Raw genomic sequence first — 72,089 nt, 5'->3', positions numbered from 1 at the left:
TCGATTATACCCCATGCTTCCATTTTTTGTATCTCACTCTCTACTTCTTTTCTTTTTGCAAAAGGAATACTATAAGGCTTGAGGAAAAAAGGTTCATGATTTTTAAGGTGTAAAGTGCATTGATAATTCCTGACTCTTCCAGGTTTTTCATTGAAAACATCTTGAAATTCCCACAATAAATTTTCCAACTGTCTCTTCTGATCACTGTCCAAATTAATTGCTTCCTCTACTTTGCTTTTAACTAGGTTTTCGTAATTTTGACCAGAAAAATTTAGCTCATATTTGTCATCAAAACAGTACAAATTCTCTTCACAGTCTATGATTTTCCTGACATGATTGCAGCCTTCTCCACAGTGTATAATAAACATTTGTGTACACACAATAATATTTCTTTTGGGTTCACACACAATTAGCTTCATCTTACTCCAGCTAAATGCAGCACTTACCTTTATCACCCAGGCCATGCCAAACAATATGTTCTCTTCTAAACTTCGAATAACAAGACAACCCTGCTCAAATTTTACATTTTCTATTACAAATGATAAAAATACTTGACTTTTGATGACTTTACTGTGTTTGCCTGTAGTTCCTCTTATCTTTACTCCCATCACAGGGGCCTCAACAAAATCAACACTGTCTTTAATTTTATTTCTAAATTTTTCTGAAATAGTGAAATAGGACTCCCTGTATCAATGAGACATTTACCCTCCCAATTTTTTACTTTAGCTTTAATGTATGGACACCCTAATTCACATTATTCTACTTTTTCTTTGAACGGTTCATGTAACAGGTCATTTTCAATTTCTCTAAAATTACCCTCATTATTTTCCTGATTAGTATTTAACAACTTCACACACACATTGACACTTTCATTATCATCATTTATGGATACAACAGGTTGTGCGTACATCAGATATTCATTACATTTCACACTTTGCCACCAGTGAGGATATAACCTTCTACAAATTTTAGCTAAATAGTTCCACAACTCTTCCCTATCTGTTTTGTAATTGCAACTGCTCCATAATATTTTTAAAAATTTTTCACCTTTTCCTTCAGAACTTGTATGTGGGTTTAAATACTTCATACTATTAGCTGGCACAACATTACAGTCCTCTGCTACATTAAATTGGTTACACTGACTTAACTTTACCTGTTCTTCAGATGCATGAGTGTCCTCTTCTTCATTACTAACCACACTTACCTCACCACTAACCACACTTACCTCATCGTAATGCTCACAATTATCAACTTCATCCTCACATAGCTTCACTTTGTCACTTGAAATAATCTCAACGAATACCTGATACTCACCCACAGCATTAATCTCACCATTACTTACCTCTGTACAACTCTCAACAACATCATTAGCTTCCATATTTTCATCAAAATGAAAACTTTCCTCATCATGTATCCTATCCACAGTCACATTAAGTTCCATTTCTCTCTCTTCACATAACTTTTCATATTCATTAAATAACTTATTCAAATCAGAGCTGTAATGTTTGTCAGATACTTCAGAATTACATAGATTATCATTCTCTACCCAATTATAAAATTCTGGCACAATTGCAATATCCTCATCTGGCTTGTTCTCAGAAGCAGTTACCTTGTTGCTTTCAACATGATTATTTTCCCTTATTGTATCCCAAAATTTCTGATCAAAATTTAAAGTATTAATTTGGTGTTGAACATGAGTGTTTGTTACTTGTGGTGTGTATTTGGTTTGTCTTTCACTGGTTTTATTATAATAATAAATTACATTTTTCCTTCTTCCTCTGTCTGTAAATTCCCAGTTGTTATTGTAGGTCCTATTGTGATTAAATTTTCTCGCGCCAAAACTGCGGGCCCACATTGAGGCGGTCCGGAGTTTTCCTGCCTGTTTTCTCTGTTTGATCTCCAATTTTGTTCCCCCGTTTCTGTCATCCCATTTGTTTCTATTTCCAAAATTTCTATCCCTGTCTCTGTCATTACCATTATGATCCCTATTGTTTCCCCTGTGTTGTTCATATCTATTGTCTCTGTAGTCTCTCCTCTCTCCATACCTGTTTGAATACCCCCCCCACTGGTGTTCACCATTGTTAAAATTTTGCATTTTCCCTCTTTCTAATGCCCTATCCAATTTATCCACATATTTTAAAAATTCTTCCAAAGGATCATCAGGCCCATGAACTAAATCCCATTGCAATTTTTCAGGTAGCCTTCTTTTCAGCACATCTATTTGTGTCATTTCATCAAAAGGTTTATCTAAATGTATTAATTTTCTCAATTGATCTTTACAAAATGCTTTCATGGTGCCCACTCTCCCTCTGAAAATAGGTCCATTTAAAAATTCAGATTTAATTCTCCCCTGTTCAGATTCTGACCAAAATTTGTTTAAGAAGCTTTTCTCAAAATTTGCAAATGTTTCCCACTGATCAAAATTTTGATTAGCCCGGGATAGGGCCTCCCCTTCAAGAAATTTCTTGACAAATTTAATTTTCGAATTATCAGACATTCCTGGCACAAAACTGTCCTTGCAATGGTGCAAAAAATCAACTGGGTGCAAATTAACACAAGGAAAACTTTTCACTAACAGGTTCGACCAAGCTGGTCCATGACTGTACAAATTTTCATTAACAACATATTCTTCAATTTGATTTATTTTAGTTTTTAATGTGTCTAATTTATTGGTAATATTTGATTCTAAACTTTCAACCTTTTTCTCAACATTGCATTAACACTGTTTACTTTCAAGTCATTAAATTTTTCATCTAGTGATTCATTTTCATTTTGAAGTTCCTGAATTTCCCTGGCTCTGTTACTATTTTCAGCAAAGAACTCATTTTCAAAAACAATTACTTTTTTCTCCACATTGTCTACCCTCAATTCTATCACCTTTAAGTTACCTTCTCCAGTGTATTTTTTACCTCAGTAAACTCAGATTTATTGCATTTAATTGCTTATTCAAATTCTCCCCTAACCTTTCGTCAATTCTGGCCCTCATTTAAGTTTCTGATCCTGCCCCACTATATTCAGAAAATGAACCACTAGAAATGACAATACCGAATTACAAAATTCGTTAGAATTTTTACTTAACTTATAGCTGAAGTCTTCTCCATCGGAATCCAGTCGTAGTGTTTATTTTAAATCCTTTGTTGACCCATTGTTTTTTGCATCCATTTTTCATCCTGTGGTTGTCACCTTTTGATTGTCAGGTTTTTGTCGAAATTTTTCATAACAGATTCACAATGTACTCTTCTTGAAACACATCTACAGTTAATTTTTGAATATTTAGTGTTGCTTATCCCGGATGAGTCCCCACGTTCTAACAACCCTACCACAACAACGGTCAAAATTTTAATAACGATTGTGGTGTTGCTCACGCTGCTAAATACTACATTTTTGGGTAACAACAGTCATATTATGTGGCAGGCATCATTAGAGCACAGTTAATAAAGTCATTTCATTTAATAATGAAAAAACTAGGCACTCATCTTTTCGCGTTTCCCACGCTGGTCTCGTCGTAAAATCATGGCTCAATCATTGAAAATCTAGATGGTTATGACTCCAAGGTCGGATGCAAAGAGGCCTAGGTTTTATCGTGCTATATTCAAACGTTTTGTAGATGCACTTCACAAACCATCCTTGAAGATTACACTTTTGCTGGACAATCATGATGTAAAAAAATAATCAGCACTCCAAAATTAAGTTACATTTCCTTTTAATTGCTTTTATTGCAATATCACGTAAACACAAAACATCACTTCACAATACAAAACATACTTGAAAACATCTCTCTCACAGTCACTGTTAAAGTTCAAATTTTATAAGCGGACTACGTTACGCGTCTTTCCAACATGACGTCCAAGACTTGACTTTCTCAAGGTCCGACTCTCTAACAAGTTAACAACTAACTAACTATCGCTTACACACCCAAAAATCAGAGTTACAAGTATGTCAAAGATAAAAGTGACAAAAGAAAGAATGTTGTTGTTGTTGTTGTGGTCTTCAGTCCTGAGACTGGTTTGATGCAGCTCTCCATGCTACTCTATCCTGTGCAAGCTTCTTCATCTCCCAGTACTTACTGCAACCTACATCCTTCTGAATCTCCTTAATGTATTCGTCTCTTGGTCTCCCTCTACGATTTTTACCCTCCACGCTGCCTTCCAATGCTAAATTGGTGATCCCTTGATGCCTCAAAACATGTCCTACCAACCGGTCCCTTCTTTTTCTCAAGTTGTGCCACAAACTCCTCCCCCATTCTATTCAATAGCTCCTCATTATTTATGTGATCTACCCATCTAATCTTCAGCATTCTTCTGTAGCACCACATTTAGAAAGCTTCTATTCTCTTCTTGTCCAAACTATTTATCGTCCATGTTTCACTTCCATACATGGCTACACTCCATACAAATACTTTCAGAAACGACTTCCTGACACTTAAATCTATACTCGATGTTAACAAATTTCTCTTCTTCAGAAACGATTTCCTTGCCATTGCCAGTCTACATTTTATATCCTCTCTAGTTCGACCACCATCACATGTTGATAAAACAAATATCGGAATACACTAATGTGTGAATGCTCTATCAAATAGGCACATAAAATTGCTATTTAAAAATAATTTTGTTTGTAATGGGAAACAAATTGACACTTGCTGTTGACTGTGGGTGTCGCATGAAGGATGGGATGAGCAGGAATTGAAGGGGATGACTCCAGCTACACAATGCAGAAACTAAATAGCAAATATCTGTTGAAACACCAGGGAAAATGTGTCTGACAACTCTTAGGACATGCACTCACTATATTCACAGCAGTGTGCAGATGCATGCAGTGGGCAGAGCCAATTACAAAGAGGGACATATTGCTGAGAAGATTACTACAATGTTTGTTGGGGCCTGGTTTGCAAATTTTTACACATCACTATAGACCAGCCTTTTCAGAAAACTATCAGAATTGCACAGTTTACATCACCATGACACCACAAGCTACCATCTGGCAAGCAAACAGTAGCATGTTTGAGAGAAGGCACCACACTTTAAACGCAGCCCTAAAGTGCCACAATAATGTCTGAGCTCAACTGTTGCCTCACTTCCTGCTAGGACTTCAAAACTGACCTCAATTCCTCATCAGCACAGATGTTCTACAGTGGATTCTGTGCATCCTAGCAGACTTCCTTGCCCTATCACCATTGCCAGGTGAGGCCCAGCTTCTCCATATGATACAACTGTGTGATCATGTAGCAGTGATGCATCACCCTCCTGTGTTGTGCCAGGGACCTCTCTTGGTCTTTGTGCATAAGCACTAGCAGACAGCTCTCAGGTCATGCTTCCTGCTCTGGGCACTTCACGATTCTATGCCGATATCATACAAAACAGCAACTGCACCAAAGTCTCTATCCAACATGCCCACCCATCCACACACGAGCTGGTCACATGGTCAAATTCAAATTCCCCTTTATCCCTGATACTTCACACTTTAGGGGCAGGGGCTGGCTGTCTGGGAGTCACCTTTATATCTGTGCCTCCAAAATTGCTTATGGCTGTTATGGGGTGAGCCTGATGCAAGTGAGCCCATTGCCAAAGGCAGGCACTTGCTGCCATAGGCTGGTGCAGTGTAACACAACGGTAACTACATAGGTGCCGCCACCAGCCTTTTGGTCACTGACCATGTTACCGAAACCAAGGATGCTTTTGCATGCAGTGTGCATGACATTTGCAGCAGCCACATCACAACAGCCCAATTTTAGCACATACAAATACTAGGCATCTTGGTTGTTGGATTGAATCTGTAAGTCATCGAGCCAGCATCTGCTAAAGTGTTGGCTTCAAACGTGTCGCCATGCTTATAACGAATCTGCATTATAGCGACCTTCAATCAACAGCAGATTACAGTACCTATCCTAACTGATGATATTTGTGATTCTACCCTTTTTTGAGCTATGTTTTATCAAAATTGCTAGTCTGATGTTCACAAAAGGAACCTACGGGTTCGATATATTCTGTGGGAATTTTTATTTATGCTTCATGTTTTTCCATGTTTTCAGTAATACCTGCACACACCATTTGAGTTTTAATTTTTAAAAAGATAATTATCCTATAAATTACATTTGTTTCATTTGACTGTAATTGGCACTGATTACACACTATGCAATATTTGGTTACAAAATTTTATTGTTACATTTTATTTTCCATTAAATTAAGAAATATCATACTTTTTAATAAAAACCAGTAAAGATCTAGGTTTTCATATTTTGTTGGTGTTTTGCATGAAGAGTTAGTATTTGTTTAGCTTTCTTCATCTGCATCTACATCTGCAAACCACCATCAGCTGCATGGAAGTGGATACGTCCCACCTCACCAGTTTTTAGAGTTTCTTCCTGTTCTATTCACATATGGAACATGACAAGAATGATTATTCGAATGCCTCTGTGCATTAGGTAATTATTCTAATCTTACCTTCATGATCCCTATGTGAGCAATACGTAGGGGATAATAGTATGTTCCTAGAGACGTCATTTAAAGACAGTTCTTGAAACTTTGTTAATGGACTTCCTCAGGATATGTCTCTCTTCAAGAGTCTTCCAGTTCATTTCCTTCAGTATCTCTGTGACACTCTCCCATGGATTAAGCAAACCTGTGACCATTTGTGCTGCTCTTCTCAGTTCAATATTCCTTGTTAGTCCTATTGGTACTGGTTCCAATAAACCAGAATCTACCCCACACTTCACCCACAACTGAACCTGTATGATACTTCCATCTCATATCCCTAAAAAGTGTTGCATCCAGGTATTTGTATGAGTTAGCCAATTCCAATGGTGACTCATTGATATTATAGTCATAGAATACTACATTTTTTCATTTCAGGAAATGCACAATTTCACATTTCTGAACATTCAAAGCAAGTTGCCTATCTCTGCACCACTTTAAAGTCTTATCAAGATCTGACTGAATATTTATGCAGCTTCTTTCAGATAGTACTTCATTACAGATAACTGTACCATCTGCAAAAAGCCTGTTTTTGCTGTTAATATTGTCTGCAATGTCATTAATATAAAAAACAGACTGCAGGGGTCCCAACACAGTTCCTGACGCACAACCGAAGTTACTTCTACATCTGATGATGACTCTCCATCCAAGATAACACGTTGCGACCTCCATACCAAAAAGTCCTCAATTCAGTCACAAATTTCACTTGATATCCCACATGATTGTACTTTTGACAATAAGTGTAGGTGTGGTACTGAGCCAAAAGGTTTTCAGAAATCAAGAAATACAGCATCTTCCAGATTGCCTTGATGATGATGATGATGATGATGACTGGTTTGTGTGGTGCTCAACTGTGCAGTCATCAGTGCCCATACAAAGTCCCAATCTTTCAACAGACCAGTCTAGCCACTTTCATGGATGATGATGAAATGATGAGGACAACACAAACACACAGCCTCTGAGCAGAGAAAATCCCCAACTCGTCTGGGAATCAAACCCGGTACCCCGAGATCCAGAGACAGCAACGCTAGCCGCTAGACCATGAGGTGCGAACTGATTGCCTTGATCCAAAGTTTTCAGTATGTCACGTGAGAAAAGTGCGAGTTTGGTTTGACGTTATAAGATGTTTTCAAAATCCATGCTGGTTGGCATTGAGGAGGTCATTTGGTTCCAGAGACCTCATTATGTTTCTGCTCAAGATATGTTCTAAGAATTCTACAACAAATCAATGTCAAACATATTGGATGGTAGTTTTGTGGATCACTTCTACTACCCTTCTTGTAGATGGTAATGACCTGTGCCCTTTTCCAAGAACTGGGCACAATTTTTTGTTTTGGGGATCAATGACAGATTATAGTTAGAAGAGGGGTTAATGCAGCCACAAATTCAGTATAGAATCTGACAAGGATTCCATTGGACCCCAGAGCTTTGTAAAATTTTAACAATTTCAGCTGTTTCTCAAGACACTGACACAAATACTTATTTCATTCGTCTTTTCAGTGGTGCGAGAATTAAAGGGGGGCCATTCTCCTGGGTTTTTCTTTGTAAAGGAACATTTGAAAATGGAGTTAAGCATTTCAGCTTTTTCTTTCCTACCCTGAATTTAATTTCCTGTCTCATTCACTAGGGACTGGACACTAACTTTGGTGCCACTAACAGCTCTTATATATAACCAGAATTTTTTTGGTTTCTATGAAAAGTCACTTGACAATATTCTGCTATGGTAGTCACTGAAGGCATCACACACTGCTCTCTTGACAGCCAAACGTGTTTCATTCAGCATCTCTCTGCTTATAACCCATTACGCAGTAATCTCTCTTTCTTTTATAGTTTCTTTTCTTTACAGTGACTGTATACCATGGCGTTTCCCTCCCATTAAGAACTGTTCTACTGGGTATGTATCTCTCCAATTCATGGTCAACTATTCTTTTAAACTTGAGCCAGATGTCCTCAACATGCTCCTGGTCTGTGCTGAAAGTTTCAAGTTCCTCACTGAGATATGACACTACTGATTTTTTAGCTAGTTTACTGAACATATATATCTTTCTGCTTGTTTTAGTTGTACTTTGGTAATCACTGTTGTCACAACCGCACCATGGTCACTGGCAGCAGTTTCGATGCTGATGTCCTCAAAAACATCAGGTCTATTTGTTGCCATTAGATCCAATATATTTCCATCAGGAGTGGGGTTCCCAACAGCCTGTTCTACGTAGTTTTCAGAGAAGGCATTTAGACTTAGCAAAGTTTCACAGGATGTCTTATCACATTCACCACTAATAACACCGTAACTTTCAAAATTAATTGTTAAATGATTTAACTCTCCACCAGTGATTATAGTATGATCGGTGAACTTCCGTACAAGGGAACTGAGGTGTTCTCTACAGTTTTTTTGTTACATATGGAGTTGAGTCTGGTGAGTGATAGAATGATTCAATAATCATTTTACGCCCACCCCTGATACTGACTCTTGCCCAGACAATCTCACATACAGCTTCAATTTCTACCTTGGTGGATTTGAGATTCTTGTCTACTGCGATAAATACACCATCTCCATTTCCCATTTGCCTGTCCTTTCAATATACACTTAAATTTTCCTGAAAAATCTTGCTGCTTTCAATTTCAGGTTTCAGCCAGCTTTCTGTACCTGGGGCAGTCTATGTTTTTGAAATGGACAAAAGCAGTCTTTGTTTTAGAAGTGGCATAGTATATTAGATTTGGGTACCATGAACTGAAGTGTATGTCATGTGCATCTTTTTACCTAAACTTGTGTCTTTTAATTTAAAATTAATCTCAGTTATATTACAATCCCATCAATTTGCAAATTGTGTTTGTTACAAAAATGTGGAAGACACTATTTAGAAAAGTGCATAATGCTGAAACATGATGATGATTGACTGCCATGTGTAAAGTGGAATAAACCACAAGGACTGCCTTCGATAAAATATAAAACTCTAGACCAGAATATCATTCCCGTGGCCAACATCAAGACAATGATTGGAGCTGCAAATATTTTGACAAAACAATATGAGTATTAAAAATCTTATTGCTTCATGCAGCAAACATTTTAGCACTAATCTGCTACACTGCTGTTTAGCAATTATCTTCTGAAACACATTTACATATCAGTTTGTCTTGATGAAGAAATGCGAACACATCATCAAAAATTTATGTAACAAAGACTTTATTAATAGGGTGTAGGGAATAACAGTGTTACAATTGTGTACTCATGCTGGTATCTTTTCGCTGTTGTGAAGATACTAATTTCACCTTATGTTCCAATAAGGGAAAGAAATTTGTTCTGAAAGGTGACTGAAAAAGAGATTCACAGCAAGAGGACATAAATATTTTGGACTTATCCTAGCTGTGAACATCGAGGGCAATGCTCTTTATGAGAATAATTGGAAACTGCGAATCAAAAAAAAGGCCAACAGAAGGCTTTCAAACTACATGACAAAGCAAATAACAAGGCAAGTAAAAAAATTTAAAACTTCATTCTTCTGGATCAAGTGGTTTGTGAACATGATGACAAAAGTGATAATGAATGAAGACACAGTTAACCAACCAGGCAGTGAGGAAGGATGGTTATCAGATCTGGGTCATGATTCAGACCATTCAGAAGTTCAAAGAAAACAAAACCCAAAGGATGATTTGCTGAGTGGAATTTTACCCAAAATACATGACATCTGAAATAAAATCCAATAATTAGCTTCTAAAATCTTATCTGGAATCAACATTGAAATTCAACTTTATAAAATCAGAACTAGAATCTACAACAAAATCTGAAATAAAATCCAATAGTGACCTTTTAAAATCCGAAACAAAAAAAGAATATTGAACAGCTCAACAAGAGGATCTCAGAATTAAAAGATAGGCTGGATGCTGGATTGAAGGGCATGGAACCCAGAATAGATGCAACTAAAAATAGAATCACAGTTTTAGAAAATGAGTTTATCAAAGAAAATTCCAAGCAGAGAAAGACATGGAATAGTTAAAAATTTTGCAAAAATCAGTAGAGGAGAAAGTTAGTAACCTAGGTAGTGAAACATGGCAAAAGATAACCAAAAATAAACGAGGCTGAACAAACTCTTACAAAAGATATGAATGTGTTAGATGATATTAAAAATAATAAATAAATCAGGAATACATTGTATCTAAACTCTGTGTGTAAGCAGTGGTATCATATGGTCCAATTTACCAGTGAAAAAGCTTTCCTTGTGACAACTTATCACCCTGTTGATTTCTTGAGCACTGCAAAGATAACTTAGATGTGACGTCAAATGATGTGAGTGTGGCTTTTGTGAGAATGCTGATGTCTGATTTTATGTATCAGCTCTTTGGTGTTGTGTATCCTTCTGTTTGTGTAAGGCGAGAATGTAGCTGAGATTTGGTACACCATAGGTTTTGGAAAAGTTTACATGAATGTAGATACTAGGCAAATAAAGGAATAATTCATTCTAAATAGTGTTGTCACATGAAAGATCAATTTAAGAGTCCTCCAAGGATCTATGCTAAGAGACATGTGGTTTGACATTAACAGAGTGCCCGAGTCAAATGTGTGGCTTTTCCCTTCCTTTCTGTTTCTGCGCGGCTTTCCTCTTGCTTCTATCTAAGAACCTTTTCTGTGGTGAGGTTGTTGTGTGCCTTACATTTCATCTGTTTTGCCTTCTCATCACATGAAACTGACCCAAAACAGCACAGTAAGGTGCTGGGATTCCATAGATGCTAGCCCACAGCATACTTGTTTGTGGGAATGGCCACTGGAAGATATTGACGTTTGCAGAACTGATGTGTAAGGTAGTGATTGTGGCGTACAGCAGTGATTGTGGTATACATAATGTGGTAGGGTGCCTGGTTACCGGCTATAGATGGAGTTAACTGTAATAGTGTTTTTAGACCGTTTTTGTGTGGGTTAGACCACTACTGCTTCGGCACACTTGGCCGTAATACCTGTAACGTGTGGGATAGGCCATTATTGCTTTACACACTGTAGTCAAACATTGGACTAGATACACATGAGGTATTAATGTTCATCATCCCTATCATCATATACAGGGATGGTGTCGCCACACAGCTGAGTAGATGCCTTCAAGTTACGGTAATAACCATGGAACACCAGGGGTATGAAGGTCATTAAATCAGTCTTTTTCATCATGTTAATAGCATGTCCATTGGGATATAGTACGTCCAGAGTCTCAATTACTTTCACCCCTCGTTTAGCAAAACTGACGTCGGCAAACAGGACACGTGGCTCATTGGAGTAATTATGAAACATGATACGGGGAGAGGATGCTTTATACTGAAGCCACTGAATATGGAACCATTGAACCCTGGTATTTTGTGCTGACACTTTACAGTTATGTATGTTTCTCTCTAAATGTATGATGGACATGAAATCATTCCTTGTCATTGTTATAGTGGTGAAGAGTTATTGATCTCATGCAGTGATAATGACATTCACCCAGTCAGAGGGTGTGTATATGTTTGGCTGAAATTTCCTGTTCTTCATGATGATATCAAAATCCTGGTCACACAGTAGGTATGAATGCCCACTGACTAGGAATTTATGTCGGATTACTTCCAGTGTGAAGTCTGCATGCAGAACCATGAATTGAGACAGTAAGGTCATTTTTATATTCCGATTTTGCCTACCACACTGATCCAAGTACAAAATCAGTCACTTTGTTTGGATGTTATGTGTAATGTAATGCATGAGAGACAATCCAGTTTCTTGCAGTCCTCGGGATGCTTCGCCCTCACTCCAGCCTTCTTGGTATGTAGGTCATGTATTCCAAAGCAGTATGTCCACAATTACTGCTTGTAGTAATAGATACCCATCATAGCTACCACAGTCAGTAAAGTCCTCATCAAATCAAAGGCAATCACGGTTGCATCATTGTCCTGATGCCTCCCTTCTGCTGCATCGCGATGCATTTCCGAGCACACGTTCTCAGCCTTTCATTGATTTAACTCTCTTTCACATTCCCATTTACCCTTCTCTTCCGCAGTGTTGGCTACAGCACGTTTGATGTTATAGAGGTCAAATTTATGGCAGGAATCACTTACATAGGGATGAAAGGACAGATTAAATCTTGTATTAAATATCTGACCAAACATGTAGTACGAGACCGCATCATTATGCTTGGGTTTATATGAATGGTATAACTTCCCCATGCTCAGGTCTGGTGACAATTACTTCTGACCCACTGTTTCATTCATTCGTGCATAATGGCTCCGATATGCTGGAAACTGTTTTATGAAGTTCTCTACTGCAACCGTCTCTGCTATTGGTGTTTTGTTTTTAGCAGGGCATGTGCCTCGCTTTTCGATGGGTGGGGTCTAGTGCTGTTCTTTGTGTGAAAGAACCCTTGCAATCCTCCCATCTAATATCTGCAAAATGTGCTTAAAGAATGTTTTACACACCATCATATCCACTCCCTCTTCATTCTGGAAATGGTATAGGCATGTTGTTACTCATCGCGACTCTGTAGTACCGAGGAATGCGCACACGCCGTACGGGCTACCTCGACCATAACAAAAATGTATGCCAACTGCAAGACAAAACTACCTAATGCACAGAACGAGTCAAATAGATGTTGCTGGTGTTCAGGAGAAAAATGTTGACCACATTCCTCCTGACACGCACATGCTCCGAGGGTGGGACATTTCTGTTGCACTACATATCCCATCACATTAATGTATTCGTCCCCTTTCAATAGCTTTTCTTTTCAAATGTTCCGTGCCCACAGGTGTGCATTCTGGACCCGTTTTCTTCCTCGTTGAGGTGCAATTACGGTACCAGTGCTACGATCCCCCTCCAATACGTCCATGGTTGAAGTAGTGGGTGTGGTATCTGAGCCGCGCTGTGGCTCGCTTTGCTGCTGTGTGTAGGTTTCTGCCAGATGGTATTGTTTAATAAGCATGGTTGCATTGTTTGTCTTCTTCTCATGTTCACTGGCGCTACTTGGTTTCTTAAGTGTTGCCTGTCCATTAGTGGCAGCAGCCACACTTATCGATATGTAGTTCTGCTGCCCTATCTTTGGGGCGACCTCGTTCTTCTTCCGCATGGTGTGAGTGTGCACTTCAGTTGGGGACGCAGGAGCAACAAGGTCAGGGCAGAGTGACAAGAAGCCGGAACCGTTGGCGGGGTGTATGGATTTCCAGATCGAAGGGCAGTGGTCAAGAGGGTGCATGACCTCGTCGAAACCGGATCCTTAATGTTTAAGTTGAGTCCATTGCAATTCGTGTAGAGAAACCTCAACCATTGTGAAACCTCGTGATTCTCCAGTGACTTGGGTTCGTGTTGCTGCTAATAGCGTCGCCGAGGCGAAAAGCAGTGAGTGAGTACCTGGGGAAGGCAGATCTGATTAGCCTTCCTGAGCTTCTAATTACTATTTTCAGCTTCTTACATTGTTAAGTTCAACCAGCGGTATTTTTCTGCCTTGTGGCCACTAACGCCCCAGTCACCTGCCCTGGGAGTTAGTGTATGTAACAGCACTGTACATTTCCTCACCTTGCCACCGCTGTCCGGTGAGGCGTGCAAGTTTGACAGCTTCTTGATTGTAGATTTGGTGGCGCTCTTCCACCTTAGTGGTAGTCATTCCTTCTTGTTCCAGGTGCTCTAAGCACAGTACCCTGCAGGCGGAGCCCAGACCGCCGGTTCCGGCTTTGGCGTTATTTTACATCTTGCATTTGTTTTGTTGGATCTCAGGTAGCCTCACCAAGATTATCACTAGTCGCTTGTTAGAACGCCACTAGTCCGAGTTACCATCTTGCAATCTGAATGCAACTCATGGCTGCCTTTCTCTTTGCTCGTGAAACTGTTTTTGGTGTGACAGACTCAGAGGTCGATTCCTGGAGCACCATGTATCACTGGCCCTTGTGTTTTGTTTTATTATTTTGTGGTTACTTGCCTTAAAATTCTGATTGTGACCACATTGGGTAGTTTTCAAGGATTATTTGCTGTCTCTATTTTATGTATCTTCGTTAAATTTTTGAAGGATGGCCACTTTTGGGGTTAAAGGCCTTCAGCCGTGACTGTGGTTACTTGCTTTAAAATTCTGGTTGCGACCACATAGGCTCGTTTTCCAAAATTATTTGCTGTCTGTATTTTATGTATGTTTGTTTAATTTTTTATAACTGGCATTCTGATGTTAAAGGCCTTCAGCCATGATTGTGGTCACTTGCCTTTAAATTCTGATTGCGACCACATTGGGTTGTTTTCAAAAATTATTTGCTGTCTGTATTTTATGTATCTTTGCTAAATTTTTTAATAATTGCCATTTTGGGCGTTAAAGGCCTTCAGCCGTGATTGTGGTTACTTTCTTTAAAATTCTGATTGCGACCACATTGGCTTGTTTTCCAAAATTATTTGCTGTCTTTCTTTATGTATGTTTGTTTAATTTTTTATAATTGCCATTCTGGGGTTAAAGGCCTTCAGCCGTGATTGTGGTTACGTGCCTAAAAAGTCTGATTGCAACCTCATTGGCATCTTTTTAAATAACATTTATTAAAATAGATGAGAGAAATTGCAAAGCAAACCAATAGTAATTGATTCGGGCCCCGTCCACAATCTTAACCCAAACCTGCCTTCCTTAATTACCAGGTTTCACTGGTAGCAGAGCGTTGTTACGATTCTAATATCACCATTTCAGTTGCTGTTGGTTTGATTGGTTAAGCCTTGTTACAGTTGTAAGGCTCTGTCTTTGTTGCTTGGTCCTGTTTTAGTGGATCAACTCTGTAATGGTAGTCAGGCAGTGCCCCGGGATCGGCCTATTGAGGAAGGACCACCTCATGTATGATGTGGCGATAAGACACCAGCCTATTGAGGGCAGTGTTCCGGACTTAACAGCCTGCTTGCGTGCTACTGTTCTTCAGCCGGTTGATGTCATGCCAGGGGGGAGACAAAGGCAGCCATTGAGTTATTGTTTAAAGCTGTTAGGAGTCTCAAGGACAATATTGGCTTTTTAGAAGAGACTCAACCTAGTGGCAGTCAGACAGGGTGCAGGTGCAGTTGGTAGATTTAGCCAACTGGATATCTGACTGAAGGGCATTAAAATTAGAGGATCGTGATAAGGAATCAACCGCCGAATTGGGGTCCTTGGTTAATAAACTGCAGTTTAAGGTCACATGTTTAGAGCTTGATGGGAAGAGAACTGGGGAGCAGGATTTGTTGTCTTCCGGGTGGTGCATTAGTGAGCCCCAGGGGTTAGACCGTGCGTTTGTAAAGTTACCTAATCCCCTGTTGCATCTGTTTCGAGACATCACAGAATTAGTTATAGACCAACTCGAGCAAACCGATAGGTTGTTATGGCTGCTGGTTCACTTGGAGCAACACACTGATGCATTTGGTGTTTCCCATCAAGTAGTGTTGTCTCTATTGTATCCTTTTAACTAGAGGTGAATTGAGGACCCTGCTTTCCAGGGCAATGGCAGAAGGGTTGTCCTTGAAGCAGTTGAGGGAACTTGTGATTAGCGAAAGATTGACCACGGCAGTTCGCAAACAACTCAAATGTTGGCAGATGCAGCAAGATAAAGAGGAAATACAGCAATACGTGGAAAGAGTTAAGACGGCCTGCTTGGCCTTGTTAGTTGATTTGCCAGAGCGGTAGTTAGTTTCAATTGTCCTGAGGGGAATGTGAGTGATGGATAAGTCACACTTTGTTTTTCGTGGTTGTCCCTCTACTTGGGAAGAACTCCGTGCCACCACTGTAGCGATATCCGCATTGCCGCTCTCGGACGTTGGACACTGTGAAGTTAAGGTTCAGCCCGCGGGTGTTATTGAGGGGAACTCCAGATTACTAAAATCAGCTGAGTCTGCTAAAGGGGAATCATGGTGTTGTTTTAGGCGCGGTCAAATTGGCCATTTAGTTTGTACTTGTGCTCAGACGCGGACACTCAGAATCAATAAATGATGCCCGGCTGGGCAGCGACCTCGGGGTTGAGGCTTTAAACCCTGGTGCGCCGTGTCGCTGCTCGGTCATCACACCCACTGCCTTATATTTGTTCTCAAGTAGGTGGTGAACCTATTTGTGCCCTTCTGAATTCTGGTAGCTCCTTTTCATTGTTGAGCTTGGAATGGTTTCTTGTATTTCGCCATCTTGCGAGGCTTAAGCCGGTCCCTTCTTTGGTGCAGAGATTTTGGGTTGCCAATGAGCAGGTGTTTTCTCTGCAGGGTTGAGTCTGAGGCAGTATCTCGGTTGGTGATTTCTTGTGGCCCTTGTCTTTGCCCACGGTTAAGGAGCTGCCGGTCGATTTGATTTTGGGATGTGATTTCATTGGTAAAACTGGTCTTGTCTTGGATTATTTGGGGTACACTTTTTTCTTTAAGTTCACTTTTAAGCAGAAATTTGGCTTCTGTGAGTGTACTAATTGTAAGGTGCATCGAGATGCCGGAATGCTGGCTGTTGATTCTAAGGTTAGTGAGTTTTATCTCACCGATCTGTCTTGCCAGCAGGCATCTGAACTAAGGGGTTTTTTGGAGAGGTTCCCAGAGCTACTCTGTGATAGACTGGGGGTTACTAATGTTCTAGACTACCATATTCATCAGTCTGACCGTATTCCCATCAGGCAGTTCCCATATCATCTCTCACTGCCTAAGATGAAGATACTAAGGGAAAAGATCTCCAAAATGCGTGAGAAGGGAGTTATTAGGCCTTCTACATCCGCTTATGCCTCCCCTACATTCCTCATTCTTAAGGATCAGGGGCGGACTTTCGGCCTGTTGTTGACTACTGTCGCCTAAATAAGGTGTTCATCCCTGAATCGGTTCCTTTACCTGATCTTCATAACTCATTTACTTAGGTTTACTGTGCTCGACCTGAATCAAGCATATTATCAGATTCCCTTAGCCTAAGAATGTAAGAATGTTACAGCATTCTGTACTGATTAGAATCTGTTTGAATTTAATAGGGTCCCCTTTGGTTTAGCTACTGGCACAGCCGTCCTTATCTGTTTTCTGGATAATATTCTCAGAGACTTGAAATTAGTCTGTGTTTACAATTCCCTGGATGATCTGGTAATGTATAGATGTTCGTTTCAAGAACATTTGGAGCAGATCCAGTATGTTTTTGTTAGGTTGCAAGGGGCCGGTTTAACTGTTAAACCCAATAAGGTGACATTAGTAAGGACCTAGTATCAGGCAAGAATATTCACATTGATCGGGAGCGGACTAAGGCCTTCAGAGCCCTTCCGCCGCCCACTGATAAACGAGGGATTGCCAATGGGATAGGGATGGAGAATTATTATAGGCATTTTGTTCCTAATTTTGCTCAGTTGGCGGCTCCTCTAAATGAACTGCGCCGGAAAGGGGTGCATTTTGAGTGGGGACTTGCTCAAGAGGCCGCGTTTGAGCATATTAAGGCAGCCATAGCCAATCCTCCTGTTCTCGGAGTGAGTGATCTCAATAAGAAATTTACTGTCCAAACTGACACATAAAATGCGGAAATTTTAGCAGTCCTACAGGACTTTGGAGGTCAAAGGCAGCCATTGGCATACGTGTCTCGTCGGTTAACCAGTGCTGAGCTTAAATACTCTGTTTACGAATGTGAGGCATTGGCCGTCTTGTTCGCACTGGATAAGTACCGGTTTCACCTCGAACATAGAGTATTTCAGCTAGAGACCGACAATCAAGCCTTAAGCTCGGTGCTCGCCAAGCCGCATAAAACTGGCCATACCGCCAGGTGTGCAGTAGGCGTTTCAGTGTTTCAGTTCGAGGTTAAGCACATTAGAGGCACTGAGAATGCACTCGTGGATGTCCTTAGCCATATGTTTAATGGACAACCATCTATTGAGGGCGCCCCATAAGCTGCGGAATGCAATCTTAGTTGTGTCATGTTACGCAATATTCCTCATGGTTTAGTAACACTGCCGTTCATCAGGAACAGGACCCCACTTGGGGGTCGGTTAAGAAACAGCTTTTGGGGGGGTGAGCATTTGGATGATTACATCATCAGCAAGGGCATTTTGTGTAAAAGGGTGGGATGTACCAAGGAGCTTAAGATCTATCTTCCAAGCACCCTAATATGCCCGGTTTACCATTATTTTCACAACTCGTTGATTGGCGGGCATTTAGGTACCTCTAAGACTTTGCAGAAGATAGAGGACTTGGCCGCCCTTTAACCGAGACGTTAGAGAAATGATTTCTCGACGTCAGTCGTGTCGTGTGGCCAAACCAAATAACGTTCTTCAGCAGGGGTTCCTTAGTTCTGAGCATGAGTCTTGCCCCATGGAAAAACTCTAAATTGATTATGTGGGGTCCTTACCTCACACCAAAAGAGCCCATCGGTATGTATTAGTCATTTTTGATGGGTTTTAGAGGTTTATCTGGCTTCTTCTGAGTCGTAATGTGACTGCTGCCACCACCATTATGCATTTAACTAACATATTTAGTGTGTTTGAACCTCCTAAGCAAATCATTAGTGATAATGCACTGGCCTTTCTTTGGGCTCCCTTCAGGCCTTCTGTTTTCAAAGCAGTGTTTTAAGCATGTAACTACCACTCCATATTATCCACAGGTGTCCTTTGTGGAGAGGGTCAATCGTTACCTTAAATCCGCACTGATTATCTTTCATCAGAAGTCTTCCAGTAAGTGGGATTCTAGTCACCCTAGGCTTAGTTTTGCCTTCAATACCGCCAGCCATGAGGCTTTGAAGGCTACTCCTGTTTCCTTGGTGTTGGTTTATCCTGTTAATTCTCCCTTTCGAACTTATGGGGGATTCAAGACCTAATTCCTGCAGACATCACCCCTCAGGTAGTCAAGGAAAACTGGATTCATGCCAGCTGCAATATTCTCAGGGCCCACAACAAACAAGCTGATCGTTATAACCGTAACCGGCGAGCCTTCGGGGGTAAGCCAGGAATTCAGGTGTATGCATGTACTTTTCTTTGGGATGGAGGTGCGTGTTGGCAACTTTGGTAAATTTCCACCTAATTTTCTGGGTTTGTGTATGATTATGCGGATTTTAGGCCCAGTTAATCTTCTGGTTAAGGACAACTGTATCAGTAAGCAATACTGGGTTGATCTTAATCAAATTAAGTTTGGTTAGGCTGCTAGTTGGGTCTCCTAACAACCCCCCCCCCCTCCCCTCCCTGGGGTTTCTCATTGAGGGGCGGAGGTTGAGCCATGCTGTGGCTCGCATTGGTGCCGTGTGTAGGTTTCTGCCAGACTGAATCGTTTAGTAAGCATGGATGCATTGTCTTCTTCTTGTGTTCATTGGTGCCACTCTGTTTCATAAGCATTGCCTATCCACTAGAGGCAGCAGTGGCACTTATCGATAAGTAGTTCTGCTGCCCTATCTTTGGGGTGACCTCCTTCCGCGTGGTGTGAGTGTGCAGTTCGGTTGGGGATTGCAGGAGCACCGAGGTCGGCTCAGAGCGACAACACGCCAGGACTGCTGGAAGCGTGTATGGACTGCATGATTGAGGGGCAGTGGTCACAAGGGTGCACGACCTTGTCGAAACCAGATCCTGCATGTTTAAGTTGAGTGATTGCAATTTGTGTAGAGAAACCTCAACCATTGTGAAACCTCGTGATTCTCCAGTGACTTGGGTTCACGTTGCTGCTCGTAGGGTCGCCGAGGTGAAAAGCAGTGAGTGGAGTACCTGGGGAAGGCAGATCTGATTAGCCTTCCTGAGCTTCTAATTACTATTTTCAGCTTCTTACATTGTTAAGTTCAACCAGCGGTATTTTTCTGTCTTGTGGCTGCTAACACCCGTTACCTGCCCTGGGGGTTAGTGTATGTAACGGCACTGTACATTTCCTCACCTTGCCACCGCTGTCCGGTGAGGCGTGCAAGTTTGACAGCTACTTGATTGTAGATTGGGTGGCGCTCTTCCACCTTAGTGGTAGTCATTCCTTCTTGTTCCAGGTGCTCTAAGCGCAGTATCCTGCAGGCGGAGCCCAGACCGCCGGTTCCGGCTTTGGCGTTATTTTACATCTTGCATTTGTTTTGTTGGATCTCAGGTAGCCTCACCAAGATTATCACTAGTCGCTTGTTAGAACGCCACTAGTCCGAGTTACCATCTTGCAATCTGAATGCAACTCATGGCTGCCTTTCTCTTTGCTCGTGAAACTGTTTTTGGTGTGACATACTCAGAGGTCGATTCCTGGAGCACCGTCTATCACTGGCCCTTGTGTTTTATTTTATTATTGTATTATTAAGTTACCATCATTTGTCTCACCTATTTGGTGATTTTTTAAATTAACTTTTGCTATGCCATTCGGCCTTTTGGCAGTATATTGGTTAAATTTTCTTATAATTGCCATTTTGGCGTTAAAGGCCTTCAGCCGTGATTGTGGTTACTTGCCTTAAAATACTGATTGCGACCTCATTGGCTTGAAAAAATTATTTATTAAAATAAATGAGTAAAGTTGCAATGCAAACCAATAGTAATTGATTTGGGCCCTGTCCACAATCATTACACAATCCTGCCTTCCTTAATTACCAGGTTTCAGTATCCTTCAATGTACCTGGTAGATTGGGCTCTGCCAACATGACTCGTAACTGAACCGCTGTACCATTTTCACACTGGCTGAATCGGCCAGGTGCACATTCCGCGTCTGATGCATTGGTAGTATTGTCCGATCCAAACAGGTCTGAAATGGAAATGGTCCTTATCTGCGCTGGTGTCCATATCAAATCATATGAGCCCAACAAGGGAACATAACACCATCCTTGCTTCGCAATGGGGCTTCAACATCATTACCAGGGCTACTGCACGTGTCGTTCTGTAGTACACACAAACACTAATGAACGTTCAGCAGTCTATACTGCAGCTGTGTCCTCCACCGGCCATCACGTGCTGTATGACCTATGGTACACTGACCCACCGGCCTATACGCATACATGGCGCAGTATTGGCGTATGTGGCACTGCATGGTACATAAGCATCTGACGCAGCCACATTGTCCAAGGTGTCTGAATACCTGTCCGGCAATTGTAGGACATATCTATATCTATATCTACATCTACATCCATACTCCCCAAGCCACCTGATGGTGTGTGGCGGAGGGTACCTTGAGTACCTCTATCGGTTCTCCCTTCTATTCCGGTCTCGTATTGTTCATGGAAAGAAGGATTGTCTGTATGCTTCTGTGTGGGCTCTAATCTCTCTGATTTTATCCTCATGGTCTCGTCGCCAGATATACGTAGGAGGGAGCAATATACTGCTGGAATCTTCGGGGAAGGTATGTTCTCGAAACTTTAACAAAAGCCCGTACCGAGCTACTGAGCGTCTCTCCTGTAGAGTCTTCCACTGGAGTGTATCTATAAACTCCATAACGCTTTCGCGATTACTAAATGATCCTGTAACGAAGTGCGCTGCTCTCCATTGGATCTTCTCTATCTCTTCTATCAACCCTATCTGGTACGGATCCCACACCGCTGAGCAGTATTCAGGCAGTGGGCGAACGAGTGTACTGTAACCTACTTCCTTTGTTTTCGGATTGCATTTCCTTAGGATTCTTCCAATGAATCTCAGTCTGGCATCTGCTTTACCGACGATCAACTTTATATGATCATTCCATTTTAAATCACTCCCAATGTGTACTCCCAGATAATTTATGGAATTAACTGCTTCCAGTTGCTGACCTGCTATTTTGTAGCTAAATGATAAGGGATCTATCTTTCTATGTATTCGCAGCACGATTCAATTGCCATTCCCTGCACCATGCGTCAATTCGCTGCAGATCCTCCTGCATTTCAGTACAATTTTCCATTGTTACAACCTCTTGATACACCACAGCATCATCTGCAAAAAGCCTAGTGAACTTCCGATGTCATCCACCACGTCATTTATGTATATTGTGAACAGCAACGGTCCCATGACACTCCCCTGTGGCACACCTGAAATCACACTTACTTCGGAAGACTTCTCTCCATTGAGAATGACATGCTGCGTTCTGTTATCTAGGAACTCCTCAATCCAATCACACAATTGGTCTGATAGTCCATATGCTCTTACTTTGTTCATTAAACGACTGTGGGGAACTGTATCGAATGCCTTGCAGAAGTGAAGTAACACGGCATCTACCTGGGAACCCGTGTCTATGGCCCTCTGAGTCTCGTGGACGAATAGCGCGAGCTGGGTTTCACACGACCGTCTTTTTCGAAACCCATGCTGATTCCTTCAGAGTAGATTTCTAGTCTACAGAAAAGTCATTATACTCTAACATAATACGTGTTCCAAAATTCTACAACTGATCGACGTTAGAGATATAGGTCTATAGTTCTGCACATCTGTTCGACGTCCCTTCTTGAAAACAGGGATGACCTCCACCCTTTTCCAATCCTTTGGAATGCTACGCTCTTCTAGAGACCTACGGTACACAGCTGCAAGAAGGGGGGCAAGTTCCTTCGCATACTCTGTGTAAAATAGAACTGGTATCCCATCAGGTACAGCGGCCTTCCCTCTTTTGAGCGATTTTAATTGTTTCTCTATCCCTCTGTCATCTATTTCGATATCTACCATTTTGTCATCTGTGCGACAATCTAGAGAAGGAACTACAGTGCAGTCTTCCTCTGTGAAACAGCTTTGGAAAAAGACATTTAGTATTTCGGCCTTTAGTCTGTCATCCTCTGTTTCTGTACCATTTTGGTCACAGAGTGTCTGGACATTTTGTTTTGATCCACCTACCGCTTTGACATAAGACCAGAATTTCTTAGGATTTTCTGCCAAGTCAGTACATAGAACTTTACTTTCGAATTCATTGAACGCATCTCGCACAGCTCTCCTCACACTACATTTCGCTTCGCGTAATTTTTGTTTGTCTGCAAGGCTTTGGCTATGTTTATGTTTGCTGTGAAGTTCCCTTTGCTTCCGCAGCCGTTTTCTAACTCGGTTGTTGTACCACGGTGGCTCTTTTCCTTCTCTAACGATCTTGCTTGGCACATACTCATCTAACGCATATTGTACGATGGTTTTGAACTTTGTCCACTGATCCTCAACACTATCTGTACTTGAGACAAAACTTTTGTGTTGAGCCGTCAGGTACTCTGTAATCTGCTTTTTGTCACTTTTGCTAAACAGAAAAATCTTCCTACCTTTTTTAATATTTTTATTTACGGCTGAAATCATCGATGCCGTAACCGCTTTATGATCGCTGTCACCAGAAGGTCTAATATGTTATAGCCACGAGTTGGTTCTCTGTTTAACTGCTCAAGGTAGTTTTCAGATAAAGCACTTAAAAAAATTTCACTGGATTCTTTGTCCCTGCCACCCGTTATGAACGTTTGAGTCTCCCAGTCTATATCCGGCAAATTAAAATCTCCACCCAGAACTATAACATGGTGGGGAAATCTACTCGAAATATTTTCCAAATTATCCTTCAGGTGCTCAGCCACAACAGCTGCAGAGCCAGGAGGCCTATAAAGATATCCAATTACCGTGTCTGAGCCTGCTTTAACCGTGACCTTCACCCAAATCATTTCACATTTCGGATCTCCGTCAATTTCCTTCGATACTATTGCACTTCTTATCACTATAAACACGCCTCCCCCTTCACTGTCCAGCCTGTCTCTGCAGTATACATTCCTATCAGAGTTTAGGATTTCATTACTGTTTACGTCTGGTTTCAGCCAACTTTCTGTCCCTAGTACTATATGGGCGTTATGACCGTTTATTAATGAGAGCAGTTCTGGGACCTTTCTATAGACGCTCCTGCAGTTTACTATTAGCACATTAATATTGTTATTCCCTGTTGCATTTTGCCTACTCCTGCCTTGCCGCGTCTCAGGAGGCGTCTTGTCAGGCCTAGGGAGGGAATTCTCTAACCTAAAAAACCCCCATGTGCACTCCACACGTACTCCGCTACCCTTGTAGCCGCTTCCGACGTGTAGTGCACGCCTGACCTATTCAGGGGGACCCTACATTTCTCCACAGGATAGCGGAGGTCGAGAAATTTGCACGCCAGATCTCCCCAGAATCGTCTGAGCCTCTGGTTTAAGCCTTCCACTCGGCTCCAAACCAGAGGACCACGATCGGTTCTGGGAACGATACTACAAATAGTTAGCTCTGATTCCACCCCCCGAGCGAGGCTTTCCGCCTTCACCAATTCCGCCAACCGCCTGTACGAACTGAGGATGACCTCTGAACCCAGACGGCAGGAGACATTGGTGCCGACATGAGCAACAATTTGCAGTCGGGTGCACCCAGTGCTCTCTATCGCCGCCGGTATGGCCTCCACCACATCTCGGATGAGACCCCCCGGCAAGCAGAAAGAGTGAACACTGGCCTTCTTCCCCGACCTTTTCGCTATTTCCCTAAGGGGCTCCATCACCCGCCTAATGTTGGAGCTCCCAATAACTAATAAACCCCTCCCCCCGTGTGCCTGCTCGGACCTTGCTGAAGGAGCAGCCACATGGCCACTCACAGGCAGAGCGGGCGGTGCCACACGGCCAGCCTCCACATTTACCCTCCGCCTCGTGCGCCGCGAACACAGCTGAACCCGCCACTCCCCTTGGGGAGAGGGTGGCCCCACCGCGCCCGATACCCGCGAAGATGTCTCGACAGCAGCGACAGTGGTTGAAGCATGTGACACATGGAGTGTACCTACGACGCACCAGACTCTCCACTGCCGCTACACTCCAAGGCAGCAGCCTGAAGACGGCTGACCGTGGCCATCAACACGTTCAGCTGTTCGCGAACAGTTGCCAGCTCCTCCTGCGTCCGTATACAGCAGTCACACATCCTTTCCATCCTAAGGAATCAATTTACTGAAGAGAGTTAATTAACTTTTAACTAGACTGCTATTCACTAAAGGAGGCTGACTATTGACTAAACTGTGATTGCTAGCCACTTCTTGTAGAAAACAAAGAAAATAGCACTACCTGTCTCTGGACTGTATTGAAAACAAACACTAGCACTACTGGCACTATGGTTGACTAAAGGGACTCTCTCCGACTGTATTCAAAACAAACACAATATCTATGGAACACTATTATAATGGTAAGGCGTAAAGTGATGTTCTGTGGGAATATCTCATTTTTGCCAAAAATGTGGCTTAGGCCACTATTGCATTGACAGCCTCATTTCTGATTGGATACCCCCACCCCCGTGAATCTTAGACTCATCACTTAGCCTTGGTGCCTGTTGATTCAGAACAGTCATATGTCTTTTTCATCGTCATCTTCAATTCCCCTTTATCCAGATTCAAGTCAGGTTGGGACATTTATGGTACTTTTCCACTTCCCTCTGTCTTTCCACCATTGGTATTCTTCCATCCTCTGTTCTCTTTAAATGTCCAAACCATTTAACCTGTTCTCAGTTATTTCATTCCGCTCTTCTATTCCTTTCTCATTCTTACCATCTTCATTTCTCTCTCTCTCTCTCTCTCTCTCTCTCCCCCTCCTTGTTCTGAGGAATTTCATTTCACTAGCTTGGATTCTACTCTCCTCTCTTCTTGTCACTGTCCAGGTTTCCAACACGTCAGCAGGGGGTAAAGTACATCTTATAAAGCACTTCCTTACATTTCATTAGTACCTCCCTTCCCCGTCTTAACCCCTCCCACATTGGTAAATGCATTACTCTGTTACAATCTCTGTTAACTTCTGCCTTCATTCTTGGACGAGTGAAAATAAATGTGTGTTATTGAGATTTGATTTAAGTTTCACCCGAAAAGTTGTCAGATCTTTGTGGCCCCGTAATATTTTCAGTGAAGAACTGGGGATTTACAGATGTGCTGGGTTTCATTCAATATAAGCAAGGTATTTCGTTGTTACCTTTGGTATTTCTTGTATCATTTTATCTTAACATCTTGTTAATAATACTGAGTATACTTGTGTTGGCCTGTTGGGGATGGAAATTGTTATTGGACTGTTTGGGATGAAAATTGGCTGTGTGCTTATTATGTAGTCTTTGAAGTTTTTTAGTCTCTTGAGCTACAACTGTCTGCTTGTGCAGTTTGGCATGCTAGGCTGTAGTTGCAATAAAATAAATTTAAGAACATGTGGGGCATAAGACAGGTTTCATATTACAACAAATTTAACAAAAAGAGAGAATGGACTTTTCATACTGTGTGTGTGTGTGTGTGTGTGTGTGTTTTGTGCCAGACTTCACATGTCGCATAGAGAATCTTTTTTCTAAGAACACAATTGTGTTTGTAGTCTGAAATAAATTGTGTTTTATCACACATAAACGTGTGGCTCAGTGGGTAAAAGCCCCATTATGAAGCTAATAACCTCGGGTTTGGTTCTAGTGTTTTTTCTGTAACTTATCACTACCTTCACCTCTGGCCAAGATAACTGTCAATAAGTAACTTCCAACAGTTTAAGAAGTGGAAGGGACCAGAAAGAAAGATTTCTTCTCCCCCAAATAAAATATTCCTCCAATGTTATACGAAATAGTTAATAGTTAGTGTTTCTTTTTACTGTTTGAAAAGTAAATTGTATACTATTTAGCAATGCCCAAGATATGTCTGAAGTAAGTAGTTGTATACTACACTGTTTCTCACACCTTTGTTTTTCTAAGTGAATAACTCTGAGGCTGTTTATAAAATAAATTAGTGTTTAGTGAATTTTAGTTCCATATGATATTCAGGAGCAAGCAATGCTGCCCCTGCCAGAAGGCACTACTCTCTAAGTGGATGAAATCATTTGAAGATCTGACACCGACTAGTTTACTGTCGTTCATACTTGACTAGCTCAAATACAAATGGCATGTCTGTTGATGTCCTGAGAGCGAGGGACCTTTTTTTTTAGCTTACACAGTTAAAGTACTGGTGTTAGTTACACTAGTTTTCTATCCAGCCTTGTTCCATTACACAACATAGGTGCCAGAAGTTATACAACAACATAACTGCCACAGCACCCACCCTTTATCTCAGTTCAAAATTATACAAAGAAACTTTTAATACATTTAGAAACCCAAGCAGATAATGCAGTACTTGTTCCTCTTTGAAAAAAATTCAAACAAATACATAAAATGTTGTGAGATCTGTAATAAAGGGCATCCCAGAAAACGGTGAGTAGCAATTTACCTGCATATGGAGTGCTTTTGAACTTCTTTCGGACAGGTGATGACAGATGTTTCCATTCCTGCACTTGCTGACGACCATCACCGAATTGCTGGCACCATCTCCGCACCATTTGCCTCAACATCACACCTGACCTGTACACCTCTACAAGGCGGTTATGAATTTCTGTGCCCGATACTCCACGTGCCCATTCATAGTGGATAACAGCTCTCACTTCCGCCTTTGACCACAACTCTGAAACACACCTTCTCTCCATAGCTCCTGGAAAAGACGGGGCGGCTGGCCTCCGCTTTGTGCAGGCTCTGCAACAGTGCCATCTGCTTGATCGCGGTCGCCCATATCGCACAACTCTGCCCACAGTCGACAGGGGAAACTTATTTTCCAACTCCCCCTCATATAATTGTCTCATAGCAAACATTTGCATCATTTTTTGAGGACTGTAGCTTATTCAAGTTTTAGTTTGTGTGAAGTTCTTGGGGAGTTTTAATCCTTTTACTGCTACACACATGCTCTTTGGATGCCATGCTGAGGTGGCTTTTGTTATGGCTGTATTGCACACCCAATACTGGTGCCTTTGCTGAGAGAGGGTGTTACATCATATATGAAATAATTTTTTGGAAACTATTAAGTGAAAAAATGTGATCTTGCAGTTTGACACTTTTACTCAATAAAGGACTGAATGTCTTTTCATTATCCATCATACTTACTGAGCTGTTTCAAATTAAGTAAAACATTGCACAAAATTTTAGAGTTCACTGTGTAAACTTTGCAGTATGGTTGATTTTAGTTCAGACATTGTAATGAATGAAATGCAGATAATGAAATTTTATTTAAAATTAAGAGCAGAATATGTCGTTCTGGAGTTATTGGGTTATATACACGAAGGACAGTCACACACGATGCACCCATTCATGTTCCTGAGCATCCCTCATGACGTGTGTGATTACCAAAAAGAAAAAATCTTCAGATAGTTCAGGTAGCATTTCTGGCATCTAGTTTTGCAGCTGAAGAAAACCACATTGCTCTAAGAACCTCAGAGTACATGCCAGTAGCCTCTTAATGAGCAGTTAGCCCCAAAAAATAACTCTTCAAACCACTGACTTCCTTAGGTTCTGTATGGCCAGAGTGTGAACACTGTCAAAATATTCTTGCTTACTTATCTGTATTAACATTACAACTAGAAAAATGAAGTCAGGTAGAAGACCTGTGGCTAAGGTGTTGTGATACTTCATTAAATTATAAAGAACTGGTCATCTTATAATACTTGACTGTTAATGCTATGGAACAAATTAATATGAATGCAGTAAGACAGACTTCTGTTTAAGGCAGCAGGAACACAGAATAAGTAAATACCAGACATTAAACTTTTGTCATCACAGAGCCAAGATTTAATGGGTACAATATTATAGCTGTTGTTACAACAGAATATAAAAGCATTATGAATATATATTACAACTGACAAAATAGGCAGTTTTCTTTTTTTTTTTTTAAGAAATAAACAAAAACTATGATTAAAAGTTCATAAACTTTGTAGTGTTAAAATGCAACTCAATTAAAAACTGGCAATCTGAGAATATCTTTTTTGTCAAATCAACAGTAAAATTATTTTCAAGCAAATTCGTCTTACAAATATTCATCTTGATGACAACAACAGGAACATTTTTCATGGTACTAATTCGGTCCAACATACCAAATTACTACACAAATTCACAGTTTTCAAGGCTTTATTCAACAATACTGTGTACTCCTTCCCGTCTGAAACACTGAACTTGACTGTTTCCTCATTTCTGGCACATTCTCTGGAATATGAGATTCGTGACTCAGTTGTTCCTTATAGATCATTAAAAAAGAAGAAGGCAGGGGCTGAGGGGGGAATATTCCGATGATGAACAATATTTAAGCAATATGGCATATGCTCTAGTTCTGGCAGATACAGTATAACCAGGGGAAAAAAACATGCACTCAGACATACAGTGTATTCAAAACATTCATAATGCCAGTGTCTACTTTCCAGGTTCAGCTATCAGTTGACTAATTCTCTTGAGAGCTGTCGGATGTGTATCAATGGCCTCAATCCACTCAGCAGTGCCCATCACCTGCTTAAAATGTGATCGGATGAACCCAATACACAAGTTTAGCAATGCGTCACAATTGCTGTCCATGGCACACACAGCTGTAGTGACAGCATTACCCAAAGCGAGCTGCCGAGACAAATATGTCAGGCACTTTCTCTTCAGGTCACACAGTTCAAACCTGTGAGCTGCCGCCAGTAGTTCCCCTGTGGAGTCACATAAATTTGTTACTCTCCCGGTGTACATATACCGCAGAACCTCAGCCAACACAGTCGGCTTCATATTCGACACCTCCAACTGGCCACTCTTTAACAACTCAGAGCCCGGCTGCAGCATACGGGCAAAAAAGGGGCTACGGGCCACCAGTATCGCTCTGTGCACCCCCATCTCAATGGTTCCAGCACATAATTTAAAATCTGCAAAATTTCCTGACTCTAGTAGGGAATGCAGATCCTGTATGAGACCAGACTGCAGCACTGGCTTAACTGCTACTACACACTGCTGCACGACACACACCATACTGATTTCACACTCCAATGCCAATGTGTCATCTACTAAGTATCCACATTCAATTTTTTCTGACTCAGATTCTTCTTCAAACATGCAGCCTGTTGATGTATGGATTCTGCATTTCTCTCCTACTGGAGGAATTACAGAAACACTCAAATCCACTGCTACACTCCCACCAGCCTTATTCTCCAACAGCTGGAAGCGCACATCATACTCTGTTCCACATTTGTAGAGTTTTACCTCCCACTCAAGTGTCTCAGGATGGAAGAAGTGTGGCGATGCGACATAATATCTGTCCTCAGGCCAATTCGTTAGACCAGACACAGTCCAGACATAGATCACTTTCTTTCTTATGCAGCGTGTGTAGCCCGAGTCACACACAGTGTCCAGACACCCACCATTTGTTGTGGGAGTGAGGTATCCTGACATGGGCTCTGCAGCTGTTGAATTCACAATGGTGGGATCTGATTGTGAACCAGGTGTAGCAGCTGGTGAGGTGCACCTATGGAGAAAGATAAAGCAGTGACATCATTAAGTGACCCAGCAGTTGAAGCACATACAATGTAGGAATTCTCAAACTGAGGCAGACTGCAAAACTGAACATGAGACCAAGCAAAATTCCAATCACCAACTTCGCCCTCTGAATGCGAAAATATTTTGTTGACACTGACCTGCGTAGGGAGGAACGATCACCATGACAAAATAAGGGAAATCAGAGCTGGTACGGAAAGATATAGGTGTTCATTCTTTCCGCACACTATACGAGATTGGAATAACAGAAAATTGTGAAGGTGGTTCGATGAACCCTCTGCCAGGCACTTTAATGTGATTTGCAGATTATCCATGTAGATGTAGAACTTTACAATAATACATGACTTAACTGTTATTGATCTGTACCACAATTCATGGAAACACACACACACACACACACACACACACACACACACACACACACACACAGATATGGGACAGTTTGATGAAGACCCATAAAGTTGGGGAACTGGTGAGGCTTCTTGTCAATGGGAGAATGGGGACTGGAGAAAATTAATTAAACGGTTAAGTGAGGTGCTTCATAAAATGACATAGTTATAATGAAACATTTTTGTTAAAATAGCAGGGAGTGGCACAACTGTTAAAAGAGGACAAATTAAACAAGGGTGCAAGATCTGGCCTCATTAGATGTAACTAATTTGTATACATCTGTTCCACCCTGAGGAAAGATATACTTACGTGAGCATGGTAAAATATCTAACTTACAAATGGATGATTTCATAAGATTCTTATAGCTTAAAACCAAAGATGATGTAACTTACCAAACGAAAGCGTTGGTATGTTGATAGAGACACTAACAAACACAAACACATACACAAAATTCAAGCTTTCGCAACCCAGGCTTGCTTCATCAGGAATGAGGGAAGGAGAGGGAAAGACGAAAGGATGTGGGTTTTAAGGGAGAGGGTAAGGAGTCATTCCAATCCCGGGAGCGGAAAGACTTACCTTAGTGGGAGAAAGGGACAGGTACACACTCGCGCGCACACACACACATAGCCATCCTCACATATACAGACAAAAGCAGACATATGTAAAGGCAAAGAGTTTGGGCAGAGATGTCAGTCGACTGACTACTTAGAACCTTGACATTTATCAGGTACAGACACACGTTGGCTGGCTAGATTTGCACAAAAAGTACTCATTTTTGGATTTATGTTCTTATGTGCTTATGTTATGGTGTGCACCTATAGCAGGTGAAGACATGGGTGTAACCTTTGAGTTGGACAATTTCATAACCTTGGCACTTAATTGGAAGTCTCAAGTCTTTATAGCCATGCCCTTCATAGTTCAGGCTGTAGTGGCAACTGTACTATTAACTGCCAGAGGGTGGTATATGAAGTTTGTGGCTAGCCAAAAATTTTTGAGCAATAAGAGTAGGAACTTTGTCCTTCACCCAGATCTCATGAATGAGTTTCTCACTGAGGTAAATTGGACAGTCAAGGGAGGAAGCAGAATGATCACCCTTTCAGTTGATAACAGTGAGGGGAAGGAGGTGGACACTCACACCTCATGAGCATCTCTGCCACAGGTTACACATTTGGCTGCATTTTCACAAGATTCACGTGTGTGGCCATAGCAATATTTATACTAATGTGTGTGATGCAAAATATATGGTGTAACAGTAATCACTTCATAGCCTGCCTTAATTTTTGGTGGCAGTACCACATTGTCAAATGTGAGGAACACAGTGCAGGCTGGCACTAATACTTTATCAACCCTTTTCATGACACAGCGAACTGCAGTCACTCCCTGGTCAATGAGGCAGGCTATTATATGAATCTCGTCCAGGTCACCAAGCAGCCGAGTGTACATGACTACATGGGAGGAATTCAGAGCCTCTACGTCAACAGTATAGCTGTGGAGAAGTGTTGCATTAAACAGTTTCTGTGCTTGAAAAGCACTATTTGCCTCCAAAAACAAGGTCCCATTACACAACTGAGAGCTGCACTTCACTGGACCAGCAATGGCATCTACACCCTTCTGAATAACAAACTGATTGACTGTCTTGAAATTCTGAACATCTGCCATGCATGACACCATGAGGTATTGGGGTGCAGCTGGGACAGGCGTAGATTCTTTCACCTCAACCCATTTACATTTTTAAGATAAGGAACTCATTGCGGAGAAATCCCTAATACTGCCAGCACCTCCGATGGTGTGCTCTTTCCTACTGGGGACCCCACGCGCATTAGATGGCTGTGCACACATCAGGTCATACCGCCTGGACTCCAGATAAAGGGACCAATCAGCATAGAGGAAGGTACCAGCTCAGGCAGTCATCATTCCCTGGGCCTGGTCTTTACCAGGGGGAGCCCTACATGTAGACATGGGGCTAGATGTTACATGCTAACTAGTCACCTTTTATGCATCAAATGCATGGGCCAACCTTCAGGAATGCAGAGGGAGGTAGAAGAAGAAAAGGAAAGAGAGACCTCCAGGATCAAAGCAGAGGAAGGGTAAGAAAATGAAGGACACAGAAAGCAACAAGTTGACAGGATGAATCCATACACCATTTTACCAAGGACTTCAATTTTCCAAAGAAGGCATACCACTCAGTTCCCAAGGGAGGCTAAAGGAATAGCATGAAAAGTGAAGTAGGTCTGCAAAGGTTGGGGTCCCATTATAGCCAAGCACACACTCACCAAAGAGTGGCGAGCCCTCTTGAGGAGGGGGGGGGGGGGCTCTTCTTCACTAGGCATGCAGTCTTAGGTTGGTACGACCCAATGTCAGATGTAAACATTTATCCTCAAGAAGCTCTTTAACAGGATGACAATTTCTACTCTTTTTCTCATCCAGGACATACCTGAGCCGAGCGACCTTATGAGTGACAAGCTGCAGATTACATGCTGGCTGTTCTCCATTCACAAAAACAGCCAACTTCAGTATTTTAACCAATACTGTTTCATCAAAGTCTATAAGCAGACAGGAAAAAAAATTCCTGAAATTTTCCCAGATTTTCTGGTTGAAAATACACTTTTTTCTGGCTGAAAATCACTTTTCCTAGGTGAAAGTACATTTTTCTGGGTCAACTGACAACATAGGAGCACAGCTTGAATATTTCCGACAGGCACGATTATAAATTTCACTACTGTGCACCGAACATTTAAAGGGTTACCTGGTTGAATACACGTTCTTTCAAGCACTTTGACTTTTCCACAGAAAAGCCAGTTACGGGTGAAATTGCTCAAGAAGTCACTTCACACTGTTTTTTGAAGGGTAATTATACTTTTTACCATTGTTATTGCATAGTTTGTAATCTATAAATATGAAAAGCAAACTGTGAAACACTCTTTTTTAGCATGAGTTACCTCTAAGATATGTCAAGCACAAATGTGCCAGTAAAATTTTAAATAAGGGCATAAATGTCTGGTTCTCTGGGCTCGAAATTTTTCTAAGTGGTGGGTCCTGAAAGTCTTAAAGTTTTTAATGAGAGTCAAGCTCTCTGTGATTTAAGAAATTCATCACACATTCTCAACTTAACATGATTCATCTTGCGTAAAGGGAAATGTGCTTTAATGATAATGCTTCTCAACTACTACTTGCAATATTTTCTTGCGACCTGTTAGAAACGTAAACAACTGCGACATGACGTTCATTGAAACAAGGTCCATGAGAAAGACACATCGAAAGCTGTTTGTTGTTACAAAGTACTGCATAGGCTTCAACACATTTTACTAACAGAAGACACTTACATGTGCACTGTGTTTCTATGTTGAAAATATCACATTTTCTTTGAGACTAAAGTTTTACATTGGTGTTATTCTCTCCTTTATGTTTTATTGCTGCAGTATTGTTCTGGAGTAGTGTGCTAGAATGAAATCATTTGTTTGAGTATCAATTCTTATGAGGCAAAATTACAAAAATTTTACTGAAAACTAAAAGAATGAAAGTTTCCCAGATTTTTCCTGTATACAGCCCGTTTATTTACCATAACCTTTTAACGAATACCAGTAATAAGTCTTACATTAAAATATGAATATCTTTCTAATGTGGTTTCACAAAAGACTTTTGCTTCAGTGTTTTATTTACACAATCGGACACGATTAGAATGAAGAGGGGAAACCGTGTGCACATTTGTGTGTGTCAGCATTCTGCCACTGCCTTTGAAATTGATGCTTTGTATAATGTGGAGACACAAGTGTAGCTATCTGCTGTTATAAAGAAACAAACACAATTATTTCAGGTATTTTTTTCTTTTTTAAATAGGCAAAATTTAAACTGTTATAATTTCATATTCTGAACAATGTACAGAGAATGACTCTAGTTTATTCATTTTCGTTTGCTGTGTTTCCTATACTTATCTGTATTTCACACTTTCTGCATTTGACACTGTTTTGGGTCAGTTCGCTGAAAAGTGTAAAATGGGATTTTACCATATGTTTAATCGATTTGAACTACAAGCGGATCATTCTGTTTTTCAGGCACTGAAAAAAAAAAAAAACTACCCCATGTTAGAGATACATATCAACAAAAATGGGCTTCAACGGAAATGTAAAACATGACCAGCAAGTTGTCCTACATGCTATAGTAAGTGATAGTGTTAATTAATAATGTACAGAAAATTTGCATGAACTTTACTACAATGGGTCATCCATGTTCTGGGTTTCGCTCACATTATTGAGCATATGCTGGCAATTCATTTCTGTCTAGTTAGAGGAAGAAAATGGGATGATAGGATGTGGTAGCCAGTGAACAGCAGTGGACAAGCTACATCACCTGTTAATACCTGAGCTGATGGCATTATTTCATTGTATTTGTATTCTGATGTGTCTGCCACAGGAAAAAAAAAAAAACCAACCCCACACACACACACACACACACACACACACACACACACACACACACACACACACAGAGAGAGAGAGAGAGAGAGAGAGAGAGAGAGAGGGGGGGGGGGGGGAGGGGGGGGGAGGTAACTCACGTTATTGTGTAGCAGGCTCTTTCTTTATCTTCTGCTTTAGCAATTACAAGCATTAGGCTTATTGATATATATACTGCACTTTTGTGCTGACTGTGTTGAAATATTATTAATCACTGCATTTCGAAGGCGGACTCTAGTATGCTGTAGTGACAGGCCCAAGACCTAAGGTGATGACTTGGTTGCGAGTTGGCGAAGCCGACGAAAGTGAATGTGAAATCTTGGTTATCGTGACAGACTATTCTTCAAAATGCCTAGATTTAGCAAAAGTGCAAAATATGTTCAATTATGTGCATTTGACCCTGCAAATGACATATTCTCTCCAAAAAATCAGTTTGACTGCACTTTAACATTTGTAGGTTAAGATGGTCATTGAATTCAATACAATATTTCTTCTGTGGTTGAAATGACAATATTGTTACATTAACAGTTACACAAAACAGGGTGTGCAAAATAAAAGTGGGCCAGAAAATATTTATAAGACTGCCGCAGAGTAGACCCTTGTTAATAATTGGAGGACTGCCCATTACAGCAAAAGCTCAAACATTTCTACACACATGCTTATCCTGCATGCTCTGTCCTGAGTGCTTTGCAGAATCATTATGTTTGAGTGAGTGAGAGGAAAAGAAGTGTTTAGTGACAAGTCAAATGCAACATGGAATGGTGCTCACAGTGAAACAGCATGCGTTCATTGTCAAGTGTGATGTGAAGCACTGTTTGGGGAAAACTTGTGTGCAACAGTTTGAGTAAGAGAGGAAGTGTTTCCACAAAACTACAGTAGAGCCTGCAATGCAAAACTAGTCACAAAATAGTGCCATTTGCAGCACATCCTGTAATCTCCATTAACCCTCAAGCAGGCACCAACCACAAATAAAATTTAAGCATCTAACTAACATTTTAAATCTCACTGAATGTTGTGTGTTAAGTCAGTTTTACCTTTCTGATCCTTTGGTGACCAATTCACTGATCATCTTCACAGCCTTAGGGTGTTTGTCAATGATGTTTGCCCAGCCTTTGGTCCCCACCACCTGCTGAAGATTCTGTGTAATGAACGCCATACACACGTCCTGCAAAAAGCTGCAGGAGTGAACAACGGCATAGACAGCAATAGTAGCAGCAGTATCTACCGTAAGCTGCCTCACTAGCTCCAGCTCGTACTTCAGCTTGGCATCTTGGAGCCCGTATTTGTCAGAGGCAACCAAGAGCTCCTCTGTCATGTCACTTGGTACCTGCACTATGTCAGTGTACATATAGTGCAACAACTCTGACACCACTTCCGGTTCCACATCTGGTATCTCCACAAGACCTTCCCGAGCCTCCTTCGTGTCGTGACTCAACATGGCTCGGAAAACTGGGCTGCGCGCACACAGTATCGCCCTGTGTGCCTCCAGGTGGACACCTCCAGCACTCAGCTTGATGTCTGCAAGGTCTTTGGAGTCCAGCAAGCGCCCAAGATCCTTGGCCATGGCTGACTGCAACTCTTCTTCTGATGCATCACTGGTGTCCTCAGCTACCACTTCTACAGTGGACACTTCACATTCAAAATTCCAGTCCTCCCCCAGCTCTTTTGTGTCAATTTTGTCAATTACAGACTGCAGAGAAGATGTCTCCTGTATTTTAAGATGGTGGACATCAGGAGGAAACACATAGTGTCTTACACCATTCCGATCCAACACAAAAGCTTTTAGGGTTGCACTCACAGGCAGAGAATCATTGCTATCAACAAGACGGAAGCACAGCATCGGGCTGCCTTCGTCCTTTTCGAGTTCCAGGCACCATTTACTCAAATTTGGATGAGCGAATACAGGAGATCTAATATTTTTAGTGTCCTCTGGACAAATATCAAAGCCAGATACTGTCCAGTTGTAGATGGCTTTCATTGCTTTCATTGTTGTGTTTCCTGACAGTTGCACTGTGTCAGGTCTACTAACGTCAACTACAGGCAGGCAGTGCATTGTAACTTCTATAGCATGCACTTGCAAATTGAAAATGTTGGCAAAATTTGTCCACTAGCAGTTGATGACCTGTTAAAAAAGAAAATAGAAATAAATTAATAAAAAGGGCACTATGAATTTTATAGATAGATATAATTAAGTTGAGGTAATTGAAACATTTTAATGCTTGCATTAGAATTATTCACCCATTCACATTTCACAGAACACATTGTAATGTAATAAAAGAATTTCTCCTCGCTCTTAGGAATCTCAAATCTCCCGATCTCTTCAGTTTAGCCATTTGTTCTCCACACATTTCTTCTGGACAGGCTTGAACATATATGGGTTTAATAATGACTGCTTTCAAAATAATGTGGGAAATGGCATTTTTTTAAAATCACTTCATCACTATGTTGAACGTTATTATCAACCAAGTGCAGCCATACTTCTGATTTGCATCCACTTGCTATTACTGCTACCTAACCAACATCAAAAGACGCAAAAATGGAAAAATAATTAAAGTGAACATTACATTGCAATCATGATATTAAATGGATGCTCTATCTTGCAGGCAGGAGAAGTTCCATTACGAAGGGGAATCTACAGGGCTGTGCAACATTTGTAAAGTGTTTCAGTCAGCATTTAATGCAATTTTTGTTAATGCTATTCATATTACGAAACGAGTTTCAAGAAATAATGTCTCTATTATCAGCAAAACTCATACAACAATCCTAGCTCTACACAAAAGCGAATAAAAACCAGTATACCGATTTTTTTTAAAATGTCACATGGCCTGATATTTTACAGGATAACTTGACAGGTGTCAATTCAGTTTTGTGTAATACACTACATTCTCATAGAGTCTTGCCTGGGGTTGAAGGGTGGGCCATTATTTCCTAGATGTATCATTCGTTTCACTACGTGAATAACACTACAGGAAAATGAAATTGAAACTGATTTAAATAAACATCTTAACTTGATGCTACCACAACCTCATATTCCACAGAAAAAAGTCAAAGTCAAGGTGTACATTAAAAGGACGGTAGCTGTCATAAATAATTCTGTAGGTATCAACAAAAAAAGATCTTTAACAGTCTCCTGCAAGATGTTTGTTTGTGTACTTCATACAACATGATATGAAAGCTTTATTACCTGGATGCTGTGAAGAATAGAGAGAAAGAGGCGGACCAAAGAAGGCAGCATGTTAAAGGGTGAAAGGATTATGACTGCTCCTGAGGTGTATTACAAAGAGAAAGCAAATATTCTACTACTAATGTATGACCTCTATTGTTTCTGGGACTGTTTACAGATTGTATACTAAAATCCTTCCACACCTTTAGAATGTGTAACACGCTAGTAAGATAAGATAAAATGTTCACTTAAAACTGTGAAACTAAATTGGACCCAAAAGTTATAAATGCAGTAAACGTGTTGAGTAATGGTTTGTAACACACAACAAGGCACAGTAACTATGCTGCTACGGCTGCTATGTAACATCACATTAAATAATAACGTCTTATACACGCATGCAGTAACATACCTTATTTCTTTTTCATGTAAGTTGCATACTTCATTTCTCTTTCATGTAAAACATAAAAGCGTATAATGAATAACGGAACATTCTAACTCCATAGAACAAAGGCAAAGAATAAACAGCACGCAAATAATTCACATCTTTGCTGCTGACTGCTGCAATGTGTAGCTGTTTACTTATTTTGTATATCTTCACACTCCCACACAGCCTCCTCAAGGTAGAGCGGAGCTCCAGGTATGTGTGGAAACCCATATCAGACATTTCAACCACCCTTATATAAATCACTTGTTGCGTGTCTTGTTCTTCTGCCACCGTATCTTCCACCAAATTCACTTTATTTTTTGTTTTGGAAGATGCTTGCTCCTGTTGTGGCACCATATCCTACTGAAAGTCTTGTATGTCTTCTTGCTTTAAGTCTTCCGACAGTATACGAGCAAACTTCACTCTATCGACTGACACTGTAACTCGTTTATCATGAATCAGGAGCTTCACTGTGTGTGTGTGTGTGTGTGTGTGTGTGTGTGTGTGTGTGTGTGTGTCTGTGCGCGCGCTCGCGTGCGTGCGCTCGCGCATTACGTTGCAGTACTTTGTAAGATCCAGTATATGGTGGCTGCAATGGGGTTCTTACTGCATTGGTTAATAACATCAGCTGCAAACACTTAAGTCTCAGTGCACAAATGACAGAATGTAGCCACGCCATTTTGATGGATGTGGCTGGAGGTTAGCCAGCTGTGTTTTTAACTCTCTTCAATGAATTCGGTAGGTCAGCCTTACTGGGATGGCCAAAGGTTTCTCAGTACACAAGCTCTGCCACGGATGCCTTTAGGTCTGGCTTGAAAACAGTGCACAGACCCACTACCACCAGAGGTAATGCTGTAGACAAACTGTCACCATGGCATATCAATGCAGCTTTAAGTACTCTGTGCCACCGCTCGGTCATTCCATTACTTTCTAGATGATAATTTGTTGTAGGGTGATGTCACTTTCCAAAAATGAACATCAGTTCAAAAAATAATGAGGATTCAAACTAACAACCCTTGTCAGTTGTGACGTGCACTGGGCATCCGAATCTTGCTGCCATGTCGCCAAGAAACTTTGACTAATTGTCTCTGCTGATGTGTCTTGAATCGGTGCAGCTTCTGCCCACCTCATAAATCTGTCAAATGCCATTAGCAGATAACAGTAACCTTCAGACATCAGCAGAGGGCCAAAAATGTCAAGGTGCACATGTTCAAAACAACCACATGGTTCGTCATAGCATCCAACTGATTTCTTCACAACATCTCACCTTACAACTATGTCCAACTTCAACAATCATTCTTAATTCTAGGCCGAACAAAGCATTCCGTCAGCAACTTCACACTTGCTCGTGTACCTGGTTGAGCGAATTATGTATACTTTTGAATATCTCTCACCATAAACGTTCAGGCATGAACTGTCTACGTCTTCTTGTGAGATATCACACCATATTGTAACAGCCTCACCTTCCAAATGTATTTCCTGCAATCTCTGCTGAAAAAGCTGAAGTTGTATGACTTCTGTTTGCTCTCTTGTCAGTTTCATATAATCCACAGAATTGGTTATCATTGCAACCCTAAAGAAATAGTCTGCCACAATATTCTCTGCTCCTTTTCCATGACATATGTCGGCGGGGAATTGGCTTATGTACCCTAACTGTCTGGAATCGCCTACATGACAAAGCATCTGTACAAATGCTGAACGTAAAGGTGAGTGGTTTGTGGTCTGTGAACACTGTAAATGGTCTGCCACCCACATAAGGCCGAACAGGCCTTATTGCCCTACACACCGAGTGAGAAAGACCCTAACGGCTGGCAGTGTCCAGCAGACCCTCGATGTAACGCTGCTCCAATGGCTATCTGACTTCTATCAACTAACATTGCCAGTAAAAATGCTTGCTTCAGACTTGTCTTAACCTATTCAAAGGTTTGCTGCATGCAGGGTGTCCAAACTAGCTTCTGAGGTTTATTTGTATGAGGACCTCTGTGAGAAGTGCTTGCAAAGCGGCTTCTCCCAGCAGATGTCAATGGTAAAAATTTACAACCCTCAAGAACTTATATAACTGCTGCAAATCCAACACTGAGGTAAATGTTGTGCAAGTTCCACTTTCTCTTCCAATGGGCGGATGTCGTCTGCTAGAGCTATGTGACCCAGGTACATCACATAGTTTTTTTTTCGCAAGATGCACTTACATTCATTAATTATTACCTCGTACCTATGTAGACTATCAAAACTGCTTTAAGGTGTGCCTCAAAGAGATGTGTTGCTGTAAACGCCCATATGTTGTCAAGATACACGAAAGTAAATTCTGACCCTTGTAACACCTCATCAATGAAACAATGCCATATTTGAGATGCATTTTTATGGCCAAACAGCATATGTAAAAATTTGAAGGGCCCAAAAGATGTAATGACAGCTGTCTTCAGTATGTCAGCATTTGCAACCAGTACCTGATGGTATGCCTTTTGACAACCTATGACACTAAAAAAATTGCTCCCATTAGTACAATCGTAGAATCACCAATATTGGGCATTGGATATTGCATGAGCATTCAATTCCGTGTAATCCAATTTCAATCTTTTTTTTTTCTTCTAAGATGAAAAGGTTTGTTTGTTTTGCTTTTGCTTTAGGGCACAATAACAGCTGGGGTCACACACGCCCAAGTCAAAACTTTAGAACACGAACACAGAGAGGAGTTAAAAAAATGACTATACGTCAGTCCCAATTGACATAATAAGACAGCTAAAACCAGGCACGTGGAAAAATGGCTACAAAAGACACCATACATAAATGGAGGTCCAAAACTAAAAATTAAATGGCCTTCGCCACATTGCTTTGGCGGATAAAAAGTAAGACAGCCCACACGTCATTTGCTAAAACGGCTGATAACTCAAGACAGCAAGCCCAAACAGGAACGCAAAAGGTTTAAAAAAATGGACATTCCATCAGGAAGTGGCGAACAGTTAAGACTTGAGTGCAATGTGTACAAAGTGATGGGGTAGCACCACCTAGCAAATGACAATGGCTAAAAAGGCAGTGCCCAATATACAACCAAGTTAAAATAACCTCCTCCTGGTGGGAGGGCCGAGAGGAGGTTGTCCAAGCTGCTGGGAGAGGCTTAATAAGCCAGAGCTTATTCCCATGAAGGGATGACCATTGGTGATGCCACAGGGACACCACCTCCTGACAGACGGCGACGCAGAGATCATCGGAGGGAATATAGGAACTCACGGGCTGAGTTATGGGGACTGCAGCTTTGGCAGCAGCTTTGTTTCCTGGCAGACTGACATGACCAGGAACCCACAGAAACATCACACTGGCTCCACCAAGAGTGAGCAGTTGACAGTATTCCTGGACCCGCTGCACTACGGGACAGAGTGTAGCGCACATAGACTTTCAAGGGCGCTGAGTGAGTCTGAGCAGAGGGCACAATTTAAAAGTCTGTGTCACCAGATGTACACCATGGCCTGATACAAGGCGAAGAGCTTGGCTGTAAATACTGAGCAGTGTGCCAGAAGCTGATACCGATAGACATGGGTGCCAATGATGACAGGCCCCAAGGTCGGTCAGAGCCATCATCAGTGTGTAGAAAGGTACTATCATGAAGTTCCATGCAAACGTCATGAAACTGAAGGCAATAGACCAAGCCTGGAGTAGTGTCCTTAGGTAGCGAATGAAGGCCAACATTAATACGGGTCGCTTCACAAAGCCAAGGTGGTTAAGGGTTCACACCCATCGGGAAAGGTGCAAATAGTGTGAAGTTAAGCTGCCGCAGCAAGTGCCGAAAGTTACTCCAGGAGGTAACAGAGAAGGACGAGCCTCATACTGACAATCAAAGGTATCACCAAAGAAGGAGACATAGCATGGGTGGCCATGCATGGCTGACAAACGGCATGCATACCTGCTGAGGAGAAAGTCACAGCAGTAGGACAGTGGTAGTTCAGCAACTTCAGCATACAGAATCTCAACCAGGCTGGTATAAAAGGTGCCCATGGCCAAACAGATGCCACGATGGTGAATAGTGTTGAGACAGGGATGGGCATGCAGACACATAAACGAAGCACCCGTAGTTGAGTTACGAAAGGACAAAGGACCGGTGCAAACGGAACAGGGTGGTTCGATCGGCACCCCAGGAAGTACCACTGAGGAAATGTAAGACCTCGAGGAACCGCGTACAGCGGGCTGCCAAGTAAGATACATGATAGAACCAAGATAGTTTCCCATCAAGCATGAGGCCCAGGAATTTTATAGTTTCAATGAATGGAAGGGCAAGAGGCCTAAGATGTAAAGATGGTGGGAGAAACCACTTGCATCGCCAGAAATTCATACAGACAATTTTGTCAGTGGAAAAACGAAAGCCGTTGGCGATGCTCCGGGAGTAAAGAAGACACCGCCCAGTGAGACAGGTCTGTCAACAACTGCAATAGATGGTAAAATCGTCAACCAAAAGGTAGCCAGAGATGTCCTGTGGGAGACAGAATATGATAGGATTAGTGACGATAGCAAAGACGACGACACTCAGGACAGAACCCTGAGGCACACCATTTTCCTGGGTAAAGGTGTCTGACAAGGCAGAAGCCACATGAACCTTGAAAACTCGATCTTGTAAAAATACCTGAAGGAAACAGAGCAGGCAGCCGCAGAAGCACCACATATAAAGAGTACGGAGGATACCAGTTCTCCAGCAGGTGTCATAGGACTTCTCCAAATCGAAAAACACGGCCAGAGTCCAGGATTTCCGCAGAAAGTCATTGATGACATGGGTGGACAAAGTAACAAGATGGCCAACTGCAGAACACCATGCTCAAAACCCACACTCTGCATTTGCCAGTAAATTGCAAGACTCTAGCCACCCTACCAGCCGGGCACGAATCATACGTTCCATCACCTTGCAAATGCAGTTGGTAAGAGAGATGGGGCAGTAGACAGAAGGAAGATTTTTGTCCTTATTGGGCTAAGGGATGGGTATGACGGTGGCTTCATGCCAGTATCTGGGAAAAGTGCTCTCTGCCCAGATGCGGTTGTACAAGTTAAGCAGAAAGTGCCTGCCTGTAAGAGAAAGGTGCTGCAACATCTGAATGTGGATGGCATCCGGCCCTGGGGTGGAGGATCGGGATGAACTGAGAACATGATCGAGCTCCCTCATAGTAAAGGCGGCACTCACAATTCGGAGAAGAGAAGGGTATCGCCTGAGCCTCCTCCACTCGTTTCCGACGGATGAAGGCGGGCTGACAGTGAGAATAGCTCGAAACTTCCGCAAAATGGCAGCCCAAGGTGTTGGAGACAGCAACAGGGTCCACGATAACATTGTCTGCAACTGTGAGCCCAGAAATGGGGAATGGATATTGGTCCCAGAGAGCCGTCGGAGGCTGGCCCACATGACAGAGGCAGGGGCGTGTAATGGTACTTGAATTATGCAACCATTACGGCACCTCACCTGAACCTCTCGATACTAGCAATACTCTACTGTGTTTCTGTAAAGTAGTTAACATATTTCTGAGACAACATTCAGATTTGATTTCATTAATGTACATGTACTATGATACATCGATATGTTTATGTTGCAATGATATTATTCTTATGTATATTCTTTCTTTTGTCACTAAGATCTTTGACGTACTGGTAACTCTTGATTTTTGGGCACGTAAGCAGTTAGTTAGTTAGAGAGTTAGAGACTGAAAAGTCAAGTCTTGGACGTCATGTTGAAAAGACGCATATTGTAGTCAGCTTATAAAATGTGAACTTTAACAGTGAGGAAGATGTTTTTCACGTATGTTTTGTACTGTGAAGTGATGTTTTGTGTGATACGTGATACTGCAACAAAAGCAATAAAAAGGAAGTTAACTTAAATTCGGAGTGCTGATTATTTTTTTACTTCACCATTGTGCTAACTTTGAAAGGTTTAATCTTCAAGAATGGTTTGTGAAACACACCTATAAAACTTTTGAATATAGCAGAATAAAACCTAGGCCTCTTTGCGTCCGAGCTTGGAATCATCACCACCTAGATTTTCGACGATTGAGCCATGATTTTACAACGAGACCAGCGTGGGAAACACGAAAAGATGAGTGCCTAGTTTATTCATTATTACGTGAAATGACTTTATTAACTGTGCTCTAATGACACCTGCCACATAATAATTTTGTTGTTGCCCAAAAATGCAATATTTAGCAGCGTGAGCAACACCACAATCATCATTAAATTTTTAACTTTGTTGTGATAGGGTTGTTAGAACGTGGGTGCTCTTGCCGGAATAGGCAGCACCAAATATTCAAAAATTAACTGTAGATGTGTTTTCATGAAAAGTACATAGTGAATCTGTTATGAAAAATATTGACAAAAACCTGACAATCAAATATTAAGGAGACAACCACAGGACGAAAAATGGATGCAAAAAACAATGGGACGACAAAGGATTTAAAAATAAACACTATGACTGGATTCCGACAGAAGACTTCAGCTATAAGTTAAGTAAAAATTCTAACGAATTTTGTAATTTGGTATTGTCATTTCTGGTGGTTCATTTTTTGTTAACAGTTAACAATGGATAAAATTAATGCAGAGGAAGAAATAGTGGGGGAGGATCAGAAACTTGATGGGTTAGAATTAATTATGCAGGTTTTGAGTAAGCAGAATGAAAATATAAATAATTTAAAATCTGAAATGAGAGCTGAAATGGATGAAAGGTGAGGGGAAAATTTCAATAAGCAATTAAATGTAATAAAAACTGAGTTAAGCGAGGTCAAAAATACACTGGAAGGTAACTTAAAGGTAATAGAATCGAGGGTAGATAACGTGGAGAAAAAAGTAATTGTTTTTGAAAATGAGTTCATTGCTGAAAATAGTAACAGAGTCAGGGAAATTCAGGAACTTCAAAATGAAAATGAATCACTAGATGCAACATTAGATGACTTGAAAGCAAACAATGTTAATGCAATCAGTAGTGTTGAGAAAACGGTTGACAGTTTAGAATCAAATCTTACCAATAAGTTAGACACATTAAAAACTAAAATAAATCAAGTTGCAGAATATGTTGTTAACAAAAATTTGTAGAGTCGGGCATGGTCGAACCTGTTAGTGAAAACTTTTCCTTGTGATAATTTGCACCTAGTTGATTTTTTGCACCATTGCAAGGATAATTTTGTGACAGGAATGCCTGATAATTCAAAAATTAAATTTGTCAAAAAATTTCTTGAAGGGGAGGCCCTATCCTGGGCTAACTAAAATTTCGATCAGTGGGAAACCTTTGCAAATTTTGAGAAAAGCTTCTTAAACAAATTTTGGTCAGAATTTGAACAGGGGAGGATTAAATCTGAATTTTTAAATGGACCTATTTTCAGAGGGAGAGTGGGCGCCATGAAAGCATTTTTAAAATATGTGGATAAATTGGTTAGGGCATTAGAAAGAGGGAATATGCAAAATTTTGACAATGGTGAACACCAATGTGGGGGCGGGGGGGGGGGGGGGGGGGGAGGGGAGGGAGGTGTGTGGTATTCAAACAGGTATGGAGAGAGGAGAGAACACAGAGACAATAGACATGAACAACACAAGGGAAACAATAGGGATCATAATGGTAATGACAGAGACAGGGATAGAAATTTTGGAAATAGAAACAGATGGGATGACAGAAACAGGGGGGAACAAAATTGGAGATCAAACAGAGAAAACAGGCAGGAAAACTCCGGACCGCCTCAATGAGGGCCCGCAGTTTTGGGGCGAGAAAATTTAATCACAATAGGACCTACAATAACAACTGGGAATTTACAGACAGAGGAAGAAGGAAAAATGAAACTTATTATTATAATAAAAGCAGTGGAAGACAAAACAAATACACACCACAAATAACCGACACTCATGTTCAACACCAAAGTAATACTTTAAATTTTGATCAGAAATTTTGGGATACAATAAGGGAAAACAATCATGTTGAAAGCAACAAGGTAACTGCTTCTGAGAACAAGCCAAATGAGGATACTGCAATTGTGCCAGAATTTTATAATTGGGTAGAGAATGATAATCTATGTAATTCTGAAGTATCTGACAAACATTACAGCTCTGATTTGAATAAGTTATTTAATGAATATGAAAAGTTATGTGAAGAGGGAGAAATGGAACTTAATGTGACTGTGGATAGGATACATGATGAGGAAAGTTTTCATTTTGATGAAAATATGGAAGCTAATGATGTTGTTGAGAGTTGTACAGAGGTAAGTAGTGGTGAGATTAATGCTGTGGGTGAGTATCAGGTATTCGTCGAGATTATTTCAAGTGAAGTAGTGAAGCTATGTGAAGATGAAGTTGATAATTGTGAGCATTACGATGAGGTAAGTGTGGTTAGTGGTGAGGTAAGTGTGGTTAGTAATGAAGAAGAGGACACTCATGCATCTAAAGAACAGGTAAAGTTAAGTCAGTGTAACCAATTTAATGTAGCAGAGGACTGTAATGTTGTGCCAGCTAACAGTATGATGTATTTAAACCCACATACAAGTTCTGAAGGAAAAGGTGAAAAATTTTAAACAATATTATGGAACAGTTGCAATTACAAAACAGATAGGGAAGAGTTGTGGAACTATTTAGCTAAAATTTGTAGAGGGTTGTATCCTCACTGGTGGCAAAGTGTAAAACATAATGAATATCTGTTGTACGCTCAACCTGTTGTATCCATAGATGATAATGAAAGTGTCAATGTGTGTGTGTGTGTGTGAAGCTGTTAAAAACTGATCAGGAAAATAATGAGGGTAATTTTAGAGAAATTGACAATGACCTGTTACATGAACCATTAAAAGAAAAAGTAGAAGAATGTGAATTAGGGTGTCCATACATTAAAGCTAAAGTAAACAATTGGTAAGGTACCTTAATGTCTCATTGATACAGGGAGTCCTATTTCAGCCATTTCAGAAAAATTCAGAAATAAAATTAAAGACAGTGTTGATTTTGTTGAGGCCACTGTGATGGGATTAAAGATAAGAGGAGCTACAGGCAAACACAGTAAAGTCATCAAAAGTCGAGTATTTTTATCATTTGAAATAGAAGATGTAAGATTTGAGCAGGATTGTCTTGTTATTCCAAGTTTAGAAGAGAACATATTGTTTGGCATGGACTGGGTGTTAAAGGTAAGTGCTGCATTTAGCTGGAGTGAGATGAATTTAATTGTGTGTGAACCCAAAAGCAATATTATTGTGTGTACACAACTGTTTATTATACACTGTGGAGAAGGATGCAATCATGCCAGGAAAATCATAGACTATGAAGAGAATTTGTACTCTTACAATGACAAACCTGAGCTAAATTTTTCTGGTCAAAATTATGAAAACCTAGTTAAAAGCAAAGTAGTGGAAGTAATTAATTTGGACAGTGATCAAAAGAGACAGTTGGAAAATTTATTGTGGGAATTTCAAGATGTTTTCAATGAAAAATCTGGAAGAGTCAGGAATTATCAATGCACTTTGCACCTTAAAAATCATGAACCTTTTTTCCTCAAGCCTTATAGTATTCCTTTTGCAAAAAGAAAAGAAGTAGAGAGTGAGATACAAAAGATGGAAGCATGGGGTATAATCAAAAGAAGTAACAGTGATTATAATAATCCTTTGGTGGTGGTTTCCAAATGTGGAGGGGGTGTTAGACTTGTACTTGATTCTAGGCACCTTAAATTTTTGAAAGGAGAAAATGATCATCCAGAAAACATAGATGAACTGTTACATAAATTTGAATGTGTGAAATTCATGAGCAGCTTAGACTTAACTTCAGGCTTTCACCAAATTTCTTTAGAAAAAAATTCTAGAAAACACTGAATTTTTGTGTGGGGGAAAAAGTTATCATTACTGTGTTGTACCATTTGGACTAACTGTTTCTGTTGCTGAGTTTATTAGAGCATTAGGTCTTGTTTTGGGGGATGAACTACTGTCTAAACTTACTGTATATGTAGATATTTTGATCTCTGGAAAAACATGGGAAGAACATTTTGAATTGCTAACACAGGTGTGTACACAATTAAGGGAAGGGGGTATGACCTTAAAGTTAGAAAAATGTAAATTTGGAGTAAATGAATTGAAATTTTTGGGACACATTATTTCAGAAAAGAGGATTGAACCTGACAGAGAAAAAATTGAAGCTATAGAGGATTTTCCTGTTCCTAAAAATAAAAAAACAATTAAAATCTTTTTTTGGTCTTGCTGGATTTTACAGAAAGTATGTCAGTACTCAAGCTATGAACGCTTCTTGTTTATGTGATCTATTAAAGAAAAATACTGTCTGGGATTGGTCATCTGATTGTCAAAAAAGCATTTCATGAGATAAAGAAACAACTTTCACAGAGCAGAATTCTATATAGGCCTGACATGTCTTTACGCTTCTGTTTAATGACTGACAGCAATGATACAGAATTAGGAGCACACTTATTTCCGGAAAAAGTAATAAGAGATCATACTGAACACCATTCCATTGCATTTGCTAGTAGAGTATTACAAAAGTATGAACATACTTACACTGTGACTGAAAAAGAACTTTTGGCTATACATTGGGCTTCCAACAAATTTAAAAATTATCTTCTTGGACACAAAGTGATTGTTTTCTCTGACCACAAAGCACTAAGTTACTTACAGGAGTGTAGGCTTTATCATAGTAGAATCACCAGATGGGCATTATTCTTAAAACAATTTGATTATGAAATTAAATATATTAAGGGGAAAAAAATGTTATTGCTGATGCACTTTCTAGGTCACCTATTGGGCTAAATTTTGATAATGAAACAGGTATTGATGACAAAAATTTCAAAATTATGTATTTGAAGGGTATAAAAGAGGAAGGAGAAATTTTAAAAATTTGTAATGACACCAAAATCATGATGAAAATTGGAAATTGGTAAAAAGTTCTTTGGGAGTTAAGCAAAGGGTAGATGATTATTATAATATCAATATAATGGAAGGAAACATTCCACGTGGGAAAAATTATATATAAAAACAAAGATGAGGTGACTTACCGAACAAAAGCGCTGGCAGGTCGATAGACACACAAACAAACACAAACATACACACAAAATTCAAGCTTTCGCAACAAACTGTTGCCTCATCAGGAAAGAGGGAAGGAGAGGGGAAGACGAAAGGAAGTGGGTTTTAAGGGAGAGGGTAAGGAGTCATTCCAATCCCGGGAGCGGAAAGACTTACCTTAGGGGGAAAAAAAGGACAGGTATACACTCGCACACACGCACATATCCATCCACACATACAGACACAAGCAGACATATTTTTATATTATTATAAGGTACACAAAGGTATTCTGTTCAGAAGATTAAGACCTGATTTGGATGACTGGAAACTATGTTGGCCTGAGCAGCATATAGACACATTAGTTAAGTATATACATGAGAGCTTTGGACATTGTGGTTCTGTCAAATGCATACAAAAGATTCAGGAAAACGTCTATTTTTATAATATTGCCAGAAGAAAAAATTAGCAGCCTGTGACCGATGCCAAACAGTAAAGGTGATTGCTTGGTTTTGGGGAAGGAGACCAGACAGCGTGGTCATCGGTCTCATCGGATTAGGGAAGGATGGGGAAGGAAGTTGGCCGTGCCCTTTCAGAGGAACCATCCCGGCATTTGCCTGGAGTGATTTAGGGAAATCACGGAAAACCTAAATCAGGATGGCCGGACGCGGGATTGAACCGTCGTCCTCCCGAACGCGAGTCCAGTGTCGAACCACTGCGCCACCTCGCTCGGTGTAAAGGTGAGTAATCAAACATGCAGAGGGATGATGCAAAATATTTTGCCCAGCAAAAATTTAGAACTGACAGCTTGCGACATTTATGGACCCCTCCCCAAGTCAAAAGGAGGTTACAGTTTTATCTTTGTGATTGTTGACATATTCTCAAAATTCATCAAATTGTATCCATTAAGGAAAGCACAAGTAAACAGATTACATCTAAACTAACCAGCGATTATTTCAATAAGGTAGGTACTCCACAAGCAATCTTGTCAGACAATAGCTCACAATTTACATCAAAAGTATGGAAAGATTTTGTTGAAAATGCAAACATAAAACATATTTTGATTTCAGTTTATCACCCGTCCAGTAATCCGGCAGAGAGGTACATGAGAGAGATATGGAGGTTGTGCCGAACATATTGTAGTAAGAACCATGTAAATTGGATTGAATATGTAAACGATTTTGAAGACATAATGAACAGCTTGCAACATACATCCACTGGCTTTTCACCGTTCGAAACTATGTTTAACACAAGACCTACTAGCTTTATTACTGAACACATAGACTTTCCAATTTGTCAAACTTTGTCATCTCAGGAGAGAGAACAAATCGTAAAAGACACCATGAAAAAACAAGCAGATTACAAAAAGAAAAGACACGAAAGGCAGGTTTCACACTTTAATATTGGTGATTTTGTTTTGGTTATAATTAAAGAAAAATCTAAACTTATGACTTCAGAATTAAAGAAATTTTTTGACATTTATGTAGGACCATTTGAGGTGAAAGAAAATCCTCACCCAAATGCTTACAGATTGATCTATCCAAAGTCGAGGAAATTATTTGGTTTGAGAAATATAACTGAATTGAAACCTTATAAGTCTGATATCTAGAATGAAATTTGCAAATCTCAATAACCTGGAATACAAGGAAAATTTTTCACATTTTATATTGTTTAGGAAGTTTGTTTCCGTACTGAAACTTACTTATTGCTGAAAGGAATGCAAAATGATTTTGCTTTATGAACCATGTACACATGTAATATACGTACTATTCATTGAATATATGCCTAGATGTAAGAAAATATTTTGATGGTTGCTTCTGCATTTTATTTTCTTTGTGTGGTAGGACATGTGCTATTTTAAATGAAGTTTACTCATGTTAGTTATTAGACATTTTAATGAACATTTTGACATTCATATTTTTTGCTTACTACATTTTGTTCATGTGCTGATGTCATTTATGCTGAAAACATTTTGTTGCTGTTATTATATTTTCTGAGCCTATATGTTGGAAAAGACTGAAATTTGAATATTATGGACAGGCTATGCCTGCTTATTTGCCCACTTGACAGTTGGGATGTGGGAAATTGCGAACTTTCCAGACTGTGGAATTAAATCATTCCTTTGTGTATTATTGGTGAACCATTCTGTCTGCCTATGGAGGCAACACACAGATACTAACAATTGTCATTTTTCTTAATTTTGTCTTTCTATGTAACATGTTTAGGATTATCGTGATACCTTTTGATATTTTGCATAATATGTTGATGAAATTAAGAGGATGCTTGTTGTAAAATCCAGCCTCTAGTTTTGTCATTTTGATAATATTTCTTCTGTTTTTGTAAGACTAAGTGTATCCCTGAGCACTTTTCTTCCTTTGTACATGTCAAATTGTAGGTTTTTATGCTACAGTTAGATTGGATCTATATTTGGGGGGGGGGGGGGGGGGGGAGTGAATATTGGGATAGACAATATATATCAGTGATGGGTTTCTTAAGCTACTGTATGGGGATTATCACAGTCATCCGTTCTGCCATGTCTGCGTTGTATTTTATATTGGTGGGCAGCTGTTGATATTCTGCTCTCAGTCATATTTTTTGAGCCCTCCCCTTTTATTTCTTATCCTACTGCCTGTCACTGATTCTATTCTTTTTTTCTTCTTCTGCTGTTGAGAGGGGGTTAGGTTGAAATCTCCAGTAGTACCTATTTCTATCTTTCTTTTCCATCCACATATTTTAAGGTATCACTCCTCCCTTGTTGCAGTGTCTATAATTGTACCATGTCCTCATGCTCTTCAATACGGATCAACAAGCAATTGTTTTCTTAAATGCTGTCTGGCAATACCTTTCCTTGTCACAAAATCCCATGTTAATGTAGTAAACTGTATCTGGTTGAATAACTTTGGAATTAATTTCCTAATTTATTTATACACTTGGATAATAAAAGCTTGCTTATGAAATGTCATAATCAAGACTTTTTTAAAGTAATGTTAGAAAATGAGAAATTTACTATGTGTTGTAATATATAGAATTTTTATTGAATATGAATCATAATTGTTAGACTATTATAATCTTTCATATTGTTTCTTTCACGTCATTCTACTAGTGTTTGATCATTCTTGGTGACACAATATAACACTGAATATTTGTGTAGGAACTTATACTGAACTGAAGAGTAAAGCCTGTGTAATAATTTCAGGTCAACTACCTGTGTAGATAAAGAACCCACTAGCTAAAAGGAACTATGTAAAGGGAATACCTATGGACCTGCTATTAGAGGAAAAACTTAACTAGGAGAACAGGATCTACAGTGGTGAAATGGACAGTGAGTTATTTATAAATGATGGACTGGAAATAACAATTGGACTCTTGTTTGAACAAATTTTAATACTTTTCTTATTATATTGCCAGGAGACATATTCTGTACTAATGTACATAGTTGTAACTAAGATTCAAAAATTTTATGAGTTTTTCTTTGCATACAACATGTTACAGATTAACAGATAACATTTTGATATTCATGTGTACTGTTGTATAGAGAGAGAAGAGATGACTGTTGTAAAATTTAGTAAGTTTTGCAAGTCTGAAAAGATATGGCTAAAGCAACTTTTAGTCTATTAAATTTAATTTCTTTACTATTATACCATGAGGATCAATAATCTCTATGTACTGTTTCAAAGATACTATTATCTTATATAATGATTACTCTAACTTACTACTTTATTATCTTGCCGTTCGGGACACCCGATCCCATGCAGCTTGTGCATGGAATTGTGTGTGTGTGTGTGTGTGTGTGTGTGTGTGTGTGTGTGTGTGGCGGGGGGGGGGGGGGGGGGGGGGGGAGGGGGGGGGGGGAGGGTATTGTAAGTTATTGTAATGGTACTTGAATTAAGCAACCATTACGAGGCACCTCACCTGACGCTCTCAATACCAGCAATATTCTACTGTGTTTCTGTAAAGTAGTTAACATATTTCTGAGACAACATTCAGATTTGATTTCATTAATGTAGAGGTACTATGATACATCGATATGTTTATGTTGCAATGATATTATTCTAATGTGTATTCTTTCTTTTGTCACTAAGATCTTTGACGTACTGGTAACTCTTGATTTTTGGGCACGTAAGCAGTTAGTTATGAATATCTGCTTGTGTCTGTATATATGTGTGTGTGTGTGTGTGTGTGTGTGTGTGTGTGTGTGTGTGCGCACGAGTGTATACCCGTCCTTTTTTTCCCCCTAAGGTAAGTATTTCCGCTCCCGGGATTGGAATGACTCCTTACCCTCTCCCTTAAAACCCACATCCTTTCGTCTTTCCCTCTCCTTCCCTCTTTCCTGACGAAGCAGCCGTTGGTTGCGAGAGCTAGAATTTTGTGTGTATGTTTGTGTTTGTTTGAGTGTCTATCGACCTGCCTGCACTTTCTTTTGGTAAGTCACATCACCTTTGTTTTTAGATATAAGCAGTTAGTTAGTTAGAGAGTTAGAGACTGAAAAGTCAAGTCCTGGACGTCATGTTGAAAAGACGCATATTGTAGTCAGCTTATCAAATGCGAACTTTAACAGTGAGGAAGATGTTTTTCAAGTACGTTTTGTATTGTGAAGTGATGTTTTGTGTGATACGTGATACTGCAACAAAAGCAATAAAAAAGAAGTTAATTTAAATTCGGAGTGCTGATTATTTTTTTACTTCACCATTGTGCTAACTTTGAAAGGTTTAATCTTCAAGAATGGTTTGTGAAACACACCTATAAAACTTTTGAATATAGCAGAATATAACCTAGGCCTCTTTGCGTCCGAGCTTGGAATCATCACCACCTAGATTTTCGACGATTGAGCTATTATTTTACAACGAGACCACTGTGGGAAACACGAAAAGATGAGTGCCTAGTTTATTAACTGTGCTCTAATGACACCTGTCACATAAAAACTTTGTTGTTGCCGGAAAATGCAATATTTAGCAGCATGAGCAACACCACAATCATTATTAAATTTTGAACTTTGTTGTGGTAGGGTTGTTAGAGGTGGAACTGTTAAAAGAACTAGTAAATGAGATCCGGCTTGCTCTTTTGCTATCCCAAAGAACGTGACGACACTTTGCACATCTGTTTACAATTAATGCAATTTGCCATCACAGGATGACAGTTAAAACAATGGCGAGCACATCTCCTTGCGCGAATTGCATCGTGGCATGCCTCAGTCCACCAAGTGACTGGGACACGACATGGTAAAGACTAAGTGCGAGGAATGGAATGTTCTGCAGGATAAATGATAACGTTGAGGAGACAGTCTGTGACGAAGCAAGCTGGGGTATTTTTCTTCCCCTTTTGTTTTGCCGTCTGCCTGCTTAAATTCATTTGGTTACTTTTAACTGTTTGCCATTAGCATAGTGAGTATAATCTGCATTTCCATAAGAGAAAAATTGGTCCTCAGTTTTAAAGTAAATAACACCGGATCTAATTTTGTGCCTAGTTTTATGTATATAATCGATTTTCTAATTTATTTTGCCTCCCCCCATGAACCATGGACCTTGCCGTTGGTGGGGAGGCTTGCGTGCCTCAACGATACAGATAGCCGTGCCGTAGGTGCAACCACAACGGAGGGGTATCTGTTGAGAGACCAGACAAACGTGTGGTTCCTGAAGAGGGGCAGCAGCCTTTTCAGTAGTTGCAGGGGCAACAGTCTGGATGATTGACTGATCTGGCCATGTAACACTAACCAAAACAGCCTTGCAGTTGTGGTACTGCGAACGGCTGAAAGCAAGGGGAAACTACAGCCGTAATTTTTCCCGAGGGCACGCAGCTTTACTGTATGAGTAAATGATGATGGCGTCCTCTTGGGTAAAATATTCCGGAGGTAAAATAGTCCCCCATTCGGATCTCCGGGCGGGGACTACTCAGGACATTATCAGGAAAAAGAAAACGGATCGGAACATGGACTGTCAGATCCCTTAACTGGGCAGGTAGGTCAGAAAATTTAAAAAGGGAAATGGATAGGTTACAGTTAGATATAGTGGGAATTAGTGAAGTTCGGTGGCAGGAGGAACAAGACTTTTGGTCAAGTGAATACAGGGTTATAAATACAAAATCAAATAGGGGTAATGCAGGAGTAGGTTTAACAATGAATAAAAAAAATAGGTGTACGGGTAAGCTACTACAAACAGCATAGTGAACGCATTATTGTGGCCAAGATAGACACGAAGCCCACACCTACTACAGTAGTACAAGTTTATATGCCAACTAGCTCTGCAGATGACGAAGAAATTGATGAAACGTATGATGAGATAAAATAAATTATTCAGGTAGTGAAGGGAGACGAAAATTTAATAGTCATGGGTGTCTGGAATTTGTCAGTAGGCAAAGGAAGAGAAGGAAACAAGGTAGGTGAATATGGATTGGGGCTAAGAAATGAAAGAGGAAGCCGCCTGATAGAATTTTGTGCAGAGCATAACTTAATCATAGCTAATACTTGGTATAAGAATTGTGAAAGAAGGTTGTATACATGGAAGAACCCTGGAGATACTAAAAGGTATCAAATAGATTATACAATGGTAAGACAGAGATTTAGGAACCAAGTATTAAATTGTAAGACATTTCCAGGGGCAGATGTGGACTCTGACCACAATCTATTAGATATGAACTGTAGATTAGAACTGAAGAAACTGTAAAAAGGTGGGAATTTAAGGAGATGGGACCCGGATAAACTGAAAGAACCAAAGATTGTACAGAGTTTCAGGGAGAGCATAAGGGAACAATTGACAGGAATGGGGGAAAGAAATACAGTAGAAAAAGAAGAACGAGGGATGAAATAGTGAAGGCAGCAGAGGATCAAATAGGTAAAAAGTCGCTGGCTAGTAGAAACCCTTGGGTAACAGAAGAAATATTGAATTCAATTGATGAAAGGAGAAAATATAAAAATGCAGTAAATGAAGCAGGCAAAAAGGAATACAAATGTCTCAAAAATGATAATGACAGGAAGTGCAAAATGGCTAAGCAGGGATGGCTAGAGGAAAAATGTAAGGATGTAGAGGCTTATCTCACTCGGTGTAAGATTGATACTGCCTACAGGAAAATTAAAGAGACCTTTGGAGAAAGGAGAACCACTTGCATGAATATCAAGAGCTCAGATGGAAACCCAGTTCTAAGCAAAGAAGGGAAAGCAGAAAGGTGGAAGGAGTATTTAGAGGGCCTATACAAGGGCGATGTACTTGAGGACAATATTATGGAAGTGGAAGAGGATGTAGATGAAGGTGAAATGGAAGATATGATATTGCGTGAAGAGTTTGACAGAGCACTGAAAGACCTGAGTCAAAACAAGGCCCCCGGAGTAGACAACATTCCATTAGAACTTCTGACAACCCTGGGAGAGCCAGTCCTGAGAAAACTCTACCATCTGGTGAGCAAGATGTATGAGACAGGCGAAATACCCTCTGACTTCAAGAAGAATATAATAATCCCAATCCCAAAGAAAGCAGGTGTTGACAGATGTGAAAATTACCGAACTATCAGTTTAATAAGTCACAGCTGCAAAATACTAACGCAAATTCTTTACAGACAAATGGAAAAACTAATAGAAGCCGACCTCGGGGAAGATCAGTTTGGATTTCATAGAAATGTTGGAACACGTGAGGCAATACTGACCCTCCGACTTATATTAGAAGAAAGATTAAGGAAAGGCAAACCTACGTTTCTAGCATTTGTAGCCTTAGAGAAAGCTTTTGACAATGTAGAATAGAATACTTTTTCAAATTCTGAAGGTGGCGGGGGTAAAATACAGGGAGCGAAAGGCTATTTACAATTTGTACAGAAAGCAGATTGCAGTTATAAGAGTCGAGGGGTATGAAAGGGAAGCAGTGGTTGGAAAGGGAGTGAGACAGAGTTGTAGCCTATCCCCGATGTTATTCAATCTGTATATTGAGCAAGCAATAAAGGAAACAAAAGAAAAGTTCAGAGTAGGTATTAAAATCCATGGAGAAGAAATAAAAACTTTGAGGTTCGCCGATGACATTGTAATTCTGTCAGAGACAGCAAAGGACTTGGAAGAGCAGTTGAATGGAATGGACAGTGTCTTGAAAGGAGGGTATAAGATGAACATCAACAAAAGCAAAATGAGGATAATGGAATGTAGTCGAATTAAGTTGGGTGATGCTGAGGGAATTATATTAGGAAATGAGACACTTAAAGTAGTAAAGGAGCTTTGCTATTTGGGGAGTAAAATAACTGATGATGGTCGAAGTAGAGAGGATATAAAATGTAGACTGGCAATGGCAAGGAAAGCGCTTCTGAAGGAAAGAAATTTGTTAACATCGAGTATTGATTTAAGTGTCAGGAAGTCATTTCTCAATGTATTTGTATGGAGTGTAGCCATGTATGGAAGTGAAACGTGGACGATAAATAGCTTAGACAAGAAGAGAATAGAAGCTTTCGAAATGTGGTGCTACAGAAGAATGCTGAAGATTAGATGGGTTGGTCACATAACTAATGAGGAGGTATTGAATAGAATTGGGGAGAGGAGGAGCTTGTGGCACAACTTGACTAGGGAGCTTGTGGCACAACTTGACTAGAAGAACGGATCGCTTGGCAGGACATGTTCTGAGACATCAAGGGATCACCAATTTAGTATTGGAGGACAGTGTGGAGGGTAAAAATCGTAGAGGGAGACCAAGAGATGAGCAGATTCAGAAGGATGTAGGTTGCAGTAGGTACTGGGAGATGAAGAAGCTTGCACAGGATAGAGTAGCATGGAGAGCTGCATCAAACCAGTCTCAGGACTGAAGACCACAACAACATAATTTATTTCGACTATTGCTAGTTAATATCCTTTATTATAGGGTAAAATCAGTAATTGTTTTGTAACTTGAATTCTATTGTTTATATATACAGAAATATAAATTCTGTACTAGTTATAAACATTTGGAGGAACAACTAATAGTATTCTTAAAGTATTCATTTGGCTCTCTTGGAAAACATGTTGGCAAAGCCAGCCCTTAATTAATTCCAAAGTAACTGTTTTGTCAAAAGTATTGTTTGCATAACTATATTTGTTAATTTCACAATTTAAACAAATAATTTGGCCTAACTCTTGCAATACAAGAAACTGTTAAAAAGACAATTTTCTGTTGTACTCAGTTAATATAATGAGTTAAGTTTTAATTGTCATTTTTGTAAATGAAGCATCGAACAGTGTGAAGTTTTAGCACCTATTATTGTGAGGATATATAATGGGCCGATTTTGGTCATGAGACAGTCCACAGCTGAGAAAACTGTGTTGTTTACAACAACAACAATGCTTCAACTTAACTGTGGAATAAGTGTTAAGCAATTAGGCCATGTGTAAAAACAATGACAGTGTCTGCTCCTTACGTATCTTTCTATTCTTCAATAACTGCGAACTTTGTGGTTAGGTTTTTACTGCTTGTATATGTTCAACAGGAAACTATTGTAGCAGTATGTGGATGTTATCCTGCTAACTATTAATGAGGCTTATGGAAAGTTAAACAAAAGTGCACTGGCCACATAAATGTGTATTGGAGGTTGTGAAAAGTGAAAGTAAAAGACAGCGACACATATCTGTGCATCTGTCGGCTACATTATTTACTGTAGTCAGTGTAAAAATTACAACCCCCAATTTTCCATCCAGTGTAGCAACACAGTACGTTGTCACCGAGGACAATCAACAAACGAAGAAAATAAAAGCAGGCTGAACTGCTACAATTCCACCTGGTCGTCACAACTTGGGAAATCTTGTTGATCGAAGGTTGCCAGGTAGGATTACAACGCACCATGAGGTCCACAGAAGCATCGGCTTGCTTGTGCAGTCGGTCCATTAAGTCCAACACTGAAAAACGGTTGGTGGTGCGCACCAGCAAGACAGAGGCTGGGCGGGCTAAATACCACGGGGTCTTGGTGAAGGAGAAGCCCTTTGCCTTTGGGGGGACTTCTTTGAGCATTTCCGGTTAGAGGGAGACTCGTGTGTTGTTTGGCTGGAGATATGGAGGAAGTCTTCATAGGAGTACTCCTTCTGCCCTTTCCAGCCTACTGGTTGTGTAGCTGGTGGCTTCGCTCCTCGAGGCGAGAGTTTGACGGTTGGTTGCACAGCGGGACAGGGGGATGGCGATGCTACCTCGACACTAGGCGATTTCACATCATCAGACCAGAATTTGAGATCACATGTCTGTGTGGCCACATCCTTCTTGGGGCGAGGGGTAACAAGGACAGAACTATAGATGCCAGATGGGAGAACACAGCGTTTGCGACTAGCCAGTAACTTGCGAGCCACTGGGTGAGGCACTTTTTCCTTTACTCGAATCTCTTGGACATCCCACTCGTCAAGACACACGCGGGCTGCCATCAAAGTTGAGACAACAGGGAGAAGGAAGTAGACAATCGCCCTAGTATGCGTCCCTACCACAGGTTACACATTTGGCCGGGTGTCAACAAGACGTTCTAGTGTGGTTGAAACGATGACACTGGTAGCAGTGCATCGGGTTCAGAATGTACGGCCGGAGTGTGATAATTTCGTAGCCTGCTTTGATCTTGGACCGAAGCACCACTCTATCAAAGGTGAGAAAGAGAGTGCGGGTGGGCACTAAAGAGGTATCTTCCCTTTTCTTTACACAATGAACGGCAATGACACCTCGATCAAAGAGGTAAGACTGTATTTCGGCCCCTATTAGAACGTTGAGCAGACTGGTGTAAATTACACTACAGGAAGAATTCAAAGTTCTATGAGCCTCAACACAAACATGGTAGCCGTGGAGAAGTGAGGCACCAAGCAGTTGTGCTTTAGAATCAGAAGCAGTCTCCAAAAGCAAAGTGCCATTCCATAAATGAGAGCAGGATTTCACAGGGCGAGCAATTGCATTGACACCTTTCTGAATAACAAATGGATTTACCATGGCGAACGACTGACCTTTTTCGGTACGTGAGACCACAAGGAACAGTGGTGCAGCGGGACGGATCTTTAGCCTCATTACGTTTACATGTTGTAGACGTCGATTGGGAAGATGATTGACTCATCGCGAGGAAATCCCCCACGATTACCAGCATCACCGATGGTGCGGTCCTTCCAATTGGGGTTCCCTTCTCAAGGGGGCACACCCGTCAGACGATTGTTCACACCTCCCAAACACCTGACAGAGGGAACAATCAGCAATTTGGGAAGATTACAACTCAAACAATCACCCCTCCCCGGGCATGGCCTGTGCCGAGGGGTACATCCGAACCCTACCTGTCAACCCGGGGCTGGGAATTATGCGTTACCAAGTCGCCTGTTACGCGTCAGATGTGTGGGCCAGCCTTTGCGAGTGCACAGGGAGGAAGAAGAAAAGAAGAGGATCCTCAAATGCCGAAGCGGAGGGACTGAAGGAGAAGAGAAACAAAGAAAGGAAAAGGGAGCAAAGAACAAAGGCGAGTCTGTCCGTATGTCAGAGACAGAACGCAGAACATTCCCAATAATATCCCCGATGTGTTCCCCAAGGGAGGGGGAAAAGAATAGCAAGAGGATAGCCATGCTGCAAAGGCTGGGGCCCAGTGGTAGCCAAGCACGAACCAGCCAGTGAGTGGCAAGCCCCCTGGGGAGAGATGTAAAGGTGTGGACCGTGCACTGTCAGACCTTCGCCTTACACCTTTTTCTAACATACAATCAAAATCTGCCATTGCACCTGCGAACCTGCCTGGTTCCAATCTTCTCAGGTTAAAATTGACTGGAAGGCCCGGCAATGTGTTTATGTGATGTACCATATTATGTGCCACTGTGGTCGGAATTTGTGCTGTTAGTTGTGCTGAACTGTCTCTTCTTTCTCCGAATTTTTCTAGAAGTTGTTACCATTTGTTCTCCTTTCGAGTCGAGCCCACCGAATGTCATTGGTGATACTACAGAAAATCTGCAATTACAAATGTCCAATGAGAAGTATTATGAAAACTGAAATTCACATTCTTGATGCAGTTGCCATACATTGTTATCAGCTGTTTATTTGCTGCCATGAAATGAACTAATGAACTGTCTTTGACTGATATATCTCTCTCTCTACAGGCAAAGTGCTTACATCAGACCCATTGCCTAGGAGATAACAACAAAGTCTTCTCATCTCTTACATAGAGTCTTCGTAATAAAGGCAAAAAGGAAGTGTTTGTTCTTACAGTCTCCATGTCATTGACATGGCAGGCGTAACTGCATAGTAGAATACACTTGGCAGCTTGTCCTGCAGGACCCTCCAATCCAGTGGTCTTCCAAGTCTTGATTTGTCTCTGTAGCTCGTCTAGTTGTTCCTTTAATTTCTAAAAATTTTACAGTTGTGTGTGCCTGTTGACCTTTGTGGACTGCCACCTCACGATCCTCTTCAGATTTCGCTACTGCTTCTGCGAGGTGCAGTGTACTTGCTGTCGCCATTGTTGCATAAACTCTATCAGCCAGTTGGAGAACAGTGGTCATGTCATCACTGCTCTTGCCGCCTCGGGAAGCTGTGATGTGCAAATGTACCGACGGATATCATCCAAACTTTCTGCCTCCATCACTATCTCCCGTAACTGCCGACAAAATTCTGAAGGGGTCTGTCACCTTGTCACTCGCTATTTTACATGTGGTGTATCTATTGATCTAACGGTTGACTAAGTCTTCTTATCAAAATCTTCTTCAGATTTGCATATTGCTGTGTTGTTGGTGCACGCTTAATTTGCTCTTCTACTAATGCCGGTGCTCTGGTGTCCAGATTGTTGACTGCTATTATGAACTTTCCTTGATAGTTTTTTTACTTTACTATGAGTAAACGCCAACTCTAACATCAAAAACCAGAGTTCCGATTTATCAGACAGGAACCGAGGCACACACATCTTTCTACAGCCACCAGATGAATCATTGTTTTCATAGTTTCATCAGAGTCTGTCACGCACAAATTATTAATTTGTTCCAGCGAAATATTTCCATGCCACACTATTTCGTTCTATAAGTCTCGTATCTGACTGCACAGCGTACTCTGTAGTTGCACTAAGTGTCTTGTAGGGCTTCTGTCATCTGTTGTATGCGTTGGCGAATTTGCATCACCTTGAATTGTTCTGAATCTGGGGTCACCCTTTTATGGCCACTACGTAATATTGTATTAAATAACAGCTTCTTATACACACATGCGAGTGACAACTTGCTGCCAACATCATTAATTCTATTGACAATGAGATTGAGAAAGGGACGACAGTGCTGACAGAGAAGGCAACATAATCTGCAGGCCAAGTTTGGCAAGTGAAAGTTAAGTAACACAATGGCGTGCAAAGCACACAAGGATGGACACAATGTCAAGTGGTACAGGATTCAAATATCTGCACCAAAACAGGGTAAGTAAGAGGAACACAAATATTTCACTGTTAAAAATGAAAAATGTGTTGCCTGATGGCAATTTTGGTGATGTCATGAACAATGCAAGGAAATGCCACCTCTGCAAGATGTTCACAGCTTTTGTTGAACAGAAATGGAATTACGTACCAGCAAAAAAACTCTGATAGAGATGTCTCCATCTAAGGGACCAAACTACAGAATGACTGAGTGATTAAAAGTAGACAAGAGACTACATCATATTTACAAAAAAAACATACTAAATTAGACTTTTTACGAAGCATTAGAATGAAAGCGGCCAGTAGTTTATTTGGACACATCACAGATTCCTACGCACAACGTTGTGAATACTACATGTTGCAAAGTAATACTCCAGGAAAAGTACTGTCAAACAACAGTGCCAAACAACATTTAAATGTTGTGACTGTAAACTGGACTATCGTGTAGAAATTGACAGAAAAAAAATTAAGAGAGACAAGGGAAAGCCAAATTTCTGGCATTAATTAAGCACCAAACCCTCCATTTTATTCCACTGGCAAAATCTGGAGAGCCTTCCTGCAGCCAACATACCATTTACTCCTAAATCTTATAGAAATAGTGTGGCATCTTGCAAATAATAAGATCTGTAGCCTGAATACATCATCAAGCATCTCTCTCTAAGCCAAAAAATAATTGCTGATACTTTTAATGCTGGTAAACTGCATGTCAGTTAGCCTGGTGAAAACCCTTCTCTGTATGGAACACTACCTCTGCCACTTGCACAACAATTTCCCCACTTTTATAATGATAAAGCAACTTGTTAGTGGGCACATGACACAGAACCTCCATCCAAGTTTTTTTTTATTTTTACCAGGGAAAAAATTGATGTGGCCACTGGGAACCTACCCCAGGACCCCAGCATTACTAGTCAAAAATGTTAACCACTATAGTATGCAATCAGTTTTCTTTTGCAACATTAATATTAGGATATACAGGGTGTTCCAAACAGGACTTTACAACTTTAAAAATCCATAAAAATTTATTGAAAGAATATATATAGCTGGGTTTAGTGTTTTTTTTTTTTTTTTTAGGGAAACACATCAATTTTTTAACTAAAGATGTTGCATGAGGTTTCCGTAGGTTAGCCTGCACACACCCCATCGGAAGCCAATTTCTTTCCAGACTCGCTGTAGCATTGCAGGTGTAACTTGCTCAGCAGCAGCAGCATCAATTCAGGTTCTAAGTTCAGATGTTTTAACATATCTAGGTGCACTATCCTATTGATATTTCTCTCACAGAAAAAAAAAGGAGCCGTACACTTTGTTCTTGCTCAATGCACAAAAAACTTTCAGTTTAGGGCTATCATGAACATGTTTCAACGTTTGATGTGTATTTTCAATGCTCCAAATCCTACAGTTAAGTGTGTCAACTTTGCCACTTAAGTGAAAAGTTGACTCATCAGACAAGATGATTTTGCCCAAGAAATGTCCAGATTTAACATATCTGCACAAAAGTTCTTGCGAGCAATTTTATCAGTGGTCATTTATTGCTTGTACAATTGTCAACCTATTCGGTTTCAAATGCAAACCGTTTCTTAACACATGCCAAACAGTCATACATGGGATTTGCAGTTCGTGAGATGCACGCTGGGTCGATTTCGTAGGCTTGTTGACGAAACGTTGTCTCACTCGCTCAACACCACCATCAGATGTGCTTGGACGACCAGATGAGACAACACGAGACAAAACTTGATGTTGACACTACAATCACCTCTGCAGATACTGTCAATTAATTTATATGAATTTTCAGAGCTGTAAAGTCCCTTTTTAAACACCCTGCACTATTATTGCATTAGAAAACAAGAAAAAGTTGCAAATCATGCAGAAAAAGTATGTGATGGCTACTGGAGGAGAGATACTTTAATGGACAAGGAAAATGAAAATATGAGAACATCAGTCAGCGTTTTCATCAGAACTGAAACAGCAGACAGTCGAAATATACAGCTGCGGAAAATAGCAGTATCATTGGGAAAGGTAGTTTTATGGATACTGAAACCAAAGCGTCGTGAGCAACAGGTGAGATGTACTGTGCACATTGTTTGTGTTCTTGCTCTACATGGGCATTTTCATTCAGTTGCCGGGACTAGTGTAGCAGGGGATACAACCCGTCGGCTTTGGACAATGACGTCACAAGTCGCCAATCGAGAAGCGATTCTTCTTAGTGTTGTAGCTCCCTTCAGTGGCTGATAAGTGTTTTTTGACTTTTAAAAAAAAATCTCATGAGATAGAATATACAGATCCACTTTATTAAGCAATCAGTAAAAAAAAAAAAAGAAACTGAAACATAACAGCAAAAGCGAAAATGGTAAACTGCTCTCTGGTGACTTGTGACGTCATTGTCCAAAGCCGACGGGTTGTATCCCCTGCTGCACTAGACCCCAGTTGCCTGTACACATATGTAGCATTAAACGAGTTCTAGGGTGTACGATATAACTATCTCCCCTACCTACTTCTCATGTGTAAACATGATGGTGCTGTCACGCTGGCCAGGCAACCAGTTCACTCTGCAGGGTAAAACATGAGCAACAGCATAAAACAAAATAAATACGTCATAACAAAAATTTCTTCCAGACAACATTCCTGAGAACTATCACTAGTCATGAGCAGATGTCTAACATTAGGCTTCCTGAGCACTTCTCCATGTCCAACTCACACCCTCATTGATAATTATGTTTCCTCTTATTACATCTGTACACTATAAGCAGATGTTCTCCCGTGAGGTATGTGGGCAATAGCCCCAGTACGGTTGATCCTGTCATAGTAAAATATAACAACTGATTCGTGTTCACTGAAATGAAACAAGTGGAATCACTGAAATGCAATTATATGAACTGATGTTAAGGAAATCCCAATCACAAATTACTTAAGGCCACACCTTGTGATATGGAAATGTGGAATGGAATCCCAAGGTGCCACAAATCTCCATTTTCCATAAAATGTACATTATATCTCAAGTTTAAAGGAAAAATGAATAAGATGATGATAATGGTGGGCTGCAGCCAATGGGTGTGGTTGTGTGTGAAAGAGGAATCAGCACTTTTAAATGGATTAGGTCATGTCAATGCAGTAATGGAAAAGAAAGCTAAAGAAAGAAAGAGAAAGTGTGAGTTGAGTTAGGGAGGGAGAGAGGGAGGGAGGGGAAAGGTTCAGCGAGTTCCTGTGGCATATGAAGGCACAGGAAATAACGTGGAAAAATATGTGAGGGTGTCGGAGAATGTTTGAACTCTTAAGGTATAGAAATAATTACATTGTTGGGAAGAATGTGGGGCATGAGATGGATCTCCTTTGAAGGAGGAGTTCAAAACAGTACTCTCAGGTTATAAGTCTTGGCTACAGTTTCCTGTGACTAAATGGGTTATTCTGTCTGGTGTCCTCCATCAAATGATCGACTCTGTTGTCTATTGTGAAACTGAAGATTGATTAGAGTATGTTTATTGCCACAAAAATTCAAACACACTTCTTGACAATAACACAAAGCCACACACAAGTGTGCTCACCGAAGAGGATATGACAAAACTTTGGTAGTGAGTTATTCCTCATTCACGCTGCATCCCTGGTCTCGCACCTTCTGACCTCCATCTCTTTGGCCCACTCAAGGAAGGGAAGTAACTGACACAACAAGAACTTAGTTGAGAAGCAGATTAGTAGAACAGTAATATGACAGGATACAGGCTCTTCTACAAGGTATCGCCATGTAACTGACCAGGGCTTACACTGAAAAATTGGGCTTTCAACCTGAGAACTGGGTATTGTGTGAATGTGAAAAATTTCTTTTAAAACTTAATAGGTTGCCACCAGGGCATTAGTTATTGGATCAGCTCACATCTGCGGAGTGAAACTGGTTTTAATATCGAACTGAATGTGACCTGTGGCTGTTTTATTTGAATATAAATGTTAGTGTGTTTACTGCAGGCTTTGAGTGTTAGCATACCAAAAATTTTACACCATTTTAAGACATGTTCAGGGATTTCAAAGCAATCAGAAGAGTAACTTAGGCACTAGAGCACAGAAATACTAAAATTAAGAAGGTAGAGTTTTGTGGATGTATTCAGAAAAGAAAGAGTAATATTAAGAAATTTAAAAAAGGCCATGAAAGAGAAAAGTGTGGGATGGCAAAAGGGGAAATGTGGAACTTATTAGTTGCATTATTGTTATAGTTAAGTACAGATTTACTGAGGATATGGTTGCATGGCAACAAAAAAATCCACAAGAGCTTCAACCAGGGCATACAGGAATGCACACCAAAGACATTACTGGGACAAAAATACTCTGAATGTCAAGGGTAAACTAACATTTTTTGGAGAGGAAAGACACTGTAAAATTATAAAGAGGTGACACATTATTTATCGGACAGGTTGTTTTTTTAACATCATTTTGGAATATAGGGTCTCTGAGGAAGTGTCTCTTGTAGCTGTACCTAATTATCAACATAAGTCTATTTTTTTTTTTTTCCTATCAAAAACAGTCTTGATCACAATTTATTAGGGTGACCGGTTTCGACCACCACTGTGGTCATCTTCAAACCTACAAGTTGTGTACAACGCTTTAATTAGAGGGCTACATACATTAAAGAAAATACATAAAGTTATAAAGCTATAAAACGATGAATCACCAATGAGTAAGAACCTCCCTTTGGTGGCAAATCACTACTGGAGAAAACAGTGCACATCTTCTTATACATAATGGAGGCTCAGTCCACTTCTGACGGAATGATATCATTACTAACCAATAGGTTATAGGTTGAATAACAATGTAAAATTTCTTAGTTAAAAGAACATAGTCAAGAAAGGAAAATAAACACACACTAAACTTGGCTTGTTTAACCGTTATTGTCAATTAAGAAGGAAAATAAACACACACTAAATTTAGCTTGTTTAACAGCTATTGTCAATTAAGAAGCGTTAAAAATATGTAAACATGTAGGATAAATGAACTTTGTTTTGACAGTACTTCACCATGGCAACCAGTGGTTCCAAATGGTTCACTAACAGGCCTTGAAAGGGCAACCCATGTACTGTCAAAACAAAGTTCATTTATCCTACATGTTTAAATATTTGTAATGCTTCTTAATTGACAATATCCGTTAAACAAGCTAAGTTTAGTGTGTGTTTATTTTCCTTCTTAATTGACAATAACAGTTAAACAAGCTAAGTTTAGTGTGTGTTTATTTCCCTTTCTTCACTATGTTCTTTTAACTAAGAAATTTTACATTGTTATTCAACCTATAACCTATTGGTTAGTAATGATATCATTCCGTCAGAAGTGGGCGGAGCCTCCATTATGTATAATAAAATGTGCACTGTTCTCTCCAGTAGTGATTTACCACCAAAAGGAGGTTCTTTCTCATTGGTGATTCATTGTTTTATAGCTTTATAACTTTATGTATTTTCTTTAATGTATGTAGCCCTCTAATTAAAGCTTTGTATACGACTTGTAGGTTTCAAGATGACCACAGTAGTGGTCGAAACCGGTCACTGTAATAAATAAATTGTGATCAAGACTGTTTTTGATAGTAAATATTTGTAACCCATTGGACACTGTTCACTCCCACAATGTATTCAAAACAAATCTATTTCACTGTGATTTTCATCTTGGTGAACACCTTGTAATGACCTATGATACAATATTTTATTTCCCAAAGTCTTTTTGTGAATAAATGAGTATTACACCTGGATAATGTCATAGCTACCTAGTTAAGAATAAATAAGCTACATACAACTGAATTTAATAAATTTTTTCTTATAATGGCTATCATCTTATACTTAAGACACAGTATGCTTAAACCTTTTGACAGTTTATACTCTCTTTTTGTGTAATGGTTTTCCACGAAAATAAAATAAATGCAGTCCATGGTTCATGTTTCATCAAAGGCACACTTTGTCTGTGCATGTACTTAATATTTATGTCCAGCAAATTTTATGAGCTTAGAACATGATTCTCTCAAGTATTGAGTTGTGTGAGAAATTTTGCACCTTCATGGAAAAACAAGATCCCTTATATTGATCAACCTTGCAGTCTTGACAAACATGTTGGCAGAAACCAAGATCATAAAATAGAAGCTTTCTATATCCGCTATCTGAAGAGAAAAAACTGCTTTACCATTGGAGACATTTTGTATAGGCAAAACTTAATGATTCTGTGTGGTATTTCGAGCAAATATTGTAAGTTAAATCATAAAACTTACAAAAAGAGCACCCTGCGAACTGTTAAATTATATTGTCCAGTTTTGGAGTTTCACTACAATCACCCTCCAAACCTGGCTACATGTTTTTTAAATGCCGCTGCAACACCGTCATCTTTCACTAGTAAGGCTCATGCACACAAAGTATTAAGATCTGTGCTCTAGAAACTTAGTGTACTTTTGACAGTTTATGAAACATTCAGGCAACATTTGAAAGAAATTCGATAGTCGACAACAGAACAAATCTGAAACAACATTATTTGACATACAATAATACTACTACTACTGGTAGTACTTACTACCTACAAAGCATTGCTAATGCTTTTATGGCCATGAATACACATACAAAATTAAAACAACTGTCATAACATTCATACTCTATGAATGTAAAAAGCTGTCAGCAGCATTAGCTATATAACTTTGAAATAAGACGAAGGTGACAGTGGGAGACAAGGCCAAATGTCATATTGCTATCAGTATTAATGAAGATCACACTGTAGTCGTTTAAAACAAATGACATTTCTTTACTCTGAAGTGGAATAGCAAATGTGATATTGTTTCGACGCAGTTCGAGGGATGTTAAATTTCCTTAATTTCGCTAGATAGCATGAACATCAATGGAATACCGGTTCAGTGAAATAACGCAACTTATTACTCAGACAATACAATAAAATCTTTTTGTTAGCACTGTTTAACTTACCGGAGGATTGTTTACATGCTTGTAAAAAGCCAGATCCAGTTTCACAAGCAAGGTAACTCTCAACGTATAACGCTATGTAGCGAATGTGTCAACTCTCGTCGCTGAAGAAATCTGTACTTCCCAAAGCGCATGAAACCCCACCTTCTTTCATTTCAGCTTACTGCTGCCAACCGCGCAATGTCACTCTCGGGCGGCGTTTTTAACAGATCGTTTTCATGTTACCCAAAGGAGACGCCTGTGAAAGGCAAGATGAAGCAAGATAAAATGTATTCCACCTTTATTCTGTAGATGCTTCAAATCAACACTGTGATTTAAGAAGCACTTTGGCGAAGGAAAGCAGGCTGTTTTTTCAAACCCCACTAAAAAAAGCACGAGTTCTGAATGCCTCAAAATGTCACCTACAACATTCATAATGTAACTGGCTGTATAAACCGCTGAGGTGAAACCTGTTACCGGTATGCCACTTGCAATGTTGATCCCCCTCACAACTTCAAATGATCACTGTCACTTCAAAAAACACGCTTACTTCGCACACAAACAACAGTGACCTACGTCCTTCGTCACCAATTTCGGGAGATGTCGGCAAAGTTCGTTTCTTATCTTCGAGAAGTTCGATTCAACGGAGTCGATCTTAGGGTCGTGCAGATGTATCTATCGAAAGGAGGTTGATTATTCTGCGCCAAGCGATTCTCCAGTTGTTTGCCATGACTGTAAAATACGTTTTTCCGTCTGATCCGGGGTTCCCCTAAACTATATCCCGTGTAGCATAAGGTATTGCAATTATACTAACTAAAAAACTTCCACTGTATCATTGAGGTTACGTAGGTACTTTTATGTTCTGTCAGTCTTTTGGACACACAAATACATTCATATATTCTTCTATTGATTCGGGTAACATTAACAGTAACAATATACACACGAGCCCTAAAGATGAGTACGGTGTAACCGGCGTCCGGCTGAAATCGACTGAGTAAATTTCGGACGAACTTAAATATTAGGCTACAGGTCAAAATGCTACAGCGACTTTTATTTGGCATTCACATCTTTACCTTTGCCAACAAACAACGAATGTAGCGCTTGGGGATACTCTACGGATGAGTGTGTCTCCACAACAAAATGAATGTAATTTAACCAAACGTCAGCTATATTGTGCAGTATGTACATTTTAGCGACTCACTGTACACACGGTCACTACCATTGAAAACAAAACAATGGCAGAAAAAAAAATTTCCATAGTGTATTCCCATCGTTTATAACGCTATTTTTCGTAGAGTGTTCACATCGTCTTCTATATAATGTCTAGTGACGAGGACGATATTGCCAGTTTTAGCAAACGGAGAGAAATATACAGTCTGGCGTACGAGTGAATAACCTGCTACAGGAGCTGAATATGTAAGACGATGGCTGGCCTAACTTCACCAAGCTACCGTCCCCCAGTTTTGAAATTCCCGCCAATATGATAGCTTTTGATGACTGCTCACCAAAAATGAGCTCTGACATTTGCTCATGCGAAAAAAGCGTGAATGTGCGTAATAATGTAAGACATTATATCATTACTGTTGTACTAATGAAAGCGCCAAGCGGAAAATGTGGGCAAGTAGGCAATAAATATGACGACTATAGATTAGGCTTAAAATTTAGGAACAATATTGTGTAAAAGAGGTCATCAGTATGCTACTAGACGAGAGTACAGAACCAAAACATAAAAGTGAGACATTGCCAGAGTGAAAAACAGAAGGTGAATTTAACTTACGAAATAAGCTTGTAAAACAGAGCAGAACAACGTCCACAGCGTTTTGTAAAAGTACTACCGAAAATGGTAGATGGACAGTAGAGCAGCCTGGTAATAACACAGTGCTAATTATTACAGAAAACATACGCCTGTGTGAAGCAAAAA

General features: G+C 40.3%; 1 protein-coding gene across 3 annotated transcripts; it reads right to left on the bottom strand.

Moving 5' to 3' along the window:
* Positions 1–28,903: 28,903 nt before the first annotated feature.
* On the bottom strand, positions 28,904–70,776 carry LOC124551022. 3 transcript variants are annotated; one of them, XM_047125870.1, is made up of 4 exons: positions 70,595–70,776; positions 70,193–70,427; positions 36,427–37,514; positions 28,904–30,522 (listed from the first exon to the last, which is right to left on the bottom strand). In XM_047125870.1, exons 3-4 carry the CDS (start codon positions 37,443–37,445, stop codon positions 29,442–29,444), a joined length of 2,100 nt encoding a protein of 699 aa, XP_046981826.1. In that variant the 5' UTR covers positions 37,446–37,514; positions 70,193–70,427; positions 70,595–70,776; the 3' UTR covers positions 28,904–29,441. The 3 variants fall into 3 exon arrangements, with proteins under 3 accessions (XP_046981826.1, XP_046981827.1, XP_046981828.1); XM_047125871.1 differs by having other exon boundaries at positions 70,646–70,756; XM_047125872.1 differs by lacking the exon at positions 70,193–70,427 and having other exon boundaries at positions 70,646–70,733.
* Positions 70,777–72,089: the final 1,313 nt, after the last annotated feature.

Source organism: Schistocerca americana, chromosome 9 (assembly GCF_021461395.2).
Source record: "Schistocerca americana isolate TAMUIC-IGC-003095 chromosome 9, iqSchAmer2.1, whole genome shotgun sequence".
NCBI lineage: Eukaryota > Metazoa > Arthropoda > Insecta > Orthoptera > Acrididae > Schistocerca > Schistocerca americana.
The sequence above is the reverse complement of the archived record's forward strand: the minus strand, read 5'-3'. Positions and strand labels throughout refer to the sequence as shown.

Coding starts and splice junctions, on each gene's coding strand:
- LOC124551022 (XM_047125870.1), bottom strand. CDS start 37,445: ATGCACTGCCTGCCTGTAGTTGACGTTAGTAGACCTGACACAGTGCAA. Junction 30,523..36,426: donor GTCACCAAAGGATCAGAAAG/GTAAAACTGACT, acceptor CTTTCTCCATAG/GTGCACCTCACCAGCTGCTA.